Source organism: Henckelia pumila, unplaced genomic scaffold (genome assembly GCF_033568475.1).
Source record: "Henckelia pumila isolate YLH828 unplaced genomic scaffold, ASM3356847v2 CTG_461:::fragment_3, whole genome shotgun sequence".
Lineage (NCBI taxonomy): Eukaryota > Viridiplantae > Streptophyta > Magnoliopsida > Lamiales > Gesneriaceae > Henckelia > Henckelia pumila.
The window spans coordinates 15067786-15139874 of NW_027331831.1; the positions used below are offsets into that span (position 1 = coordinate 15067786).

Sequence of the window (72089 nt, forward strand, 5' to 3'; positions counted from 1 at the left end):
GATCGGGTTCTCAGGCTACCGTACAGCAGAGGTCGCAGGGACAGTCTGCTGGGAGTTCTCATTTGAGGCCACGAGCTTCTGGCCAGGTGTTTGCCCTGAGACATGATCAGGCTATGGAGGAGAATGAGAAAGTCATCGCAGGTACATTTATGCTTTATGGTATACCTGCTCTTGTAATTATTGACACTGGTTCATCTCATTCCTTCATTTCTGCACGTTTTGTTAAGAGGCATAAGTTACCATGCATTGCACTAGACGTAGTGATGTCTGTTTCTACTCCGACGGGCCAATCTGCTTTGGCTAAGCGTCTAGTGATGGGTTGCCCTTTAGAGTTCGAAGGGAACATTCTGTTAGCGAATCTCATGGTCCTGGCGATGGACGACTTTGATTGCATTCTGGGAATAGATGTGCTGACTACCTATCGAGCTTCAGTGGACTGCTATCAGAGATTAGTACGCTTTCATCCGGAAGGGAGTGAGAGTTGGTTTTTCTATGGTGAGGGAGCGCGACCCCCGATGCCTTTGGTATCAGCTTTGAGAGCCTGTCGAGCTCTAGAGTCTGGCGGGGAAGGCTACCTTATCTATGCAGTTGATTTGTCCGCTGAGAGTATTGGGATAGAGAGCATTCATGTTGTGGATGAATTTCCAGATGTATTTCCTGATGAGATTCCGGGTTTTCCTCCTGCTAGGGAAGTCGAGTTTGGCATAGAGTTGATGCCGGGTACTTCGCCTATTTCTAGAGCACCGTATCGTCTGGCACCATCAGAGATGCGTGAGTTGAAGAATCAGCTGCAGGATCTTTTGGACAAGGGGTACATTCGTCCTAGTGTATCTCCTTGGGGAGCTCCTGTTCTCTTCGTGAAAAAGAAGGATGGGTCGATGCGGCTGTGCATTGACTATCGGCAGCTGAATCGAGTGACTGTGAAAAACAAGTATCTGTTGCCTCGTGTTGATGACTTGTTTGACCAGCTGCAGGGCACATCAATTTACTCCAAGATTGACTTGAGATCTGGGTATCATCAGTTGAGAGTCCGTGATCAGGACGTAGCCAAGACTGCATTCCGTACTCGCTATGGGCATTACGAGTTCCTAGTGATGCCATTTGGTTTGACCAATGCGCCGGCTATATTCATGGATTTGATGAACCGTGTCTTCAGGGAGTATTTGGACAAGTTTGTCGTGGTCTTCATTGACGACATCTTGGTGTATTCACGTAATACGGAAGAGCATGTTTCTCACTTGCGGTTGGTACTGCAGACTCTTCGAGATGAGCAATTGTACGCCAAGCTGAGCAAGTGTGAGTTCTGGATGGATAGAGTGGTTTTTCTTGGCCATATCATATCCAGGGAGGGGATTTCTGTTGATCCAAGCAAGATTGAAGCGGTACTTAATTGGTCGCGTCCGACGACAGTTGCTGAGATCCGTAGTTTTCTAGGTCTAGCAGGGTATTATCGTCGCTTCATTCTGAACTTCTCTCAGTTAGCTCGACCGTTGACGCAGCTTACCCACAAGGGTGTGGATTTTGAGTGGTCCTCCGAGTGTGAGGAGAATTTCCGTGAGCTTCGACGGCGGTTGACTTCTGCGCCGGTGTTAGCATTACCGTCAGGATCTGGAGGGTATGTAGTTTACACGGATGCTTCTCTTCAGGGGTTAGGTTGTGTCCTGACTCAGAATGGGCATGTGATCGCATACGCTTCTAGACAGCTGAAGCTTCACGAGGACAATTACCCAGTCCATGATTTGGAATTGGCAGCCATTGTGTTCGCTTTGAAGATCTGGCGTCATTATCTTTATGGCGAGAAATTTGAGATCTTCACCGACCATAAGAGTCTCAAGTATTTGTTCACTCAGGCAGAATTGAACATGAGACAGAGACGCTGGATGGACTTGCTTAAGGACTATGATTGCGAGATTAAGTACCATCCGGGAGCTGCTAATCTCACCGCTGATGCTTTGAGTCGCAAGGTGCGACTATCCGCACTTCAGACTTGTTCGATGTCTAGTGCGATCAGTGACTGTTGTACTTCAGGTTTTACCTTCAAGCATAAGAAAGGTATGCAGAGTATCCAGATGTTTGCGATATTATCTGAGCCAGCCTTGTATTCGCGGATCCGAGATGCTCAGATGTCTGATTCGAAGACCAGCGGTTAGCCCGTCTAGCTAACGAGGGTAGCTCGTCTGGATTTCATTATCAGTCAGATGACTTTCTGTGTTTGTCTGGTAGGCTTGTGATTCCACATGATGAAGAGTTGCGAGAGGAGATTTTATCTCAGGCACATCGCACTAAGTTGAGTATTCATCCTGGGAGCAACAAGATGTACAAGGATCTACGTACTCGTTTCTGGTGGAAGGGAATGAAACGCAGTGTTTATCAGTTTGTTTCGAGATGTTTGGTGTGTCAACAGGTCAAGGCAGAGCACCGACGACCTGGAGGATTGCTTCACAGTCTGCCTATTCCTGAATAAAAATGGGAGTTTATCACTATGGACTTTGTGACCCATTTGCCGGTATCCCCGAGGAACTGTGATGCTATCTGGGTTGTGGTGGACCGACTCACCAAGTCAGCGCATTTCATTGCCTATAGCCGAGAGTACTCTGTGGATCGCATGGCACGGATGTACATTCAGGAGATCGTCCGACTTCATAGAGTGCCTGTGAGCATTGTCAGCGATCGGGACCCCAGGTTTACTTCTAGATTCTGGGGGAGTGTTTAGCGTGCGATGGGTACTACTCTTAGTTTGAGTACAGCCTATCATCCGGAGACTGATGGTCAGTCAGAGCGCACTATCCGTACGTTAGAGGATATGCTTAGAGCGTGCGTCATGGATTTTGGTTCAGCCTGGCAGGATCATTTGCCGTTGATCGAGTTCGCTTACAACAACAGCTATCACACTAGTATTGGGATGGCACCTTTTGAAGCGTTGTATGGGCGACGTTGTCGTACTCCACTCTTCTGGGAAGAAGTGGGGGAGAGACAGGCTGAAGGACCGGAGTTTATCCAGCAGGCGATAGACATTGTTGATCAGATCAAGAAACGGATTAAGACTGCACAGGATCGTCAGGCCAGCTATGCTAATATCAGGCGTAGGCCTTTGCAGTTCGAGGTCGGGGAGAAAGTGTTTCTGAGAGTGTCACCTTTCCGCAAGATTCTCAGATTTGGCCTTAAGGGCAAGTTGTCTCCCAGATTTATCGGTCCGTTTGAGATCTTGGAGAGTATTGGCGATTTGGCTTATCGACTAGCATTGCCACCGCATCTATCCAGTATTCACGACGTGTTCCACGTATCTCTGTTGCGACGGTATGTGGCGGATGAATCTCATATTCTGCAGCGATCTGAGGTTCAGGTAGACAAGGATTTGACTTATGTTGAGAAACCTCTTCGCATCCTTGATTATAAGGATAAGGTTTTACGGAACAAAGTCATTCCTTTGGTTTTAGTTCAGTGGCAGCGCCGAGGCACTGAGGAAGCCACTTGGGAGCTTGAGGACAGGATGCGTAAAGACCATCCTGAGTTGTTTTGATTTCATTATTTAAGTTGTATTCAGTTGCAAACTCTGTAAACGTTTGATTGAATAAAGAATGTTTCTGATTTCTGTATTTGAATTCGGTACTTAAGATCTGATTTCGAGGACGAAATATCTTAAGTGGGGGAGAATGTAGTAGCCCGTGCCCTAATTGAGTAATTAAAGGATTAATGCTAATTAATTGAATTAGGCATCGGACGGATCGGAAGCTCCGAAGGCACGATCGGAAGCTCCGAACAGGATCGGAAGCTCCGATGAGCGATCGGAGGCACCGATGTTATTACGTCAGGCATGACGTGTGGTTGGATCGGAAGCTCCGATCAACCCTATCCGGAGTCAACAAGTGATATTTTGACACGTGGCAGATCAGGATCTTTGGAAGCTCCGATGGCAGGATCGGACGTTCCGATCGAGGTTCGGACGTTCCGATCAGGGATCGGAAGTTCCGAGCGTTGTCTATAAATAGAAGGCCGAGACTTCACTTTCATTTGCCAATTCCGAGTTCTCCTTTCCTTTCTAGTCCTTTTGGAGCTGTTCTGGTCTTCTTAGGCTTGGTCCGGAGGTCGGAGGGCGTTCGGTAGTCGTAGCGGAGTTGTGCCCAAGTTCTGGAGGCATCGACATCAAAGGGCTAACGACGGACGAAGGTATAGCTTTTGCTTCCTATAAATATTTAGGAGTATGCAATAGCTTAGTTAAGGCTTTTAGAGCACTTTGATGATAGTAGTATCATTTGGCAGTGTAGAGCAGACTATAGGCGTGGACCTAGAGTTGGTAGAGCTTGCACTGTATTGAGGTACGAAAGTACTGTTCGAGATATCCTGACTGAGTATGCATGTATTATGTGACTGCATGATTTATATGCCATGATATTATGCTGCATTCATTTGCATCTTGTTGTATCTCCTTCGAGATGTCTGTTAGTAGGGTTGTACCCTATCCTGTTAGTGGATGGACTTCCATCGATTTGGGTCCGGCGTATCCACGATTATCTCGGTATGGGAGCTACCTCCTGAAGCGACGGCACAGCGTGCTACATACCAGGGCCCGGTCTGTCTCTGTTATCTGATCCTTGACCTCGAGTCTATAGGGAGTTCACTTTGCATGCATGTATACTCATACTCTCGCACTGAGCGTTTTATGCTCACGTCTCGTACTCTGTATTTTCTGGACACCCTATTCCATGGGGCAGGTTTGCGATTGGACGAGGAGGGTGGATCCAGGAGGGGCTAGTCAGTGGTTGGCCAGCTGGAGCTTCGTCTAGGTTTTATTACTGTTGTTTGGGTTTATACAGCTATTCGATTTGGTTGTATGATATTGGATAATTACAGATTCCTTTACTTGGGATTGTATAATGTTATTGGATTCCGCAGTTTTATTCTGATATCTGTTTAATTAAGTTAATTGCATGCCTAAGTTCTGTTTAGTAGGTGATCTGGGTAAGGGTCACTACATGCTATCACGTGCTTCCTCTGCATAAGAACACATCCCAAACATCTCTGAGAAGAATCACAATAAACTATAAAATCACCAGTACCTAAATGAATAGATAAAACTGGAGCACTGGTCAACCGCTTCTTCAAGTCAATAAAACTGGCCTCACAAGCTTCGGTCCAGACAAAAGGCGCATTCTTCTGAGTTAGCTGTGTGATCGGCTTCGCAATAGAGGAGAAACCCTCGATGAATCTGCGATAGTAACCCGCTAAACTCATAAAACTTTGAATATCAGGCACATATGTTGGTCTAGGCCAATTCATAACCGCTTCAATCTTGCTGGGATCAACAGAAATCACATCTCCGGAGATAATATGACCGAGAAAGACCACTCGATCCAACCAAAATTCGCACTTCGACAACTTAGCAAACAACTGTTCAGCATGCAAGGTCTGCAAAAAGACTCTCAAATGTTCTGCATGATCAGTACGATTCTTCGAATAGATAAGAATATCATCAATAAAAATAATCACAAACTCATCCAGATATATCAGAAAGACTCGGTTCATAAGACCCATAAAAACTGCTGGAGCGTTCGTCAATCCAAACGACATGACTATAAATTCAAAATGTCCATACCTCGTTTTGAGTGCGGTCTTTGGAACATCTTCCTCTCGAACTCTCAGCTGATGATATCCTGACCTCAGATCAATCTTCGAATAAATAGATGAACCATGCAATTGATCAAACAGATCATCTATTTGAGGCAATGGATACTTGTTCATTACCGTAGCTTGATTCAATTGAAGGTAGTCGATACAAAGTCGCATGGATCCATCTTTCTTTCTCTCAAAAAGAACTGGAGTGCCCCAAGGTGAAATACTAGGTTTGATGTAACCCTTGGCAATAAAATCCTCGAGTTGTTCTTTCAATTCTTTCATTTCAACAGGTGTCATTTGATAAGGAGCTTTCGATATCGGTTGAGTACCTGACATCAATTCGATGCTGAACTCGATCTCACGAATTGGAGGCAATCTAGGAATCTCATCCGGAACGTCAGCAAACTCTCTAACCACTGATATATCAACCAATTCGGTGCTAGATTTCAATACATCAACTGCATATACTAAGAATCCTTCTGCACTTTTCTGTAACAAATGGTTCATCGAAAAAATAGATATCAAATGAATCTTGGATCGAGAACCCTTACCCAAAAATTTCCACTCATCTGCCATTTCGGGTCTGAATCTGACAACTTTCTGGAAACAATCCACAGTTGCCATGTACTTGGTTAAGACATCTATACCAACAATGCAATCAAAAACTGATAACCCAAGTACAATACAGTCCAGTTCAATCATATTCCCATAAAATCGAAGTTCACAATTTCGGACTAATCTCACAGAAACAATTCCTCCACCCAAAGTTGAAGTAATAAAAACAACAGCAGTCAAAGGCTCAGATGGAAAATAATGCATCATAACAAATTTTTTGGATATAAAGAAATGAGATGCACCAATATCTATCAATACAAGAGCAGGATAACCAAAGATCGAACAGTTACCTGCTATGAAATCATCAGGTGCAGCCTGAGCCTGATCCTCGGTAAGAGCAAATACTTGTGCATGTTGCATCGGAGGTGGATTCATGTTCTGATTACCTCCTCGTCGATTCTGCTGCGGTGGCTGAAATGAGTGAACTACAGAAGCTTGCCTTTCAAGCTGAGCTATCGGTCTAAAAGAACTACCAATCTGAGATCATTCAGAACCACGCTGAGGGCACACCCTAGAAAAGTGTCCAGTCTGATGGCAGAAATGACAGCTTCCCAGAGTCCCTCGACACTGTTCACTGAGGTGACGACCTCCACACTTGCTGCAGAAAAAACCTGAGGAACTAGGACTCTGTCTCGAACCAAACTGTTTCGAGCCACTGGAACTAGAAGAACTACTCCCTGGCTTCTAGAATTGTTTCCCTCCGGTCGGAAATAAACTCTTCTGCTATTACCACTATATTTGGACGATTGTTGGAACGGAACTGCTGATGAAATTCAAATTTAAACAAACTCCAAGAAATAATCATACTTTGATTCTCTAAGGCTTTCTTCGTTGAAATCCACCAACTTTTTGCAATACCCTGAAGTTGATGCACAACTAACCAGATTCGACGGTCATCTGTGTAGTCAAGAGAGTCAAACAACTGATCGATCTCATCTACCCAACTTTCACACACAAAAGCATTTTCGGTACTCTTCAGAGTCGATGGTTTGAAAGACTGAAACATCATCAACAAGGTTTCCATTGGTGTCAGAATGACATCCATTTTATCAGTCTCAGTACTCTCCTGTTAATTCAGAGGGGTTGCTGCTGGTTGTTTCCTGTTCAAAACTCGACGAGGAGACATATCCTTTATTCAAGAGGATTAGGACAGAAATATCTCATAATATTAATCTGAGCAATTCGGTGCCCATCAACCTCTGTTCGACATACTCATTCAATCTCGGAAGTATTCAAATTCGGAACAAGTCTAATTCGGATTCTGATCTCAAGTTTTCTTTTTCCTTTATCTATTGGAAGAACTTCCTTAAGATAGCTTAATATTTCATTACTATGTCTTTCTTGTTCTATTATTAATCTGGTCGTATCTAAATCAATATATTCTTTGAAATTTCTTTCTAATTCTTGTATTATTAAATTGATCTTTTCAATTTTATTCTATAATTCTCCTAGATCTTTTTCTAATTTTGTTAAGGATGTCATTATGAGGTTGATTCAGTAACAATGAATTGTTTAATTTTAAGGATATTTTGATTCATGGTTCCAATCTTTTCAAGAATATCTTCATCATTTCTAGCTAATGATGACGATCTTCTTGGAAAAGAATGTTTCGTTATTTGGAGGTCATCTGAACTTCATTTTTTTTTACAAAAATCTATTTCTTCAATAAATGCCTTTCGGGGTGTTCAATTCTTGTAATATTTTCAAACATTCTTTCAACATAAATGGTTGGTTTTGTTGAAATTATTCCTGTTTGAGAATTATTACTCATTGCTAAACTAACAACATAGTTTATGTTGATCGGATGATTTCCTGTTAACATAAGATTATTTCTATAAAAACAATAATCTAGTGTTAAAGCATCATTTATGTTTTTTTTTATCAAAAAGAGATATATTGTATTGTGGATAAATACAAAATTTCATTTTTTTTGTAACATAAGTTTCCTATAATTTTTCCAAGGATTGAATCCTCAAGATTACGTATCCTTTTGTCACGAACTGTGATTTTAATTGGTGTATCTATTCCTTCTCGGTAGTGAGCTGATACAATTATTTCAATTCCTCCGATATGAACATATTTTAGTTCAGATCTTTCTTTTTCACTGGCTTTTGCCATGATGGTATCAATATCTTGAGTTGTTAATAACTTCAGTGTGTTAGATCTTAGTTCGTTGTTTATTTTACATGATCGTTCTTTTGTTCGTATCAAATAATAGATTAAATTCTTTTTGGAATTAAGAAGATTTGAAATTTTATTTAATATTCTAGGTTGATTTATTAAATTTGTTTTTTAATTAGAAAATCCTATTTTTTGTATTTCAGCAAACTTACTTTGATTGAATATAATATTCAAATTATACTTTTGATGCTCTTCAGATTCATCAATCTGAATGTTTTGATTTAAAGTTATTATCTCTGTCATTTTAACAGATGATAGAACTTCTTAATTTTCTTAAAGCTATTAAAAGTCTTTTTGTTGATTCTATTTGTTTTAATAGATTTTGAAAATCTTCGAAATTATCAATTGAAGATTGACAATTTTTGAGATGTTTCAAATTGTTTTCACAATTTTCTATATCAAAATTTATATTTTGGGAATATAAATTAAAGATATTTGCTTTTGTATTTTCATACATTTTTCATTTAGTAAAAATTATTATTTTTACTCTTTTATTTTTGTTGACCGGGTTTCGATAATAAAGCTTGTTCTTATTCATAACAGATTGTTATCTCTTCAATTTCTTCATTCTCAGAAATTTGAATTATCATTTTCCAGTTGCTTGAAAAATGTTTCTTTTTATGATTTTTGAAATAAAGGGTTTGAATATCTTTTATTATATTCCATAATTGATTTATTTGACGTAAATCTTTTAGTAAGATTATTTTATCAAATAAATTTTTAATCTCAATATCTAAAGTTAATCCAGACATTAATAATTTGCTTTATTTAACCGCTCTGATACCAGGTTGCGGAACTTTTCTTATTCATTAGTTTACACATCGATTTATAGTTCTGATTCATTTGTAACAGATAAATGATTTAATCCAAATTTGATTCCATTCATTCATTACTATTACAATTTTTAGTTGATAAACTGATTCGAATATAGTTAAATCAAAATTATTTATGTGGTATTCATGAAATGTATCATATTCATGATCATCCTCTGTTTCAAACCAGTTTTTAATTATTAATCTTCCATTTCTTATAAAGGATGATGACATGATTAATATGTTTTGAATATTTCTTTAATTATTATTTTCATTATCAATTTCATTATATATTTCCTTTATATTGTGTTCACCAAATCGAACAATTATATAAGTTTTGACAATGAATAATCGTTGATTTATTTTATTCATTTTGTTATAGATCTGAATGTAGAGTGGATCTGTATTTTCTAGATTTTGAATTTTATTCCTCGGATCTTGAAACTTTTTATTTAATATGAGTACTTATTGCTTCAGAGTCATTCCAGACATGATAGAGTTTTGAATAATTTTTTTAAATTAAGGGCAGCAGGAGGTCCAGGAAGGTTACTTTAATTGATTGATTCTTGGTTTTGAGCAGAGGCCAAATCATTGCTTTCCCTTAAAGATCTACTGATCGAATGGTACTTGCTTTCTAGATCTTCAGGTTTACTCTAACCATGGATCTTCAATTATCAGCTTTCAGCCTTGTCACTCCTTTCGCCCTGTTTGCTTAGTTATTAGCCATAAGGCTTAATTTTTGTTTCTGATTTTTATGTTTCTTAGTTTCTGATAGTTTTCACACGTCTTGTATGAACCAGATTGTAAGAAACTTAAGAAGAGAGAGAGATACTCAAACTTCACTTATCCATTTACAACACAAACATCTCCTTTTATAGGCGTGGAGAAACACATACAAAATTAAAATAAAGGAAAAGAGGGGGGGCCACTCGACACTACATAATGGAAAACAATTCATTTTACATATGAGTGGATTCCTTTCACATGTGGTGTGGTCCACGATTTCTTTTGTTTTTACATTGTGTCACTATCTGAATCACTGGCACATTCGGACCATTTCTTTATTGGTTTGTATTCTTTGACAGCTGCTTCTTCTGTCTGAATTGATTGGCAATGTCCACATTTGTGAGTGAAAATTATTGTTCTTAGTCTTTGACATAACATTTGTTGAGTTTCTCTGGTCATGTCAACTCTTGCTTCATAGATTGGGGCTTCGAATTGAGCTAACATGGCTTGATCTTTCTTTTGGATTGTCTCCTTGTGTCCAGTGGTTAATAAAATTTTACTAATTGCAAAATTTATTTTAACCTTTGAATTTCCATCAATTTTTCCTGTCTTTGAGATCATGTCAATCAATGTCTTTATTCTTATCTCATGAAGTGTTGAGATATCCATTACTTGTTTCTCTTCATTTGATCCTTCAAATAAGAATTTGTCTTTATTTTTGCGACATTGAATGTATATCATCGGTTGATAGAATTTGTCATTTTCCCAATCTGGAAGGGTTGAATGAATACTCAATGTTAATACTGGATCATCTTTGAAGACTGCTTTCTTGAACTGGATGATACTATTTCTCACTTGATATGGAAATAGTTCTATCTCTTGATTGTTGGGATTGACTTCTAATCCACTTAATAATCCATTTGAAAAGAATCTTGCGACTTCATGCGCTGGAGCACCCTGCAGTGTTCTTGCTCTTGATATGATTTGTGTGTCACAAGTTTGTAGCCAAGATCCTGCAAATGGTTTGGCTATTTTCAAATAGTTTAGTGTTTCAAAGAATTCAGTCTTGAGTTTTTCTGGAAAAATTGTTTTTTCAAAAATAGGTTTTTGTGGTCGCAAATTGACCATCTTTCTTTCTCTTGTTTCGAGGGCGCTTTTAAACGTCCTTTCTTCTTTTTCATTTTTCTCGGTGTTGGCTGTGACCACCGGTTCTTTTTTCATTTCTTTTTCTTTGTTGTCAGTGTTGGCTGTAAACACTGAATTTTTCTCATTCATCTCCATTATTTTATCAAATGGAGTTGCTATCTTTTTTGGTGTTCTTGGTGAGGATGATGATGACGAGGTTGTCATCTTCTCTTTTATCCTCTGAATTTTTCCGATTACATTCTTTTCTTTTTGTTGAAGAATTTGATTTTCTTCCTGTATATCAATCAATATTTCCTCTAATTAATTTAGTTTGTCCATCCTGCACAAGAAATATATATATATATATATATATATATTTATAGAAATGGTTAGAAATTTAACTCTTTATCGTGAGTAATTCGGATAGTTTTATTATGCGTATCATTGCATTTATGAATTCCTTTGCAAGAATTGAACCAATATTTATGAGATTGATTATTTTACTCATAGAGTAATTCATGTTTCTGAATATAAATCTCATTTCATCAATTTATATTCCCCATGCTTTCTGAGGCATGTTCGGATGACTTGAAGCCATAAAATAATTCATGTTTCTGAATATAAATCTCATTTCATCAATTTATATTCCCCATGCTTTCTAAGGCATGTTCGGATGACTCGCAGTCATTTTCTGGATCACTTAGGATCTCCTTTGTTATTCCGTTACTACGGATGGTATAATTTGGATGAAGTTCTCTGGTTAATGCGTTGGGTAATGAATTATCCGTTCCTTTGACATGCTGGATCTCGAACTGATAATGGTTCAATTCCAATTGCCATCTAATTAACCTTGCTGCATTTCTTCCTGCATTTCTTGATATTTTCCTTGTCTTGAAATATGTTAAATTCATATTATCTGTTCTTACTAGAAATGGTTTAGAGATAAGATAAATTTCATAAATTCTGATTGTAAATATTGAAGCTAATAATTCTCTTTCATTTGAGTGATAATTTAGTTGTGCACTTTGAAAAGTCCCTGATGTATAATTACATAATTCTTCATTATTCCTGGTAGATGTTTTAGTAAGTTCTTCTAAATTACCAAGATGAACTATCATCTTCTCACGCCATAGATTGAAGTTGTTCTTCCCATCAGATTTCTCCACCTCAAATCTCGACGTGGACATTGCTAAAGAATGCACCTAGCCAATAAACATTCTTATCAAGAAATCCTCAAAGAGAGTAGAGACAGAGATCTAGTATAAGAAGATTTGATGCAGCAAGATTCGAACCCTTGAGCCCAAGATTTTAAATCTCAGGCTCTGATACCATTTGTTGAAACAGAGTTCTAGTATAAGAAGATTTGATGCAGCAAGATTCAAACCCTTGAGCCCAAGATTTTAAATCTCAGGCTCTGATACCACTTGTTGAAACTTACACACCAGAAACCAAAACACAACAGGAACAATAACCAAGCTCACGGAAGCAACAAAAAACCAAAAACACTTTGATAAATGCACACAACCAACAAGAACATACACACACACACAAGCGATGAAGACACAGAGATTTACTTGGTTAGGATTACCAAAATCCTACATCCAAGGTTCTGAGATTATTCCCATATGAATTCACTAATCACCAATATCATCAAGTTTGATACAATCTCTTCAATACACATATCAACCATAATCTATAACAAACTTAGGCTAATACAATCAAGAACAGATATACAAGGGTTCCCTGAAGTTCCATCTCAATCAAGATGATCTTCGACCTTGAATGTTCAATCCAAATGCAAGCCTCTTTGTGTTCGTCAATAAATGATCGAAAGAGAAGAGATAAAGAAGCTATTGAGTTCTTCTGTAGATCTGTTAAGATATTCTAAGCCCCTTTGCTATTAGTTCCCTTAAAACAGATGTAACCCCCTTAACAGCCATAACTAACCCAAGATCCAATCCTAGCCATTGGATCATGGCTAATATAAGAACTAATCTTGACCATCCATTTGCAACTAATTGCCAAGTCAACATGTAGCTTTCACAAATACCATTGGATAGGATATGAGTATCCCACCTTTAAAGATTTTTATTAGCATTAGCCACAATGTGAGCAAAATAGGAGCTTTTCTCGGGACCCAGAAATAATGGCGCTCCCAAATAAGGGATAGAAAGAATCTCTTTAGCATATCCAAAGATCGAATGCAACTGTCCTCTACGCTCTGGAGGGCATGATTTGGAAAAAATGATAGTACTCTTGGCATTGCTGATAAGTTGACCAGAACATTCTTCATAATGATAAAGAAACTGTCTCAACTTCTTGACACTGGCCAAAGATCCATTGGAGAACAAGATAACACCATCTGCATAGGCTAAATGCGACAATCTAAAAGACCTTCGAGTATGATACTTAAGGCTTTTATTTCTGTCAAATAGATCATCCAACCCTCTACATAAATATTTTGCCGCAATCACAAATAAAAGAGGCGATAAAGGGTCTCCCTGCCGCAATCCTCGATGCAAAGCAAAGAAGCCTGAAAGAGTCCCATTTATGCTCACTAAAAACCAACAATTCCTAACACATCAACTGATCAAGCTGTACATCCCCTCAAAAAATCCGAAAGCCAGAAAGCATCTGATTCAAGAAGTCCCATCGAACTCTGTCATAGGCCTTAGCCATGTCCAGTTTCAAAATTATATTCCCTCATTGGTGTTTTCCCCCTAGACAATCCACTTAGCCGCCGCTTTTTGTTTCCAGAATCTCTTTTACATGGACAGCCCGTGAGCAATATTTGCTTGAGCCAAAGAGAGGGTTGTACGATGACTATCTGAAGGTCCCATATCGAATTTAGTTTCTGTTTTCGCCGCGATATCATTAAGCTTGCGAATATTGTCATGGATATTCCCAAAAACCTCCAGATTCCACCACTTCAAATGATTTTTAAGTCTCTTCAATTTAACCCCTAAGGAGGTGCTCTACTTTGAAATAATTGAAAAAATTCCCCCAAGAAGCCGAAATCAAGACCCTATCCAGACGTTCACAAATTTTCAAGTTGGTCCAAGTGAACCTGGAGCCCACAAAACCTGCATCAGTCAGCCCCGTCGAAATAATAAAATCTGAGAAATCATGCATACCACCTGGCCGACTAATGTTACCCATATATTGCTCTGTCGGGCTAACAATTTCGTTAAAATATCCACCCACAATCCATGGACACCCATCATCTGGTTTACACCCTAAGAGCCCTTCCCACAGTTGAACTCTACCACTCCTTTGACATTTAGAAATAGACTAGGGAAACAAAAATCTCTGTCGGGAACTATGGAGAAGATAATTTCACGTGGAAGAATTGTTCATGATCCCCCAACACATCAATAATAGTATATGAGTTAAAGAACATCCAAATCTAATTGTTATTATTTACAATCACGTTATGGAACCCAAAATAAGATGTTCTGTTCACCCGATCCAGTTGCTTCATAAGCTCTAGAATCATCAAGAAAAAAAAATTTTAACTTCAATAAGAAATTTCAATCTACGCTAGGCTGCTTTATTAACAATTCCTCGAACATTCCAAATGATACAATTCATTGGGATATATGAGGTAGAGTGACATCTTGATTTTTAATGTTACCTCCGATTCCCGAAACTGGAACTGAAGTAGTTCTTTTTGGAGGCCTTCCATGCCCCTCTTTTGAGAATTTTCAACCCTTGCCACTTGCTCGCTCACAGTATCAGTAAGCTTAATCCAAACACATTTCTCCACGTCTGAAACTGGTTTAGGATCAACCATATCCTCATTTATCCCTTCTGGTCCATCGTTTACCAACTCTGTGTCACCGAATCAACGTGAGTTCCATGAAAGTCCACAATGTCGTCCCCTTCATGATAACCCAACTGGTCACCTGAACCCCATTAAAGACCCTCACTGCACTCAACCTCCTCACCTAATATCATATCTTTAGTGATATTTGGCTCCACCCCCTTCGGCTATGACGTGGTGATATTTTCTTATGTTTAATTGGATTAAATTGTTATGATTAGGTGCATTCAGAGTGATTAAATTGGTTTTTTATATATAGTTGCTAATCATTGTTTGCGGTTTGATATAGGTAAAAGAGAAGAAGTTGAGCAAAAGAGGAGAAAAAGTGAAGAAAAACAGAAGAAAAGCAGAAGTATTGGCGCTCGAGCATGCAAATATTACCGCTCGTGCGCGCAAAAAAAAAGAATTTTTGATGCAAAACAAAAGTATTCGCGCTCGAGCCATTAAATATACTCGCTCGAGCACGCCGAAGTGAAGAGAAAAGAGAGACAGGGGCGCTACCCAACGGCGCAGCTATGCCGCGAGAAAGAGACGTGCAGCGCCCAGGGAGAAAATAGACAGCGCAGCGCTGTGGACTGGCGCTACTGCGCCACCTGTATGCGAAGAAAATAATGGGCAGAAATTTCCGCACTCTAGCGGGAACTTTTACCCGCTCGAGCGCGCCCGCGATAAGGAAAATATATTTTTTAAAAAGAAATAAATATTGGAAGGACTCTAGGTTATTTGTATAGATGAAAACTCACAAAATTCAGCAGTTAGAAAAGGCAGAAAGCGTGGAACACATCTTTGGCGGCTAGGTTTCTCTCCCTTATTCTTACATTATTTTTGTTCATCAATTTTTCTAGAGATTTCATGGCCTTTCGTGGCTAAATTTTAATTCTTGGTTGAGGAAGACTGTGACGCCTAGAATTTCTTAATTTAATTTTCATGCCTATATTAGTCTTTAATATTTATGATCTTAATTATTTTAATTTTCTGTGTTAATTGGCTAAATATTATATTTTTTCCCGCGCATTAGAATTTATTATTTTTTTAACTTTTGCAAAAAAAAAAAAATAGCATTTTAATTCTCGGGCTAGTAAAAATCAAATTTTATATTTTAAGTTAGGATTTTTTTTAAGCTTGCATTTTTTTCATTTATTTAGTGCGACTTAATTTTTAGTCTTAATTGTTGTTAAGGTGTAGCACGTTTCCATGAAATTCTTAACACTCTCATTTTTCTAGAGTTATACCTACACTTATGCACTTGGACCCAAAAGTTGAACCCTAGCCTCCAACACTTTACACTTCATTTTCACCCTAAGTTCATGCACACACTGACACACACAAGAACTTCACGATTTTTTCCCCTGTTCTTCCCATGGAGGCATCGGCTTCATTCCCCATCTTCTCTTAGCATCTGTATCTTCAATACTTCTCCGGTGGATCGCTCCTAGCTAGCTGGACGAACTGGTTCACCCTTTTTGGAGCTCGGTTTCAGCTCATATTGGCTTCTAGCAGCTCACGCCCTAGCTCTTTGAGCTCCCCTCTGTCCCTTCGAGTTTTGTAGCTAGGCAAGGATATTAGTTTCATTCTTCACTATGTGGATTATATTAGTTCGTATGTTGCATTTTTCAGGAAGTTTTGAAATTCATTCTCGATTGTTTGCCCTGATTCGAGAATGCCTGCTCAACGATATTTATTTATTTTTTCCCAGAAAATCGTGCATATTTGCTTGGCTCGGATTGTTGCTGAGATTTTTCAAATTTATGTGTTGCACTTAATTGGTAGCTGTTCATAAGCATGTAGTTCGATTATTTCGCGGCTTTTCTTCGCACATGTGTTCGAATTCTTGGTTCAAATTTTTACAGGGCTTGGATCGATTTTTTCCCAGCTTTCCCTTTTGCTTGTGGTGTTCAAAGTTTTCTGAGTTATTTATAACATTGAGTTCGAACCATTTCCAGATTTTATACTTCATGATATGTGATCGAATTCTCGGATTTTGTTGCTTGTGGTTCGATTCAAGTTTTCCAGATTATGTACATGTTTTCGAATTCGAGCACTTGGTGTTTTGTTGTGTCGATTCGGATGGTGATTTAGAGCTACCATGGGTGATATGTAGTTCACATGGTAGCAACTAGGATGTCTTGAAGATAGCTTGTGGGATGGAGTTGTGTTGCACTCAAAATTTTGGAGGATATGAGCGTGGGTATGATAGGCTTTGAAAGGGCTACTTTCAAGCTGGGTTTAAGGTGATTCAAGGTGAGTGGAAAGGGCTGGAAATGAGGTGGTATATTGGTCTTGGTCCTAGGATTAGAGACTTGGGAGATTGGAGGATTTATAGCTAAGTTTTGGTTAAGTTTGGAAACAAGTTATGAGCAAATTTTTGTAAAGTGAGTGGGCTATCCGGAAATCGATTTTTAAACAGGGGTTAACTCGGGTTTTGGCCAAGGGCTTGGGTCGGAAATTATTCTAGGATGTTGGGAATATGTTGGTTCAAGAGGGAATCAATTCGGTTAAGTTTGGGGCGAGTTTTGGATCGTTAAATGTTAAGGTGCAGAATTTTGTTGAACACAAAGGGGCTGCTGCCAGGAAATCGTCCTTTTGAAAAATGATCGCTTAGGAAATAAATTCCGAGGATGATATCCCTACTTAGTTCTAAGTGTCGTGGAGTCGTGGTTTCAAGAGAAATCTTTTTTGGTAAAAAACAAGCAAGTTATAAATTTTACGGGCTAACCGCTTGCATTAGTCGTAAGTGCAAATTATGGGTTAAATCTTCCATCCTTTGGTTTAGTTCCTAAATCATTATCCCGGTCATTCTTCTGTGAGTCATATGCATGATTATCGATCAACATTTACATGTACATCATATTTACATATGCATGCTAAGTCTCATATTTATGAATGAAAGAAAGAATTTTACGAACGAAGTGAGATGATTGTGACTACAGTAACATTCATGTGTTTGGACGGGCTGGGAGACGTCTTAGATTCCCTTATCGAAATTCATGTGTATGGACGGGCTAGGAGAAACTTGGATTCCCATACCAACCATAGGGCAAGACGGGTTGGGTGTTATCCTGACTTCCTGGCGTCATAGTGCACTGTAGCCATGATCATGATCGAAACTCATAGAGTCACAATTCATGGATCTAAGTTCACAGTTTCAGTTCAAGTCATTTATATACATGTTCAGTTCAGTATATTCAGTTTCATTGTCAATGTTTGACTTAGCCATGCATATGTTACATTCATATTCATTTCATTTATTCAAAAAACATCTTTTTTAAGTTTAAGGGCACAAAGTATTTTATTATAAGTTATTTTTAATTTATCTGTGTTTGTATTTACGTAGTACTCGTTATCCCCCCCCCCCCATATTCTTGCTGAGTCCTTTAGACTCACTACACTTATTGTTTTCAGGTGATGACTATTACGTTGAGGCTGAGGGGCAGGATCCTCAGGGCGAGGTCACCGGTGGTGCAGGCCCTTGACTGACGTGCTTTCAGTTGATCCGAAAACTCTGATGTTGCCCTTTTTATTTATGAGTTGAAATATTTTCATACACTGTCAGTCATTTGCATGATGTGTTTTCCCTGCTTTAGAATTTTTGGCATGTAAACTTAATAGTTTATTATTCCACAACTGTGTGGGATTAACTCCCCTTTTTAGATTCTATGATTATCGTATTTGGATTTTTAACTTGTGTTTATTTTATTTTAATTTGAATTGCTGACTGTGTCAGTTGAGCTTACAATATTTTAAAGCGAGTCATGGCAAAAATTTTGTTAATTCCGCAAATACTTTATTTATTTATTTTTATTATTTTAGAGGGTTTCGGTCGTTTCAAAGACGAATCCTTGAAGTTTTATTTTCCTTGTGAGATTTTGATACGTTTGTTGTTTGATTTATGGTTTGAGTATCAAGAGTTGTTTGGATTTAATTATTAAGCTTGTGTGTTTGATTATTGGCTTGATCACCTAGTAATTTTTTATACAATCTAAAGCTAATTAGAAATCAAATCCGTAATTATTTGATCTCTCTAATTTGCGAAGCAACTATGATTAATAATTTATGCTTTAGAATTTATTAATGCGTAGGAACATCTCTTGACTATATTAAATACAACCGCTTGTGTTTGTGTTATTTAGATTCATCAATCTTACTAGTTTGAATACTATCTTGGATTTAAACTTTAATATCTTGTATATTGGTTGATTCATTGGTAAGAGTTAATAATAGAACTCTTGCTTCTATTTAAATTAAAATTAAGATGATATAGAAATTAGATTTTCAATGATGAATATTCAAATATGGATTGATTATTTTTAGAGAATCGGTGATCAAACAAATAAAATTCAAGGGCGTATTCGACCGATACCGATGCTTGTTTAATTGATCGTTAGTCATTTTAAATTTTAATCTTGCATGCATGCTAGTTGATTTGAATTTTAGAATTAGTATTTCTTTATTTTCTAAATTTTTAGAAGTTAATTAAACAAACAAAAACTCCCTTTTATTTACTTTTGGTATTTTTAGTCTATATCACAATAAATTTCAATCATCCTCGTGGGAACGATCTCTACTCTCACTGCTACATAATTATTTATTTGAATCGAGTGGGTTAATTTAGACGTGACACGACTAAGCGCTACCAAATTTTGGCGCCGTTGCCATGGAGACGTTGTTAGATTTAATTATGTTTTTGTTTTTGATTTATTTTTCTTTTCTCCAGTGATTTTCTTGTTTGCTCATGCGTGCAGGTGAATCTTCAGAAGAAGAAGAATTTTCATACGATCCTGAGATAGAGAGAACCTTTCATCAACGAAATAGGGAATCTCGGAAAAAATCTGAAGAAAAAGAGGTCGCATTTGAAGAACCTAGAGAACAAATGGCTGCAAATATGAGCTTGAGACAACTTGCCACTCCTGATTTGAATCAACAACCTTTATGCATTACTTTTCTTACTTTAGAGGCTACTGCCACTTTTGAACTTAAATCTGGACTAATACATCTTTTGCTTTATTTTCATGGCCTTGCAGGTGAGGATCCCCATAAACATCTTATGGAGTTTCATGTGGTTTGCACAAGAATGAAACCAGCTGGAGTGACGGAGGAACAAATCAGCTAAAAGCCTTCCATTTTTCTTTAAAGGATGCTGCAAGGGATTGACTATATTATCTAGCTCCTGGATCCATCACAAATTGGAATGAGATGAAGAGAATTTTATTAGAGAAGTATTTTATAGCGTCGAGAGCAGCGAACATTAGGAAGTAGATATATGACATTAAGCAATATACTGGAGAGTCACTTCATGAATCTTGAGAGCGTTTCAATAAGCTTTGTGCTAGCTGTCCGCAACATCATATAAGTGAAAAATATCTTAATTAAATTTTGATATGAAGGTATTTTACCCCATGATAGGAGCATTGTAGATGTTGTCAGTGGAGGAGTTTTTGTGGACAAGACACCACAAGATGCGAAAAATTTGATTGCGAATATGTTAGCCAATTCTCAACAATTTGGCACAAGCAAGCTTGACCCCACACCTAAGAGGACCAATGAGGTAAACGTTTCTTCCCTTGAACAACAACTGATTGATCTGACATCTCTTGTACGTCAAATTGCTGTAGGGAATGGGCAAAATATAAAGGTGTGTGGAATTTGCACTACGATGGGGCATTCAACTGATATGTTTCCCACAATTCAAGAGAGATATCTTGAACAAGTCAATTCAACATGAGGGTTTCTGGGGCAACCACAGAGGAAGTATGATCCTTACTCGAACACGTACAATCCATGTTGGAGAGATCAACCAAATCTCATATATGGTAATCCTACGATGAACAAGCCTGCACCTCACGTGTAGCCGAATAATCAACAATATAGGCCGCCATTCCCTCCAAAATCGCAACCCCACAAATTCCAAACCCTGGTGAGTTTTTGGAGAATATTGTTAAGGATCTTGCCAATATTACTTTGAACTTTCAACAGGAAACAAGGGCAAACATTCAAAACTTGAACAATCAGATGGGGCAATTGGCGACATCAATAAACAATTTAGAGGCACAAAACTCTAGCAGTTTACCCTCTTAGATAGTGCTCAATCCAAAAGAAAATGCAAGTGCAATCACTCTAAGGAATGGAATGGAGTTGAAGATTCAAGAGAAAGTGGTACAAACACCATCAAAGAAGGAAAAAGATGAGGAATCTGAGGTGGAGGAGAATGATCCTATTCAAGAAGATGTACCAAAAGATAAGTTTCCTCTCCTTTTCGAGTACAAACTCGTACCCTTATTTCTCCATGCATTGAAGGTGTCTAGGAAAGATGAAGGTATTAAGGAACTTTATGATACTTTTCGTAGATGTGAGATAAATATTCATTTGTTATATGTTATTATACAAATACCTCGTTATGCTAAATTTTTGAAAGAGTTGTGTACTGCGAAAATAAAACATAATTTGAAGGGATGCCAGAAGGTGGAGTTGGGATAAAATGTTTTTGTTGTGATTCATAGGAAAATTCCCGCAAAATGCAAGGATCCATGTATGTTTTCTATTCCTTGTACAATAGTTAATGTTCAACTAGATAAGGCCATGTTGGATTTAGGATCATCAAGTAATGTCATGTAATATTCTATCTATGCTTCCTTGAAACTCGGTCCTTTGAATAAAATTGGAGTTTTAATCCAGTTGACTGATAGATCTAATGCATACCCTAGAGGTGTAGTTGAGGATGTCATTGTGCAAGTAAATAATTTGGTCTTTCCTGCTGATTTTTATGTGCTTGATATGTAAATGGTGATCATAATAGTCCTATTTTGTTAGGAAGACCATTTTTGAAAACATCGATGACCAATATTGATGTTCACAGTGGCACACTTACTATGGAATTTAATGGTGAATTCATCGAATTTAATATTTATGATGCCATGAAATATTCTTTTGGTGATGACCATGTTTACTCTATCGATATTGTTGATTACTTGTCATAAGAATTTTTTTAGCTTGCAGGAAAAGATGAATTGGATGTTATTACTACACCCATTCAGAAAGAGGACGAGGACTTTTGTGCGAATGAAGAATTGAAATAAATTGTGGCCACTCTGAATCGTGTTCCTGAACTATCCCAGTCAGGTAATATATCTTATATTTCTTTGCCAATCTCTAATGCTAGGCATATTCCGTATATTTTGCAGGCACCTATAATTGAGTATAAGCCTCTTCCTGATCATCTCAAATATGTTTTCATGGGGGAAGGGAAAACATTGCCAGTTATCATCTCCAACAGTTTGGAGAACGAGCAAGAAGAGAAACTCACACAAGTTCTGAAAGAGCACAAGACAGCAATAGCATAGACCATTGCAGATATCAAAGGAATCAGTTTTCAACTTGTATGCATAAGATGTTTTTGGAGGAAGAATCTAGCCCTACACGCCAGACTCAGAAGAAACTGACCCACTCATGATGGATGTGGTGAAGGAAGAAATCCTCAAACTTCTTTAAGTTGAAGTGATTTATTCTATTTCAGACAGAAAGTGGGTTAGACCTGTTCAAGTTGTTCCCAAAAGATAGGAATCACAGTGGTGAAGACATTAATGATGAGTTGGTTCCCATCTGAATTCAAAACGGGTGGAGGGATTGTATAGATTATAGGAAACTAAATGCTGAAACCCAAAAGGACCATTTTTCTTTACCTTTTATTGATCAGATAATTGAGAGATTAGCTTGTCATTCTTATTATTATTATTTTTTATGGATATTCTGGTTATTTTAGGACTGCGATTGCACCAAAGGATCAAGAAAAGATGACGTTCACTTGCCCGTTTGAAATGTTCGCCTACCGGCGCATGCCCTTCGGACTCTGCAACGCACCAGCCACATTTCAGCGGTGTATGGTTAGTATATTTTTTGATTATATTGAGAATATCTTGAAAGTTTTTATGGATGATTTTACTATGTATGAAAATTCATTTCATGGGTGTTTATCTAACCTTACATTTGTCTTAAGAGATGTGTAGAAACAAACCTTGTGTTGAATTCTGAAAAATGTCATTTTATGGTTGAACAAGGTATAGTTTTGGTCATGTTGTTTCTGCAAAAGGTATTGAGGTAGATAAAGCTAAAGTTGATATTATTCAGTCACTACCTTATCCAACGTGTGTGCGGGAAGTGCATTCTTTTCTTGGACATGCAGGTTTTTATAGAAGATACATTCAAAATTTTGCTAAACTCGCATCACCCATGTGCAAATTGTTGCAAAAAGAAGTGGCTTTCGAGTTTGATGATGCATGCAAGATTGCTTTTGATAATTTGAAGGATTCACTAACTTCTACACCCATCATTCAACCTCCAGCCTGGAAAAGCCTTTTGAGATTATGTGTGATGTCAGTGACTATGCGGTGGGATCAGTTTTGGGACAAAGAGTTTGAAAAGCATCTCATGCCATATTGTTGGAACACGGTCGTTCTCCGGATCGAAAAAGAAAGTGATACCCGGTGCAGCGGAAGTTTTAAAATTTTATATGGAACGATTCCATATCATGGGTATCAAATTCCTACGATTAAAATTGATAACATAAAATTTAAACAATATAAATTTTACCTTAAAATCTCGAAGCGAGATTATGGATACCAACAGATTAAACTGCTCTTGTTGTATATCCCAGGAACTGATGAACGAACTTTTCTTCAATCAGGTCCACGAACAGAAGTTTAATCCCTCTGATAGACTGCACTATAAAGTCTATCAGAAGTTTCTACGAAGAGAAATAACAGATTTGATCTGCTAATTCAGACTGCAAATTCAAAATTTGCAGACTGAAATTCTCGAACACAGTAGGGGAGGGGGGCGGCCGAATTCTCTAGAGAGAGTGCTCTAGGGTTTCGAATTTTTATGCCTTGATTTGTTGTGTCAATTTTTGTACTGCAATAACTTATTTATAATGTGGGCTGCTAACAGCATAGGGCCCATTAGTCATAAGTTCAAGCCTGACAAGCAAAACCCGCATGTTCAAAAATTAATATAAAATTCATCGTGACTTAGATTGATAAACCAATTTTACCAATGTGCACAGAAACCATTTCTGCATCTTTTAAAGTCAAGACAAATTTTCTGAATCCGAATTCAGTGGTTTTCAAAAATGTCCATCAATATGTCATTTTTAGGAAATCTTACTCCCTCTACTTTTAAATAAGAAGTCCTACTTCTTTATCCACTAAATTTAACTCTTTAAATTTAATTATCTCAACGGGGATTAGAAATCCATTACTTGTGTGACCCTCAATGGTTCAGGGATACAGCTAGCCGTGGGCTCACAACTCCTTGTGACTCGGAACAACAATTTCCGACTTGCCCATCGAATCATGGTAAGAGCGTCTAGCAACATCGCCCCATGATTCCCTAGGTATCACTGATAGTGCCTGCAAGAACCAATAGATTTTGGTTAGCATACAGTACGGTCCCTTCATCCATATATCCCGATCGAATCAACAACCATTGGTACATCGAGATTCGTTCGAGATTTAATAACTATGCAATGCATCTTGAAGATCAAATAGTGACATCGCATGTGCTACTAGGAAACCAAGTAACCTAAAACACATCATGTACTCTGGCCAGAGTTTCGTCACACTAATATCTCCTCAGATTGCATAGGATATCCACACTCGCAAGTGTGCGGTGAATCCTTGACAACAAAGCATCGACTCCTATATGTGTCGTAACTGTACCCAATCCCGACACCTGATGACCCTAATAGAGTCGGTAAACAAGTCAAAGCACAGTACTAGCATATAGAGTCTCAATGATGTTTCAAGTAATAAGGACTAATGGTGCACAACCAAAACCGCGGACTATATCCACTCGATAAGTGATAACCACTTGAAAAGTCCGAATAGGGTAGTTCGATCATTCATCATATGAATATCAATTTGCATGCTTCGAACATCTCTATGTTCCATACCAATGAAACATGGTACTCGGCATCGCAAATGCTAGTCTCAATCTCGAGCGATCCTTATCCTTATTTGTGGACGGCTCAATTGACTAGGAACTGTTTAGAATATGCAGTGAACATAAGATGTGTTTTATGACAGTGATCTCTCTATATTCACTATCTCATCTTACTTTAGTATATTCAAGGTCTTTATCAAAATAGCAACAGTATATCATTATATAATAATAAGATAAATTGAACGCCATTTAAAGAACATATATTATATTAAACAAAGATTGTTTACAAAAAGAGACTCTCAAAGCCCTTAGCCACAAGTTGGCTAACGGGGCATCAACTCTTTCACATATACTATGCCTCTAGAACATTGAATGATGCCCAGATAAATTATTCAACTACAGAAAATGAGCTTTTAGCTTTTGTTTTTGCTTTGGAAAAATTTAGATCTTATTTACTTGGAACTAAAGTTATTGTTTATTCTGATCATGCAGCTCTTCGCTATACGATGACAAATAAGGAGGCAAAACCATGATTAATAAGATGAATACTGCTCCTAAGAGAATTTGGCTTGGAAATTAAGGACAAACGAGGGACAGAGAATAGAGTGGCAGATCCCTTGAGTCATTTAATCCATGTTGATGAGGAGTTGTGCTTGGAAGACGAATTTCCTGATGAGCAACTATTTTTCTCAAGAACAACACTACCGTAGTGTGGGGACCTCGGGTGCTAATCTCATAATCACAATAATGATTCAATCTAAACAATCTAAGCATAAATCATGTAATCATTCCAAGCAACAATACCAATTCAATTATATAAGAGCATTTAAACAATTAAGTATGTGATTTTAGAAAACTCGATAATCATAAACGATCTCGAGTTATTCTTTTCATATTATTTAATGTCTATTCATACCTTTATTCTGATTCAAGTATCTGAAACTCTTGAAATTCTTGATCAACTACAATCTAGCCAAATCTATCATCAAATTATGTTCAACTCAACCTTGATAGCTCAATCTCTTTGTTGCTCTCATTTTTGATTCAATATTCCACATGACTCGAACTCGACGACTCGACTTCGATAATATTTCACTTCAATTCTGAAATGAATTTATAACATAGCTTAACATCAGCTTTCATTCCCATTTCAATCTCATCAAATCTGAAACCACTACAAGATTTGATTATTCAATCAAAATCAAAACCGGCGACGTAACACTTCGAAACCGAAATTCCAAATGCATTAACATCATTAATTCAACCATCTAAACCAATACTAATCACCAATTCAGCAGCATATACACGTACAAAACAGTCCCCAAAATTCAGAATTCTAAAAATCTTTTCAAAAATCGAAACCATGTTCAAACGACGATCTTTTCTCGATCTGTCTTAGATATGCTATCGTCGTATATACTAAAACATGTTTAAACAATTAAATCTTAATTATAACAATATCTTAAAATTCAAATATGGTAAAACTTCTTAAAACTTACGTCAAAATGTATCAGTCGAAGTCGTGATCGCAAATATATGATCAATCAAAAATTTTACCGGGCGGATCAATTTTTACCGGAGCTTGAAAGGTTGAAAATGGCCTTGGAACCCTTCTTTCTTCTCCTCTCGGTTTCTTGGCTGAGTTTGGCTAAGAAATCTGATAAATTTTACACATTACACATTTATACATAGCAAGTTGCAAGGAAATTGCACTTTGGTCCCTGAACTTTGGCATAATTGCAAATCAGTCCTCGGCCAATCTTTTTAATTCAATTTCAATCCTAAATAATTTAAGAATATTAGAATTTAATTCTAAACTCTAAAAATTTTCAAATTAAATATTCTCGGATTAAAATTAAATAATCTCGGGTCTTACCCCTGAAACTTTGATAATTGCAATTCGATTCCTGCGCGAGTTTCACCTTCTAATTAAATCTTATTTAATTCCCAAAACTCGGAATTTAAATCTTAAATCCCATAAATATTTAATTCAAATATTTTTAATCTATTAATTTAATAATTCGGATATTAAAATCTTAAAATCCGAAAATCCTCAAATTAAATATTTTCGTCCCGAAATTTAAATCTCTACTTTCGTAAGTTCTCAAATTAATATTTTCTCATATTCGAAATTTAAATCTCAAATTTCGTAATTAATTGCTTAATATTTTCGGGCCTTACACGTAGTATGCACATATCGTTAATTAATTGGTGGGTTACCCTCTTAATTTTCTAGAGCTAAAAAATATAAGGTCAAAAGTGACGCCAAGTACTATATTTGGGATGATCCTTACTTGTGGAAGCATTGCACTGACCAAGTGATAAGAAGATGTGTTCCTGAAGGCGAGGTAATTCCTATCCTCACATTTTGTCATTCTTATGTTTGTGGAGGTCACTTTGGAGCCAAGAAAACGACAAGAAAGGTATTAGATTGTGGGTTATTTTGGCTGTCCTTGTTTCAAGATGCCTATTATATTTGCAAGTCATGCAATCAATGTCAAAAGATGAGTAACATATCCCAACACAAGGAGATGCCTCAACACCCCATTCTTGTGTATGAAATTTTTGATGTGTGGGGCATCGACTTCATGGGACCATTTTCTAGCTCTTTTTGGTATATTTATATATTACTTATTTTTTATTATGTCTCAAAGTGGGTGGAATCTAAAGCCACCTGGATTGATGATTCTAGGGTGGTTGCAGATTTTGTCAAGCATAATATTTTCTCCAGGTTTGGGTTTTCAAGAGCAATCATAAGTGATAGAGGTACCCATTTTCGCAACCGAACGGTGAAGAGCTTATTGAAAAAATATCATGTGATGCACAAGGTTTCAACTGCATATCATCCTCAATCCAATGGAAAAGCTGAAGTATCAAATAGGGAGATCAAGTTCATTTTGGAGAAAACAGTGAATCCGACTAGGAAAGACTGAAGCTTGAGATTAGATGATGCTTTGTGGGCCTACAGAACGGCGTATAAGACATCGATCGGAATGTCACCCTACAGTTAGTTTTTGGGAAGCCTTGTTATCTTTCAGTGGAGCTGGAGCACTAAGCATATCGAGCTATCAATAATTTCAATATGAAGATTGATGAAAGTGGACAACATAGGAAGTTGCAAATGCAAGAACTAGAGGAAATACGTAATGATGCCTATGAAAGTTCAATGATTTACAAAGAAAAGACGAAGGCCTTTCATGACAAGATGATTTCTAGGAAGGAATTTGCAGTTGGTCAAAAAGCCCTCCTATACCATTCACGCCTTCGGTTATTCCCAGGTAAGTTTCATTTAAGATGGATCAGACCTTTTTTTGTTACTAATGTTTTTTCTCATGGTGCAATTGAAATTCAAAGTTTGGAAACTTCAAAGGTATTCAAAGTGAATGGTCATAGGCTGAAACATTACAATGATGGTTTCCATGTAGAGGAAGTGCAAGAAATACACCTTGAGGATCCACCACACATTGAGTTAATTGAAGCATGAAGTCGGGCCAACGACAATAAAAAGAGGCGCTGCTTGGGAGGCAACCCAAGGGGAGTATTCTAATTTCAATTTTTTTAGTTTATTTAGTGACCGCTTAATTCGGTTATCTAGCAAGTGCACTAGGTCAAATAATAGTAAAGTAGACAGAGAGTCCAAGTATCGATCCCACAGGGACTGCTGTCAATTCTCAAGATTTAATTATTTTAATTAATCTAGACAAAATCATAAAGAACAATTTGATTTAAATAAAATAAGAATTTAAAATAAAAACTGCTTAAGAAATAAGAATTAAAATAACTGAAGATAAAAATAATTAAAACGAGACAACCAAGACACACGTAGGTACCGAACAAATCATGTAACATGTATTCGATTCAGGACTCAGATTTAATATTAATTCACGGGAATTCTCCTAATTTGTTCAAAGGACTGTTTCTAGAATAATCAAACCTATTCAAATATTGATGAACTAATCTTTCGTAATTCTAATCAAATTTGAATACATTAAATATTTGTAAAAATTTAGTTTACACCTAAACCGCACACTGAAACCGAATTCTATTTCTAGTCGGTTTTATAATATGATGATTGTCAAAGTGATCAAAATCAAAATCACCTCATTCGACTTGGAATCGATTAACATGCAAGCAAACAGTTGATCAGACTATTCACAAGACAAATATAAATCTGACAATCAATAAAATAAAATCAAGTATGAAAAATCCCAAATAAACATCCAAGTTTTCTTCATAAATTTGTTCGGCTCAATCACGCCATCTTGGTTGAAAACAAACTACTCAATAATTGAAATTAGAATTCAAAAATAAAATAAAGAAAGAAGAAGAAGAAAAGAAAAGAGAAATCTTCTCTCCCGAGCCTTGTAGCCTCCTCCCTTGTGTTGTTCACGATCTGGAACTTCTGAACCCCTCAAAAATATGATATATCTTCTATTTATATGGTCCAAAACCCATACCAATTACTTTCCTTCCAACACAAGGACTTTTCAAACAGTCTGACGCCGGAACCTGCGCTCGAGCGAGTGGAATTCTCGCGCGTGCGTAATGAAAAGCAGGTTTCTGGAGTTGTAACTCGCGCGCGCGGGGAGTTCAATTCTCGCTCGCGCGCCACACAATTTCTGCTGGGAGCGACGATTTTGAAAAATTATATCTCGAGTTCTAGCCGTCGGATTAAGCTGAAATTTAGACAAAAGTTTCAAAACATCTTGATCTGTAATCCAACGGTGGAGATTGGATTTGGTTTTTCTAAAATTAAAAATGATTTTTCGACCAAAGCTGCTCCGTAATTCACTCTTCAAAAATCCATTTTCCTACAAAATCAAACGGGAGAGTGAAATACAAACACATGCACTAAAACATATAAAAACACATAAAAACAATATGAATGCACACAAAATAGACATAAAAATAATGCACAGAAATTGCACTTGTCATTTATTTCATTGCATTTTAACTTACATTGAGGAAAATGTAAGAATTTAAGTGTGGGGTAGGGAACACTAAAATTTTGGAAAATTTTTTGAATTTTTTTAGAGCTCGTAGTAAGTGATAATATAACTGTTGAGATTCACTAGCTCATGATAATATCTAATTGATGACATGCATGCCTTTGAAAATAGATGATTTGCTAACATTGGAACACTTTGACCTCCAATGCAAATTAGACTTTGATATGGTTGTTGAATATTTTAGAGCACGCATGAGTCATAGCTTGTGAAGTGTATATGAAGTAGTGAAGGTCGTGTGAGCCTTATGGCAGTCTTAATAAGGTGCTAGTGCATGTCAGAGCTTAACTACATATTCTTTGAGGTGTGAATCTAGACTGCGAGCAAACATGAAAGTGATATGGGCGATTTTTGATTTGTTTGAGCCTTTCAAGCCTACCATGTAAATAAAATTTATCCCTAGTGTCCCCTTTGAGTTTAATTGAAACGAATGGTGTATGCATAACATATATTTAAGCCCCATTCTACATTCTTTGGCTAGCCTAGCAACTTCCTTAATGAGCCTAAACATGATATTTTAATCTATATCTTTCAAGGGAGTATGATGTGTTGCATTATATGCATTGTGATTATTGTAGTCTATCTATTGTTGAGTTCATTATCAAGGAATTCAGTTCATGAAAAAAGAGTAAGATCTGCCTTGAAAAGAAAAAAATATGTCTCCCAATGGAGCAGAAGAAAAAAAAAAAAAGCCAAGGTATTGAAAAAAAAAGAAAGAAAAAGATCATGCGAAGAGAGAATCCTGCATTGTGAATATTTTTGTAATGTCCCAGATTCGACGACTATCCTCACTGTATCAAGATTAGTCTTTCCAGCGTGCTTATATCCTCACTCACACGCATCCTGAGAAACTTTATAGGGGGTCACCCATCCTATAATTATCCCAAGTCAAGCACGCTTAACTTTGGAGTTTTTATGTGATGAGCTCCTGATAATAAGATGCACCTTCTTGATATGAGTAGTACATATGAAATCTTTTAAACTCTCCTCAACTATGCAGTGCCATACCTACACAGTCTCAAAATGCCTCTCATTCCGGCAGGATCGGTTCATTCATGTCTTCCTCCGCCTAGAAGCCTATCAGGAGTCGCTCATTGTCTGTGCAACCTCTTGGCACTGGCGATCACTCCCCGCCTTCTCAGCCCCGGGCGTCACATGCCCACCAGCTTCCTCTTGGTTCGTCCCCGAACCATACCGTACTAAGAGAGTTCGGCTCTGATACCAATTTTAATGTCCCAGATTCGACGACTATCCTCACTGTATCAAGATTAGTCTTTCCAGCGTTCTTAAATTCTCACTCACACGCACCCTGAGAAACTTCTCAGGGGGTCACCCATCCTATAATTGCTCCAAGTGAAGCACGCTTAAATTTGGAGTTTTTATGTGATGAGCTCCTGAAAAGAAGATGCGCCTTCTTGATATGAGTAGTACATATGAAATCTTTTAAGCTCTCCTAAACTATGCAGTCCCATACCTACACAGTCTCAGAATCCCTCTCATTCCGACAGGATTGGTTCATTCATGTCTCCCTCCGCCTAGAAGCCTACCAAGAGCCGCTCATTGTCCGTGCAACCTCTTGGCACCGGCAATCACTCCCCACCTCCTCAGCCCCGGGCGTCACAATTTTCATACTCTCTTATTTGTTATATCCTTACCTTTATTTCGTAAGCCAATACCAAGGCCACATTACAAGCTAATGAAGTCCTACTTGATTTGTGTTTGCAAGTGGCTAGATAGTGGAGAAGTGTCTGCAAGTGAGCTTATGCGTGTATTGGTGTGCAACTTGAGCTGTTGTGAGGTTTTGCATTGAATGGATCTGTGAAGTTGCATGACTAGGGGTGTAAGTGAGTCAAGCTACTTGTGAGTATCTCGTGAAAAACTTAGTCAACAACTCGACTCGAACTTGGTTTGACCGAGCTCGAGTAGCTCGATGCTTCTCTCGAGTCGAGCTCGAGTTTCATATGTATTTGTATCGAGTAGCTCGCAAGCTACTCGATATATATATATATATATATATATATATATATATATATATATATATATATATATATAGAGTTCTTTTATGGTGCCCAACTCTATATGTCCAACTTCATGCCCACCATGTACAATATGTGATAAGTCAACTCATCAATTGTGTTGGTCAACTCACATATTGTACATGGTGGGCATGGAGTTGGGCATATGAGTTGGGCACCATAAAAGAACTCTATATATATATATATATATATATATATATTTATATATATATATATATACGTGTGTATAATTAAGGGTGTATGAGAAGGGTATTTTTGTAAATAAGAGAATATTTTTTAACCCTAAAACCTATATTAAGTAACCAGCATCCGCACACTCGTTACTCCTGATTTCTTCTTCTTCTTTCACCCGACGGGCATCATTCCACCTTCATGTTCAAAGATTCAATTTTCAGTTTTACTCCAGTTGGGCAAGCAAATATTCGTTGAGAATAGGCTCCAAAAGCTCCATATTGTAGATGGTGTCAAAGGGCGAGCAGAAGAACCCAGTAACGTCATGTTGATAGCTTCCGATGTCACCGTCTCTACTCGCTAGGTTCTGCGTGAACAGGTGAAGAAACCACAAATACAAGAGCTCCATCGTGAAGGGGAAGATCATAAATTTACATACATTCCTCAGTTTGTTCTTTATATTTTTTCCCTAACAATTGTTAGATTTTAGCTCTCGATTTTTTGTTTTTTCCTAACAATTATTAATTTTTAGCTCTCGGTTTATATTTGTTGGCCAAGGCATGAACGTTTGCTAACCACTATGATAGTGGTATTATGCTTTATGAGTTTGTACATACGTATTATTTAAAATTTATCAAATACAAAAATTGGAATGATTAAAAGAGAGAGCGGATGTAATTGGCTAATGGCAAGAAGTCAGGAACATATTGGATGAAATCTTGAGCTGGTCACGAATTAGGTTGTGCTTACTGCTTAGGATAAATTGTTTTAGACACTTATACTTTAGAGGATGAAAATCATTTTACTGGATACAAATTCCTTTTATAATTCATCTTATTGTTTCTTATCTCTTGTCATAGACATAATGCAACAAATAAAATGAATTATATCTAATGAATGATACTAACAATTTTTTTTTTCATCTTATCATATTACAGGGACAATTAACGTTTGTGTATAACTCAACCCAAAATGCAATCAATATCAGGTATCAAGATCTATCTTAGAAAAATTTTCTATTACTTGAGGTGATATTTCATAATATTAAAATTTTAAATCTTTTTTATTATTTATAAAATTATATATATAGTGTTTTGTAATTTCTTTATGTTATAGGCGACATCAATCAATGTGAAGGATCTTCAACCCATTTTTTGGCTTCAACTAGTTCTTCTAGCCCACTGATGGATTCCAATATGGCTCCTAATGTTTCTGGAACTTCATCATCTAATGATGCTTCTGGAAGAGTTGAAAATCTAGATAAAGAGAAAGAATCTCAAGATCATTTAGAGGAGGATGATCCAAATCCATTTGCACCAAAAAAAAAAGAATTATAAAATCTTGTGTATGGGAAGAGTTTAGAGAAATTGAGGTTAGTGGTCTCAAGAAAGCAGAGTGTATACATTATAAGAAACGCATGACCATTTCTAAAAGTAAGCCGACAAGTAGCTTTCGAAGGCATTTAGAAACTTGTGCAGTTAAAATAGCAAATCAAAGAAATGCACAATAAAAGACAATGTTGAGTTTTCCTCCAGCTGGTTGTGCATCGTTTCAGCCTACTTTAATTTCTGCAAAGTTTGATATGGGAAGAATGAGAGAGGCAGCTGCACATTGGATTTTAATGCATGAACATCCCTTCACTATTTTAGAAGAAGAAGGACTTAACATGATGTTAAATTTAGGGATGCCCGAGTTTAAAAAAATATCACTTTCCACCGAAAAGTTTGATTGTGTTGCTTTGCACGAACAAGAAAAAAGAAGTTAAAGAATCATATTAACAAGGTTGAAAAGGTGAGCTTGACAACAGACATGTAGAAGTCTAAAAATCAAAAGATCGAGTACATGGTAGTGACAGGGCATTGGATCGATTCTGAATGGAAGTTTAAAAAACGAGTCCTCAGCTTTGTACACATTCCTCCACCTTGTACAGGTCTTCAAATATCAGATGCCAACTTCAAATGTGTTAAAGATTGGGGCATTCAAAACAAGGTATTTTCTATTTCAGTTGACAATGCTTCAAACATTGATTTTGCTATTTGTTTATTGAAAGATAATTTCTCAAGGGCCAGCAAGTTGTTATGTGAAGGAAAACTTTTTCATGTTAGGTGTTGTGCACATGTTCTAAATCTCATGGTTCAAGATGAGTTGAGTCAAATTGTGGATATCACTGAGAAGATAGGGAAAGTGTAGATTATATTAATCGCTCAGATGAAAGAATTATTATTTTTCAGAGATAGTGCAACAATTGCGATTACCTAGGAAAAAATTAATTCATGATTGTCGAACAAGGTAGAATTCGACATATGAGATGTTGAATTATGCACTTAAATTTCGTGAAGTGTTTCCAAAATTTGCTGATTGAGATCCACATTATTATTGTTGTCTCTATTTAGATGATTGGGAAAAAGTTGAGAAGGTATGTTCACTTTTACAGTACTTTTGGACTGCAACGTGAATTATTTCTGGAAGTGATTATCCAAAATCTAACTTGTTTCTTAAAGAAGTCCAGAAGATAAAAATGATGTTGGATCGGAATGCTGATGTTGAAGATGAATTTATACGAGCGATGGTTCGAAAAATTAAAGTCAAATTTGATAAATATTGTGGGGAGAGAAATTTATTGATGGCTGTTGGGGCTATTTTGGATCCTATACTGAAAATGTTAAAGTGTAGAATTTTGTTTCTAAAAAATGTACTCGAATTCAAATGCCCAAGAAAAAAAATTAGAGATGTTAAGAAAGCTTTGTATGATATTTTTGATGAGTATGTGGTTGCAAACAATGTCGAGGAAGGACAAACCCCAAGTGGAAATCAAGTTGGTGGTGATGGTCAACTAGAGGAAGATTGGGATGATCGGGATGAATACATAAAGACAAATCAGGGTTCACACCCTCAAAATTCTAAGTTGGATAATTATTTGACGAAACCTGTTGAGCCAAAGGGAAGTCGAGAGAAATTTGATTGCTTGAAATGGTGGAAAGTGAACAGGCTAACATATAAGATATTGTCCAAGATGGCTCGAGATATATTAGCAATTCCAATAACCACAGTATCTTTTGAATCAACATTTAGTGCTGTAACATGGTCATTGATTCTTATCGCTCGTCATTAGCTCCAGATACAGTACAAGTATTGATGTGTGAAGGAGATCGTTGTAGGTGCCTCCATGGAGTGAAGAAGAAGTTAAAAGTCAGTTTGTTGGCAAATTTAAATTCTAAGCAATTTATATTTTATTATTTAACTCATTTTTTTTTCTTTTACTGAAGGAGCCAAAGATAAAAGAAATTGAACTGCAATTGCCTTGAGTAATTAATATTGCTTCACACACTTGGATATTTGAAAGGTTTGTAACTTGTTTTAATTTTTCATTGATATGTTTAAGTTTAACTTGGATTACTTAGTATGTTTTATTTCCTTATTTATTAATATATGCAATTTTTTTTATAGGTTTCTCATCTTCTTTCAAGTTCGAAGGCATATGCTTTTTTATGAAGATTTTCTGTATCTTTTTATTTATTTGGAGTTGGTTTATGTTGGAAAGTGTTGATAAAGTGGTTGTTTACAGTATAGTTTGTTGCATTTCAATTCATTGTAATTTTTTTGGATTTCGATTTTCATATATGTGGGCATTGTTGTGGCTGTACATTTGTTTCCAGTCTCTGGTTTGTTGGATTTTTGGTTGGATATTTTGATTTTTACTTTTGTAGGCCATTGAGCTTGAGCCATGATTATATATTAATATGAAATTTTGCATTTATTTCAGTTTCTGTTCAAATCTAATTTTGAATTTTTCTATCTCGAGCTTGAGATCGAGCAACTCGTAGCATTCACGATCGTGCTCGAGTTTTAAATTTACTGCTCGATCGCGCTTGAGCAGACATAATTTTTGTCGAGCCGAGCTCGAGTAGTATGATACTCGAGCTCGGCTCGTTTGCACCCTTATGCATGACACTTGTCGCTGACCATACACACACACACGTTCGCGGCTATGTCTAGTTGAAATGTCTGGATATTGAACTTGTTCCGTTGTTAGCATTTAAACCCTTTTCTTGATCATGCATTGAGTTAATTGTTGAGGCACACATGTGTATATCATGGTTATTTTTCATTATGAAATATGCGCTCGAAACTTAATTTTTGGTTTTGTGTTGCTCGAGGACGAGCAAGGTTCAAGTATGAAGGATTTTTATGTGGTGATATTTTCTTATGTTTAGTTGGATTAAATTGTTATGATTAGGTGAATTCGAAGTGATTAAATTGGTTTTATAGTTGTTAATCATTTTTTGCGGTTTTATATAGGTAAAAGAGAAGAAGTTGAGCAAAACAGGAGAAAAAGTGAAGAAAGAGAGAAGAAAAACAGAAGTATTGGCGCTCGAGCATGCAAATCTTACCGCTCGAGCGCGCAAAAAGAAGAATTTTTGATGCAAAACAGAATTATTCGCGCTCGAACCGTCAAATATACCTGCTCGAGCATGCCAAAGTGAAGAGAAAAGAGAGACAGTTCAGCGCCCCTACACTGCCCAGTGACGCAGCTGCACCGCAAAGAAGAGACGTACAACACCCCTGTGCTAGGAGGAGGGCGCAACTGAGCCCTGGGAGAAAATAGACAGCGCAGCTGCGCTACCTATATGCGAAGAAAATAATGGGCAAAAAGTTCCGCGATCGAGCGGGAACTTTTACCCGCTCGAGCGCACCCAAGATAAGGAAAATATACTTTTTAAAAGGAAAGAAAGAATGGAAGGACTCTATGTTATTTTTATGGATGAAAACTCACAAAATTCAACAGTTAAGGATGGAGAAAGCGTGGAACACGTCTTTGGCGGCTGGGTTTCTATCCCTTGTTCTTAAATTATTTTTGTTCATCAATTTTTCTAGAGATTTCATGGACCTTCGTGGCTAATTTTTAATTCTTGGTTGAGGAAGAAGAATCCTTGAAGTTTTATTTTCCTTGTGAGATTTTGATACGTTCGTTGTTTGATTTATGGTTTGAGTATCAATAGTTGTTTGGATTTAATTATTAAGCTTGTGTGTTTGATTATTGGCTTGATCACCTAGTAATTTTTCATAAAATCTAAAGCTAAATTAGATATCAAATCCTTAATTGTTTGATATTCCTAATTTGAGAAGCAACTATGATTAATAATTTCTGCTTTTGAATTTATTAATGCGTAGGAACATCTATTGACTAGATTAAATACAACCGCTTGTGTTTATGTTGTTTAGATTCATCAATCTCATTAGTTTGAATGCTACATTGGATTTAAACTTTAATCGCTTGTATTTTGGTTGATTCATTGGTAAGAGTTAATAATAAAACGCTTGCTTCTATTTAAATTAAAATTAAGGTGATATAGAAATTGGATTTTCAATGATGAATATTCAAATATGAATTGATTGTTTTAGAGAATCGATGATCGAATAAATAAACTTCAAGAGCGTAATCGACCGATATCAATGCTTGTTTAATTGATTGTTAGTAATTTTAAATTTTAATCTTGCATGATAGTTAATTTGAATTTTAGAATTAGTATTTCTTTGTTTTCTAAATTTTTATAAGTTAATTAAATAAACAAAAACCCCTTTTATTTACTTTTGGTATTTTTAGTCTATAGCACAATAAATTTCAATCCTCCCCGTGGGAACGATCCCTACTCTCACTACTACATAATTATTTATTTGAATCGAGTGGATTAATTTGAGCGTGGCACGACTAAGCGCTACCAGGCTCTCCTACCTCAAGGCTAGAAGAACCATAAATCTCCAACTCCGATCCAGCAATATGGTCATCACCTGAAGTTCCGCCACTCTCCTCCTGCTGCTTAAAAAATGAGCCACATCTAGGATCTTTCAGTTTCTCAAAGATGACTCCATTGGATTTGAACACATTCAAAATCATTACCAACGAAAACATCGTTAATCCATTGACCATTCGTATCATTTGCCACTACCGCCTTACCTTTATTCTTAGCTTCTTCCTCTCTGTTTTTTGTTAAGAACAACTTCATGAGATACCTCTGTATCCTCATGATCCAAAAGCAGCGGATCAAACCTGTTGAGACAAGAAACTTCACGAACTACTGGAACTCCCTCAAAATCGCCGTTCCCCTCCAAATTAAGCTCTCTTTTATAAGCATCTACATGCTTCCATTCTAACGTCTGAACATCATTCACATTCATCTCATCCACCCTTTGCTGCTGCGATCCATGTGACCCCGCTTTCCTAACCCTTTTTCATTAAGAACTGTACCCAAATCTCCCCCTTGTCGTTTGGCTTTTGGCATTAGACGTGGCACCCTACCATTAACAAAGCATTCCTCCACACAATGCCCCACATGACATCAATCAACACAATATTTAGGAAGGTTCTCGTATAACATACGCAGTTCAACAATTTTTTCTCCAAGACTGATATAGATTTTCTCATGCAGCGGTTTAAGGAGATCGACTTCAAGACACACTTTAGCCACTGTCAGCCGCTTCGCTCTCGAAGTCAATTCATCCATATTGAGCGGTTTCGAAATTAAGTTCGCTACTGAGTATAGATTATTCTTATCAATAGAAATATAGGAAGATCCGAAAACCTTGCCCATACTGGGACGATCGAACACTCTTTCTGATAATTGAACGTTGAAGACCACTTAAACACACGCCCTGCAGAAACCATCTTCCTTTCCCCCAAAACCTAGCCATATATTCTTCCAGTTTGAAATCGATGAACAGGTAGCCTGGTTGCAGGAACTTCACCACGTACGGTCCAAAAAACCCTACCGTGGAAAAAGCCTGCAGTGTCAGATCCCTTGAAGTCCATCCTCCAAAAAATTTACCAATCAAGGCATAGGGATGAGCCTTCTCCATGGCGCTTTCTTCCTCTGTAAAGAATATTACAGCGAGTTCTTGTACAACACTGAGTGTTTGCAGATCGGCCCTTCACCCCCTTCCAAAAAGCTTTTGCTAAGAGTACGTGGGGAAGAAGCCATGAAGACAGCATCATAAGATTTTTTTCCTGATTTCGGTGGATCTAGATCAGGCACCGTCGAACCACCGGAGATGACAGGGAGATTGCCCAAGGGAACTCTCTCGCTCATATTTTTATAAAATCACTTAATTTTTTTGACTTCAGATGTTGAAAACAGAAAATGCTATTATATATGTTTCACGCCCCGGGCTCAGGCCCGCGCTTGCGCGACTGCACAATGGGCCCCCTATAGCAACTACTTCGTACTCGTCATCCCTTTACAAAAATGATTAACTTAAGTTGCTATAGAAATCTATTATAGCACATTTTAAACTAATTTTAAACATTTCATTTTTTTTCATGTGGGACAGGGGTCTCACAATCACCTCTCCTTCAAAACGCGACGTCCTCGTCGCGACCTGACCTTCGATCCACCAGCACCGAGAATCTAGAGGTGGCTCCTGCAGGTTTAAAATATGGCTCCCGTCATGTAGCACTTTATCCCGCAGGTTCAAAAGGTGGCTCCCATGCACGTATCACTTTGTCTCGCATAACACTTATTTCCCAAGGTTCCTGTCGGTGACCGTCTCTGAAACAATTCTGTCATGCCCCAGGCCCAGGCTCGCACTTGCGCGACTACACATTGGGCCTTTATAGCAACTACTTCGTATTCGTCCTCGCTTTACGGAAATGATTAACCTAAGTTGCTATAGAAGTCAATTGTAGCCCATTTTTAAAACTCATTTTAAACATTTAGTTTTTTCAATGTGGGACAGTGGTCTCACAATATGACCACTCTAAGAATGTCTAGATTCCTAAAAGAGGATGCCTTGCATCACAGAAGACGTGTATCGACCCGTCTTGAATCACCTACAAATCACATTATCAGAGTAGAACTGTGAAAACTTAATAAATACTAATCCAACATATACAACAGGAACAATAATTGGAAATCCGAAATAACAATTATACAACTCAATCAAAGGAAAATAAATACCGTAAATAAACTTAAACTAAACCTTTAGTAACCTTGCTTCTCGGGCCTTGGTCACCGATCGAACACTGAACTAACTACCAATCGACCTACAAATTGCCCGTTGAATTGGGTGTCCGAGATCAAAGTAGGGATGTGAGAGCTAACGCTTACTACGTAAATATAACTATACAAACCTATATGTACATGCATATGACATGAACGGGATATCTGAGTCAATAAGGAACATCATGCTCAAACTAGGTATCATGAGTGAGTAGTACCCATCTGGGGTCAAATTAATCTGTTGGGTAGCTCACACAATCTTCAAGATCACCGTAGCATCAGTCTCCGTCATCACGGCATCTCCCGATGTCCAACCACATATTGAAATATAGGGTTGAGTGATCCTACTTGAAAAAGTTATCTCGAAGGATAACAGACTCAAGATGGTATGAAAATGTCGTATGCATAATCGTGATAATAAATACATACATCATGTGACAGATAATAATGCAGCGCATAAATATCTATACTCAGCTAGCTATCCCAGTCTGCACTTATGTACATCTGCTCACTGGTATAGAATTACAATAGCCTAAGTCCAAGCGTACAAGTCAAGTGAATACCATATCATCGTAACTTATCTAAAAACCTTAATTAAATCACTAGCTACTCCCAAAAGCTATTATAAGTCCAGACTTATACCTGCGTCCGTCATCAGATCGCTTCTATCGAAGGCCACAACTCTAACACACCCCGCTACAAGCCCAGTGGCACCTCTTTAGTGCCCAAACTTCGATAAAATGGCTAGAAACACTCAAATTATATGTTAAAAAAACTCAACACCTCAAACACACATTTATTATGAGAAATTCATGACCAATTTATATGCGAAGTTTTGATGGTTTGATTTAAGGTTCGGACGATCCGATCCTGTACTTAGGACGTTTCGAGCTCACATGCATCTCACGTGTCCACAACACTTTGACACCTCACTGAAAAACTGCGTTCGGGTCCGATCTCGCCACTTGTCAACCTCTTTTTGACACCTCACATGTGCACTTGTCTGCTGGAGTTTGGAAGCTCCGAACAGTGTTTGGACAGTTCGAGTTGTCCATGTGCTTCTAAACCAGTTCGGCTGGATCCGAACTATCCAGGTTCCCAGAGTTCTCAAACTATTTTTGGACATCCGTATTTGATTTTTAAATTATTTTCATATATAATGATTCATTGATCATGTTTTATCATCTTAGAACATGTACAAGGGCCGAAGATGTTGAGCGAGGAAGCCCAACATCCTCGGCCCAATTCCTCACTCATCCGTCCAAGGGGAGAGGAACATTCGTGTGCGAGGAAATGGTGGTTCCTGCACGGAAAGATCAAGTTTTTTTTTAATTTTTTTTTAAAAATATAAAAAAAAATAAGGGTTGATATGATCTGATCGATAAAATCAACGGTCAGATCATCTCATCCATTATTTTAATTTTCAAAATTGATTTTTTATTAAATAAATTGTAAAAAAAATTTAAAAATTAATAATAAATAATATAAAATTATGTGTGTTTTTATGTGTTTTTTTTAATTTCTGTTTATTTTTTTATAAAACATAAAATCATGTTTTGTGTCTTATGTGTCTTTTTTTATAATTATGTTATGTTTTTAAACTTATGTGTAATTTTAAATTTTAATTAGGTGTATTTTAAATTTTTTATAATTATGTGTAATTTTATTATGTTTATAAAAAAATAGGTAAATAGAATAAAAAATAATATTTATAACATCATTACTACAACATCACCGCACATGTAACATCCGTAATTTTATTGAAAATTAATGCAAGATTTTTTTTTTTTTTGGAAATAAAACCATGGTTGTTCCACACCAAAATTTTGAAACATGAATCAGGCTTGAATATAAATTTAACATTTAAAATATTGAAGAGTTTACACATCTAATGCATTAAAATACTAATTCATAAATTGACATTAATACCTCAAATACTACAATTTAAAAATCATGCACATATATAAACAAAAAAAAGATATAAATTAAGTCTTATAATTTTATTTCATCAACCAAAACTTCTCATAATATAAGATTTTCACAATTAAAATCCAAATAAAAATATGCACATTATTTTCTAATTGTGCATCAAACTTAGACAAAAAAATTATTTAACATTTAAAATTTTGAAAATTTCAAGCATCAAGTGCATGAAAATACTTTCATATAAATTTTCATTAACCAAACTGTCCAAACATGTACAAACAAAGACTCTTCTTTCAAAATAAATATTATTAAAACTTTTAACAATTTCCTCAAATAATAAATAAAATCCTCAATCCCAAACATAACATACTTTATCCCTAAAAATGCATAAACTTAAACAATATCGCGGAAAACATTAAGGTTCGGATAAGTGCCCCTCAGCTCCAAACCACTATCTTCGCCAGCAAACACCTCTTAGTCATCCTCACCTGCATCGAAAAATTTTAGTGAACCTAAAGGCCCAATAAGTAAATTCGAAAAATAACAAGATACATATACATTAACTTTAAAAGTTTCAACACAATTCACCATTAAATCTTCAACCTCAAGTCATGCAAACATCAACACATACAGAAGCACACAACCTCAACTTTTCTTTTAAACTTTATACCATCACATCAGTGCCTCAATTTAAAATACTCACACACTCCTCAACTTTTTCTCAACCTCAAACTTTTTGACATGTGGTTCAAAAACTTTTACTTTTTCTTTTTAATGAGCGCTTGATCAAACTAATACAAGGAATCTAAGTTTGACGGGGCATCATGACCCGAAGGCCTACTACACGTCTTCTTATTTAGTGGCACGACATCATGACCCGAAGGCCTACATCCACATATTGTCTTCTTTAATCGTAACTTCACCACAAGTCACAAAACTTCAAAATATTTTTCTCTTACTTCAACTCACCCAACACAACACAAATTATTTACACACGCAGAAAGCACACTCACAGACATACAAATCTGCACGCACACACAGAATTTTCTCCGCACATAAAAATCTACACACGCTTAAAAACACAGACTGTACATATTAAAAACACACACTTCACACACACACACACACAAAATTACACACTGCACACAAAAACATACACAGTACACAAAAAATACACACACTAACACACATTGTTCACGCACACATAGTACACACAAAACACACACTAACACACATTGTTCATGCACACATAGTACACATACTAACACACACTGTTCACACACTAAAACACACACACACACACTGAAATTTTCATATAAATATTCATAATTCATCAAATCGCGTCTAGATCATTAAAAACATGTAAAAATCTTTTAGAAACTACTATGACTTCAACGATACATCAAATAAACGAATTTTACTTGCCTTTATTTGGTGTGAAGATGATTCGAGGATGACGCCGGTGAAAAAAATATACATTGAGAGCGATAAAAAAACTTTCTTGGATCGATGTATGGAAAACCTTCCCCCTCCCTTGGGTGACCTTGCAGCCACCTCTCTTCTCCCCTCTTTTTTTTTTTTTTTTTTTTGGAACGTGAAGTAGGTTTTGGGAGAGAAAAATTTGATCATAATTTATTTTTAAAAGTTTTTATTCAAAATTAAAAAGTGATAGACCTATAATAAAAAGTGTTAAAAGTATAAACTTAAAAGTTTTAAATAAAAAAAATTTCCCACAACTCATCTTTACTTTTATTTTACTTAAAAGTTATAAATAAAAAAAATTTCCTCCGATAGTCACCTTGAGCTCATCTCCTGCAAACATTAAAATCTTTACTTTTAAAAAAATATAAGTCGTGACATAAATCTGTTATAAGAATTTTCCTATCGTTCATAAAATAAATCAATGAAATAATTTCATTATTATACATAAATAAACTTATTAATTAATAAAATATTTTTCATGCGGTCGACGCGGTCATTTAAAAAATTTCGGGTGTTACAGCACCACTGTAGAAACATACAATGAAGTTATCAACGCTGACATCATAATACAATCAAGTTATCAACTTCATCACACTAACTTCCTCACATTGTTGAACATGCTCTTAAACATGTAAAACGAAACTTGATCGGGTCAGTACATCTCATCTAATTTTTTTTAAATAATTGCGTGAAACCAGACATTATGTAATATATTTGTGATTTAGCACACAAGTAAACAATCTATCCGAAATTAAAACTACAAGTGATAAGTAATTATATTTTTATTGGGTTATAATTCCGTTTTCATCCGGTTCACATTAATTACACACATATATATGTGTGTGTTTAAAATGATCATTTTCTTTTTGTTGAACTTAAACACATTTTCAATAATTATATATCATTCGGTTTATACGTTTAATTTGCTCTCATTGCTCGAAACATAATCGAGTGTTTCTTTTTAAATTCATTAAATTACTATCGTTATTATACACTATATATTTTACATATTAAAGAAAATGTACTCACGCAATTTTTTTAACATTTATTTTGATGTGTGTGATAGTTTTAGCAAATTAATTCCCTCGTTGAGATCTCTCTAAACGAATTGAAATGTTGAAGCATATAAAATTATTTTACCATTAAAATTTTTATATATTTTTAGAAAATCATATGATATATATATATATATATATATTATGCATGTCCGTACGTACAAGCCTAACCCACACACATATGTATATATTATTATAAAGTACCCCATGATGACTAGGAAATAATTTGATTAATAGTTTGGTTGGCCAATAATATAATGTTTCTTGTCAAAATCGACCGAAAGATATGAAGGTGGGTCTTGAGTCACTTGATATGTCTTTTTAATCAAATGAATAATAATTATTGGAGGAGTTAAATCTGATGTTTTCACATAAATAAGTAATAACACTGATCATTTTAATTTTCTACAATATGGATATCACCATCATGATATTTAGATGATTTATTGGCTGAATAATTATCGGATCATAATTTTTTTAAAAAAAAAAATTGATTGTCTCGAACTAGATAACAATATATCAAAGCTCATCGCACAAAATATTTGAAAAATGATTTTTATACTTTGCCACTACTTTATCTATTTTGTGTTTTAGTCCATATATATAATTATTCAAAGTTTAGTTTTGATATATTAACTTTGATATGTTGGTTTTTATAATTCATATTTCGTTGGAGTGTTGATGTAGTACCAAAAATTGCTGACTTGTTCGACATCATATCATCAAGTGCACTATATATAAAATAGTCATAAATCAAGCATCAATGCACCAAGACCAAAGTTTGACGAGATAGTGGACTAAAACTCAAGCAGAATAAGTTAATGGAACAAAAAAATTATTTTTCTTATAATAATTCTGCAATAATATAAAACTTTTGCATCGATCATTATCGTTTTTTTGGTTTTTTCCCCCTTCAAAGTAACAAAGAAAAAAGTCTGCTACCAAATGAAAAACAAAATGAAGCTTGTACTCTCCCTACATTATATTATAATAATATGTAGCCTAGTTTGCCCCCATAATAATTTACTTTTTTTTTTTTCTTTCAAAAAAAGGTCTTCTTTTATGGTTGGCTGCTTGTGCCCATGCATGAAGAAGGATCCTTGAATCATCCCTGATCATATATTTCCTGCATGCATGTATAATGACAATTCAATTTTCATGTTCTATATGAATATATCAAGATATATATCATGTAAACGAGTAATTCATTATAGAAAAAAACGTTACAAAAAAGGTTAATGCATTCTGCAAGATGTATATGTTATGTCCATAAAGTGTTTGAAAACATACACTTAATATATATATATATATATATAATAATGTAAACTAAACACAACATATACGTACAAGATATTTGCACAAATAACAAAAATACCTACATATTCCGATTCATAGCTAGTTGAAGAGCTTTGATCTGCTTCAATGGAAACTCCCCCTCCCAAAAGCTTGGGGCGACGCGCCATTTTTTCCTTGCGAATCTACTAACGAGCTGAACCCCATGCCATGTTGCAGCTGCCCTCTTCCTACCCCGAGAAAGTCCCTCGTCAATCTCCCCGCCCCCGCTCGTTCTACACCGCCGCCGCCGCTGCTAAAACCTGTATCATTCTCATTAGTATTATTATTATTATTGTTGTTGTTGTTACTATGATAAGCTCGGAATCCTCTGTACTCATCGTCGTGAATGTCCCCGTCATATGTGCCACCACCGATGGAGGAGTTCAAGGGATTCACCAAATCTTGGAGATGGCTGATGCCATTGTAACTTTCTCCATAAACACAAGAAGACCCTCCATAGTTTTCTTGGTCGAGAGTCGACTGGTTCGACTTCCCGAAGGTTTTGAGCAGCGATGATGCAGCGTTGTTGCTTGTGGTCGAGCCCAACTGAGCGGCCTTCTGTAGCAGCGCGGTGGCGGACATGTGTGCCGCGGCGCCGGGGTTTTGCATGGCATGTGAGGTGCTGTAGAGTGAAGGGATACCAGAACTCATGATGTTACCTGCTGGTCAATCCATTAGAATTATATATAAATAGAAGAACCAAATATAATTCAGTCATAAAAAATAATAATATATATGTGGTTTTAACTTTGATTTTTTGATTCTCATACATATATATTTGAATTGAAGCATTAATATTGCTTATGCTCTATCAGGCCAAGATCACTTATGCTTACAATTGGATGCATAAATGCAAGAGAATAATATGAAAATTTAGTCTTTGGCTAGACATGAGGAGATTCAAATGCATGCATATGATTCAATTGTGAAAAATATTTAAATTTTATGCAATTTTTTTTTTCAAAAAATTCAAAGATTCATATGATCATACCCACGACGTCTCACAATCTTGTTAAGAAAAATCCATAATGATCACTTTTGTTCGGAGGCTGCAAATACTAGTCAATGCAATCAAATTTTTTTTTAAACATTAATAATGAACAGTTATCTAGTGTTGGTATATATGCATGGCATACATATATACATGCATACGTACCATTTGAGAAAAGAGCGGCGTACTCCTCCGGCCCGCCACCGGAGCCTTGTCTGGCGCCAGCGTTATCGAGGGCATTACAACCGTTGGGGAAGAAGCCGAGATTGAAAAGACCAGCCATGGAGGAGGAACTAGAGCCATTGTTGGCAGTTATCTGCAGCTGGGGAGGAAGCTGCATCAGCCCCTGAAACGACGAAGGCGACTTGTTCGGCAATGTTAATCCGAAGTGTGATAAAGATTGATTGTTCTCGTCTTCTTGATCATTGTCATTATGCGGTTGCAGCCCGAAAAGAGCGGCTGCAGCCGCAGAAGGAGGAGGGTGAAGGCGGAATCCCGGGCCAACCAGGGTGGTGTCGAACTGTGGGCCAGGCCTTGTGGTGCCGCCGTTTCCAAGCCGGAGCACATCCTGAGTTGCTAGAGGGGGGTTGAATTCAACTGCGTTGAGTGAATTTGGATTCAGATTCCTAGCACTTTCTTGGGCTAGGGCATCACAGAATGCCCTATGTGTGATAAAACTATCACGCCTGCAAGAAATTAAAAAAGAACCAAGTAAATAAATTATATCATAATTATACATGCATGCAATAGTATGCATGACAAACACTTTGTGTATTAAATATTGATATTGGCTTTGTTCACTAAAACACATATAATTCAGCAATTTCATTTGTTTTTCTAGCTAGTTGCATTTTTAATAACAAGATCGTTGAACGTAACAAGATTAAAATATTATACACGTAACTTTACACACACACACATTATATATATATATATATATATAATATAAATATCGTGAGCATCCACTGTAAGCATCTATGTAAGCACCGTCCACCTATGGATGTGCTGGACGTCATTTGTGGACGCTAGCTATCTTAGTGGTGCACATGATTCACATAAATGCCCAAAATAGATGTTCACCAAATCGAAACTAGCTAATACAATAGAGCAAATGATAGCGGAAGGAATAATCATGATAAATTTGATTTAATCTCAATATTTTTTCTATAGAAATTATATAGTAATAAACATCAACGGGACTACGTCTATAAAATATGGAGACATTTTGTTCCTCAGTCCTTAGTAGGGAATCATGATAGGGTGGAATAATTTAGTTGGTAGATTGAACTCACAAAAGTTTAAGGGAAAGAAGACAAGATGTACATATAATTGAGCATGAGCATCCAATGTTGGGAGGTAGATCAATTTCTCAAACACAAAATTACAAGCCAATTTCATGACTACATATATAGCTAGTTTGGATCCAAAGATTTGAAATCAAATGATTTTCCGTTCAAAATGTATATATATTAATTATTGCACTTGTTTTGAAAGTTTTAAATTTCATGAATTTAAAACCAGTCCCCCCTCCTTTCAATTTGTAACAAAATAAAATTATTTGAAATCCATTCCCAGATCAATTTTATAGATCTTCATATATAACTCCATCCAAACATGCACAGTACCCTTAAAGAATTTCGATGACAAAATTAAACTACAAGGAATTAGAAATAATAATTAATCTAGTAATATCTAATTTGAAAATTCTCCAATATGTAACAAAACATCATATCTAAATAACTCTTTCCAAACACACCCTTGAGGAATTTTGATGATAAAATATTTGAACACAACCAGCCTTTGAATAAATCAAAACTAGGTAGACCGGAGGAGACTTGAAAGTCTTAATTAACTACTAATTTAATTGACTATAGAGCCGAAACTTGTATTAATTTCAAGGGGAAAGATTTATATATCTATATATATATATATATATATATATATATATATATATATATATAATCTGAAATTTTCATTTCGTTTTGAAATTGAAAAAAATGATTTTTTTTCCGATTAACTTGATCAACTTTGGATTTGGTCCATCAACATTTCAAAATTTAGCTTTAGTATATTATTAACTTTTAGTTTTCAGCTTTTTTGGTTCAATTGCTGATGTGGGAACGCGACAGCTTGACAAATCAGTATTTTCCAAAGTCGCGTTATCAATTTCAGGTGTTATGATACCAGCAGTTAGACCAAAATTGCCAAAAATAAAAGGTTAATTAGAGTGTCAGAACCAAAAATTGAAAACCAAGTGAACCAAAATTGCACAAATTAATGGACCAAAAACAAAAAAAGACCATTTTCCCTTTGAAATTCAAAATGGCATTCGAGCGAATCCAAGATTTATTCGAAAGAGAAGCGAGTTCAAGATCACCGAACTAATTATATATAGTAATATTTTAACTCAAAAAATTGCAACAAGAGATTTGAATTTCCTTTTTTCATCCTCCAAATCACATGCTAATTAAGAAAAAAGAGGGAAAAAAAAAAAAAGGAATTTTGAGAGAAGGATGACTAAAATGAGTGAATGGATGAGATTTGAGGGTGAATGATGGAAAAGGGATAATATAAGCTACAAATGGAACACACAGCACAAAAAAACCAAGGCATAAGAGAACAAACCTTGTACACCACAGATTACACAAACAAAACAACACATGCAAATGTTCCTGCAGACTCCTCTTATGTTATGGCGTTTTCCACATTACATATTTCACGTGGACTCATTCCCTTTTCCTTTTTTTTCCCACAGGCAAACTTCCAAAGAATAAAACGAATCATTTTCAAGATCTGTAACACCCGTGAAACCAAACCCTTTTCCCTTTTTTTTTTTTTCTATAAAAAAAAAATTTCCCCATATGCATGCCCTTAAATATATTAACAATCGTGAAGATACATACATACATACATACATAAATGCGTATAATATACGGACCTGGAGAAGAGGGTGCCGCAGTCGCATTTGTATTCCCTGGTTCCGCATGTCTTGGAGTGAGCCTTCCAGTCGGACTGCACGGCGTATTTCTTGGAGCATTTGTCGCACTTGTACTTCTTCTCTCCGTGTTTTCTTGAGTAGTGCTTCTTGATCCCGGTGAGGTCCCCGAGGGCCCGGCCGGGGTCGTGGTGAACGCACGTCGGCTCGGGGCAGAGGTATACCTTCCTCTTGATCTGGTCCTTGGGGCCCTTCTGCTTCAGCTTCCATGGAAGGTTGTGGCCTCTCCTGTGCAGCTGCAGATTTTGCTCTCTTTGGAACCCTTTGTTGCATACCTCGCAAATGAATCTGTTGGTCGCCATTAGGGTTTTCGGAGACAGTGCTATGATCTCCGAGTCCGGATCTGCAATTATATATATATATTCATCATTTTAGAATTAATCAACACATGACAGTTATTAATTTAATTACTACAATAATTCATCTAAATTAATCTTTAAACAAAAAAATGGAAATTTTTAGTTCACATCAATTAGCTAGCTTTTTTCTTGAAAACTTTTTTCTAGACATATGACATATATACATATAGCTAGCTAGGGTTTCCACCTTAATTACATGGTTTCTTGGAGAGGAAAAGGGCAAGAAAATTAGCAAATTAAACTCGTGGGCTATTCGGATTTCGGCTTTAGAAAAAAACAAAGAATTAACTATATGTATATATATATAATTTCTTGATGATACTTGCATGGATTTCCAGGCTGATTCCTCCTCTTCTTGAGCAAATTAGAAGCAGATGGCTGAGATTGAGCAGCCGACAAAATCTGCTGCTGCTGCTGCTCCTTAATCTGAATCTCATTCTCATCTCCCATTCCAAGAAAAGCTGATGAAAAAGAAGAAGCCGCCATTTTTTTTGCTAAAACTCACGCATCTGTGTGTTTAATTACATCTGGAAATGATTCAACAATTGGCATGGGATTGAAGCTCTGCAGATTGGAACTGGAAGATGAACACACACATATATATATGTAGATTCAAGAGAGAATATAATTTAATTGAAAATTGTTGGATTCAGCGGAAAAAAGAGATAAATATAGAGAACCAAAAGGATATACGTATATATATGTGTGTATGTAATAAAGCTTCAATATTATTAGCCATGGCAGTTTTGATATGATACCTTTTTGTTTGGACTGTACATGTAATTTTCCTTGCTTTCAGTGAAAAATTAAATTTTCCAATTGCAAAAGATGCTTTTTAGTTGAGACAGCTATTTTGGCTAATTGTGACTCATATATTTAATTTAAAATAATAATTATTTATTCTTATATTAAATATAAAATTTTTAAGTAAAATTTTATATTTTTATAATTATTTGATAATTAAATGGTTTGTATTTTGGGTCTTATTAATTTATAAACCTCTTTATTTGGGTTTTTTATTCACTTTTTTTTATTGGTTTTTATTAATCAGTCATTAATATCAATGCGACTCGAATCCAAACTCCAGATTATATATAAAATCGCATGCATTGATTATGTATATTGTATGGAAAAAGTAGTTGATTTTCGAAAATTTTGGCAATTCGCGTTAATTTATCTTTTTCTTATGAAATAAGACAATTGTCGTTCATGAAAAAAATGTCTGTGACGTAGCTGTAAACAAATGTCAAGCATGAGAGTGATAAATTGGGAGGGAAAATGATTTTTTTTGTTTCAATTAGTCAATTTGTTTATTTTTGTTCAGGACAATTAATTAATAAAGTTCGGTTTTGGTACGTTAATTTTTGATTTTCGACTATTAATTTGGTCCAATTTTTGACGTGATAACTTGACATGTCATTATTTTTTGATGACATGTCAGTATTTTCAGGTTTCACGTCAACAATTTGATCAAAATAATTAAAAAATAAAAGTTTATATACCAAAACCAACTTTAACTAATTAATGGACCAAAACCAAATAATATAAAAATCTATTTTCCCAAATTTTAACGTTCTTAACATTTTTCTACCATTTTGATTTTTAAAGAATAGATGTTCATTTTATAAATATATATTAGCATCTCTTGCACACAATGCTTATATACACATAAATTTTTTCAATACTTAATTTTTTGTGTTGATTAATTTTCATTATTTTCATAACTAACATGATGAATTAAATATTTAAAATTTTAGATTAGATTAAGATTTAAAAAAACTATTTAATATTAAAAATTAAAATTATTAATATTGCATAAATGAATATGAATATTCAATCTTGTGTTTTGTGTTGTTTGTAAGTAGAATAAACAAATATTTTTTATATCAATCTATATATAGTGGTATAGCTTGATGAATATATTTGTGACCTCAACAAAAAATGTGAAGATGCAATACGTAGCTCAACAACATAAGATATTTGTGTCTCTGAACTTAATGATGATGTCGTTAATATGATTCATTTTCATATATATATAAAGCTCACATACCAAATTGAGGGCGGAAAATAAAAATGAACATCTGAACAACAAAATTAATTTTTATATCCTAGAGTCGTTGCATATTGGATCGTGAATGTGGTGAAAAACAAATTGAGATGACAACCCTCTTATCGTCCTTATACTATTCATAATGTGTGTTATGCACGAAACCATAACATCTTCGTGTGTGTGCAAAAAATAATCTCACATTCCTAATTTCCTATTAATTTGTATAAAAAATGCCGAGATTATTTCAAACAGATTAGGAATTATTCTAAATTGGGGACAGTTTGAACCTAATTATTTACATTCACTTGGAAAGGTTGACCTTAGTGACCCAAAACATTATCCCCGATAAGTAGAACATTACATGTGCAATTAAGCCGAATTTGTACTCTTATTGCTCATGTATTGTGTCAGACCCAATTATCATACATGCTCTTTTAATAGTGAAGTTCAAATATAAACATCGTCATATATATCATATTTAACAGCTGTTGAAGTTTAGAAGTATATGTAATCACTCAATTGTAAACGTTGAGAAATGAATAATATCACCATAGGCGATCTCATTAAATTAGGAGCAATGCATTCCTCTTCTACATTTGACAAAATAGTGCACATGACATTAGATAACTAGCACTAATGGAATTGAGCGACAATTCATTTTTAAAATTCATTACAAGCATCATAATGTTTGTTATGCACCAAATCATATATAACACCTTCGTGTGTGCAAAGAATGAGTCTATAATTCCTAAATTCTTATATGTTTGTGTCACAAATGTCCGAGATTATGCCAAATTTTTTTGAAATTATTCAAAATCGGAGACAATTCAAACTTAATTTACTTTCATTTTGCAATGTCGTTCTTAGTGTGCCAAAATTTTATACCAATAGGTATAAAATTATATGCACAATTAAGTCGCGTATGTACTCTTTTTTCTCGTGTGTTGTGTCAATGCCCATGATCAAGCATGTTCTTTTAATAGTGGATTTCAAATATAAGCGTCGCTAAAAATTGATTAATCGATGTCTAAATTATATCATATTCAACAAAAATTGAAGTTTAGAAGTACATCTAATTACGCAATTGCATACGTTGAGCAATGAAATATACCACATGTGATCTCATTAAATAATGAGTAGTGTATTTTTTCTTCTACATTTGTCAAAGTAGTGCACGTGACATTAGATTACTAGCACTAATGGAACTGGACGACTGTTGGAGTGCAATAATTGTCTCTGCTGGGTAGAGCGATTGAACCATGACGCTTGGGTTGTTGTGCGATTTAAAATATTTGAGTTGCACCATTACCACTAACTATAGCTTTTGGTAAAGCGACAAGCGCTCGGTCTTACAATTGGTATCAGAGTCAAGGTCATGAGTTCGATTCTCATTGATTGCAAGGAGTCATGCAATTATTGGGAGGTTACTCTTCTTGCTCTCGTGTCTAGATCCATTGATCATGTATACTATTTAAATGATGGAGTTCAAATATAAGTGTCATCTTACAAATTTTGTTAATCGATGCCTAACAACAACTATTGAAGTTTAGAATTATATCTAATTATACGATTGTAGACATTGGGCAAAAAAATGAATGATATCACTAGTTGTGATCTAATTGAACAATGAGCATGCAATATATATATTTCTTCTATGTTTGTCAAAATGGTGCACATGATATTAAACGACCAAAACTAATGGAAATTTGGCGACTATTCCTACGACAATGAAAATTTATTGAAGAATAAGAATCATAATGTGTATTATGTGAAATGTACCAAACTATAACATCTTCATGTGTGCGTAAAGAATGAGTCTCTCATTTTTTATTTCCTATCCACCTGTGCCATAAATGTTCGAGATTGTTCCAAATATATTTGAAATTATTTTAAATCAGGAACAATTTGACCTAATTTATTTTCAGTTGACAAGCTCGATTAGTGACAAAATTTTATCCCGAAAAGTAGAAAATTATATGCGCAAGTAATCCGCATCTGTACTCTTATTGCTCATGTGTTGTGCCACCCAATTATGATCACACATGTTGTTTTAATAGTTGAGTTCAAATACAAGCGTCATCTTAAAAATTTGGCTAATTGATGCGTAAATAACATATTCAACAAATGTTCAAATTTAGAAATACATCTAATTATGAAATCTTCGACATTGTGCAATGAATGTATCTCCACATGTGATGTTGTGGATCGAATATGTATGTAGAGGGGGGTGAATACACACTTATAAATTTTTACTTTAAAATACACGGCGATTGAGCAAATGTTAGTATACTCAATCGATTTTTCTTTTAGCTTCCTAGATAAATAAGAACGACTAGAATAGTGCGGAAACAGTTCTCACTAAGCTAGTTGATGAAGATGAAAATTAGTGTAATGCAGTAACGTAAATGAACACAGATATGTTTATGGATGTTCGGAGATCAATCTCCTACGTCATCCCTTCTTTCTCATGGGAAGGATACACTAGAAGACTTTGGTTATTACAACGTCTTGTAATACACCCGATCCAAGTTAGGACTTATCAATCGCCTAAGATGGAACTCCTAGATTTACACTGATAAGATCTCAAGTTCTTATCAAATTTTTCTTCAGTTGATGATGATGAACGTCTAAGCTTCTTGAGAGCTTAGAATCTCAAATCCTTGTAACGATGAATGTTCTTCAAACAACAGCTTGGATCTGAGTAACCCTTGATTAGATCTCTTGATAGATCAGATGTGCTTTTGACGAGAAGGGTTGAGCAGTCGAGTATTCAGAGCGTGTCAAGTGCTCAAGTATGCAAATCTTTGTGAAGACGTGGTTCTCTTTCTTCTTGGTGAGCTCTGATATTTATATGATTATATCAGTTTTTTCAATGTCTTTTTCTTTCTGTCAACGGTAGGAAACTTCTTGAGTGTCAAATATCATTCCTTGATTTGTGAAATGTGACTTTATCTTCTGAAGTATCTGTACTCGGAAGGCCTTAAATTGTCTATTCAATGTGTCTCGGCATTAAATGCTATTTATGGTTTTTCTCACTTTATCAGACGACTCCTTAAATGCTTCGTCCTCTGCATTTAAGTTGTCTTGTCAACTATCTGATACTGGGGATTTGTGACTCTTTGAATTCGGCAGATATTTAGCAACTTATGAACTCAGCCCAGATCAGTTGAGCAATAGTCGGTTGATGTACTTAGCTCAGTTGACAGATAACGGTTGACATGCTTAGATCAGCTGATACTGCATATTCCAATCGATATCTTCCATCGTCAGCTGATATGTTGAAGTCGGTAGATTCTCTTTGTCACCTGTTATACACGTACAACGGCGGCCAAACTATAACAATGAAGTGTTGTTTTGTTATCACCAAAAGTTAGGATTCAACATGTGATCTCATTAAATAATAAACATGTATTAATCTTTCTACATTTTCCAAAGTAGTTTGCATGAAATTAGATGATCAACACTAATGTAATTGGGTGAAGATTCATCCGAGATTGTTCCAAATTAATTTGAAATTATTATGAAGTCGGGATAATTCGAACACAATTTATTTTCATTTGGCAAGATCCATCTTAATGACCCAAAACTTTATCTTGTTGAGTATAAAATTTGAAAGGGCCCGTGACCTGATTTATATTTAATGAGCAAACAACCAGGATTAATTAATGTAAACAGCGAAAGCGAGTTAAAAATTTGTGTTTTGGGCCTACAGAAAATTCGGCATGACCTATTCGTAAATAGGACATCCCAAAAACCTGTACAACATAATCAGCAATATATACTCGAAAATAGAGTCACAACATCAATTTACAAACATATAGCCGCACTGGCCAGGACTAAACACATGCAGAGCCGGCAAGGCTCGATCACACCAACAAATCCAAAACAAAGTCCAAAACTATCAATACAGATACACGGGGCATCACCCCGACAAATATAAAACTCGCTAAACTGATATATACATATATCTGGGAACTCGACTCCACGCTCGTCTCACTGGGTACCACTAGATGACGCTCCACCAGATGCGTCAAATCCCCCTGGATAACCTGCTATGGAATCACAAACAACCACAACATAAAAAGAAAACAGGGGTCGGACACCAGTACGACGAACTAGAAAAATTACGACAAATATAACTGACATTAATAAAATCAAGTACAATGCAATGTGTGACAGGTATCAATGGAATAAAGGATACCAAATGGAGTCCAAATAATCGTATCACAATAATCTCAGTGGCCACCCGTGTCAGGAACGCAGCAGACCTCGAATCATCACTGCTAATCCACACACGTAGCATCGAGGGCGACAGGAGCTACCCGTTCGGCCTCATTCTGTCATCAGGAGTGTCGTACGTAGCATCGAGAGCACGATTGCTACCCGCTTGTTCTCGTGCTAACTCAAGAGTGCACTAAATAATGTCACTCGCTCCATCGATGACTCAATACATCTCAAGAGATCAATATCAATAGCTATCAAAGAAGTCAAATGTAGTAGCCCGTACCCAGATTTAGTGAGTAACTGTTAATTAATCCAATTAACATGATTAAGGGAATTTCAATTGGATTAGCGGAGCCCGGAAATGGATCCAGAATGATCAGATATGGTCCGGAGGGTCAGGCAGAACGGACGCAACGTTCTAGGAACGGACGCAACATTCGTGCCAGCTAAAATGCTTCACTGCTTACGCACTTGGTGTTGACGTTCGGACGCAATGATGGCGAACGGACGCAACGATGGAGGAACGGGCGTTCCGTTCGTTGTCTATAAATAGAGGTGCAGAGATTCATTTCCAAGCACACCATTCACCTCTCTTCTCTTGATTCCTTGGTCTTTTAGCTTAGATCTAGGGCATTCTAGGCATCCCATTGGGAATCCAAAAGTGGCGTAGCGATCCAGGCTTCGCAGCAGAGCTGTGGCCTAGTTTTGAGGCAAGCGACAGCAAAGGGCTGATGACGGACGAAGGTATAGCTTTTACTTCCTAAAAATATTTAGGAGTATGCAATAGCTTAGTTAAGGCTTTTAGAGCACTATAATGATATTAGTATCATTTGGCAGTGTAGTGCGGATTATAGCGTAGACCTAGAGCTGATAGAGCGCGCCTAATATTTGAGGTACGAAAGTAGTGTTCGAGATATCCTGACTGAGTATGCATGTATTATGTGACTGCATGATTTATATGCCACGATTTTATGCTGCATATATTTGCATCTTGAGCTATCTCTTTTGAGATGTCTGTTAATAGGGTTTTACCCTATCCTGTTAGTGGATGGACTTCCATCGATTTGGGTCCCGCGTATCCACTGGTATTTTGATATGTGAGCCACCTCCTGAAGCGAAGGCACAGCGTGCTACATACTAGGGACCGGTCTGTCTTTGTTATCTGATTTTTGACCTCCTGTCAGTAGGCGGTACACTTGCATGCATGTATACTCATACTCTCGTGCTGAGCATTTTATGCTCACGTCTCGTACTCTGTGTTTCTGGACACCCTATTCCATTGGGCAGGTTTGCGATTGGATGAGGCGGGAGGATCCAAGAGGGGCTAGGTAGGGGATGGCTAGCTGGAGCTTCGCCTAGGGTTCATTTTTTTGTATTGGGTTGATACAACGTTCGATTTGGTTGTATAACTATTTGGGTATTTTTAGATTCTTTTTCTTGGGATTGTATTAATGTTTATTGTTTCCGCAGCTTATTTTGGTTTACTGTTTGATTAAGTTAATTGCATGCCTAAGTTCTGTTTAGTAGGTGATCTCGGTAAAGGTCACTACAATTATGGTATCAGAGCATGCATAGTATTCTTGGGATTTAGATTCTGCATAAGATAACCGTGAGGTAATTTTTGTAGATGGCAGACCGCAATGATCAGAGTATCCATGGCAGTATTGGTGGACGTTGGGGCGATGCCGATCGGGAGCGTCGTAGAGGACGCCATCATCCTCACCATGATGATCAGCGTTTCAGTGTGCGCCGATTCTTAAAGATGGGTCCTAAGCCCTTGGTTGGAGGTGAGTCTCCGGAGGATGCGGAGAACTGGCTAGACCGTATGAAAATGAATTTTCAGACGCTTCGCTGTACTGAGGAGCAGAAGATGGAGACACTTGGTTATCTTCTTGATGGGCGAGCCCGGAAGTGGTGGAGATTCATTTCTTCACCTTTTGTTGCGGCGAGAGGAGTGGCCACCTGGGCCGAGTTCCACACAGCTTTTCAGAAGCTGTATTTTCCTCCTGCACTCCGTCATATGAAGGCGGGTGAGCTACTGAGTCTGGGTCAGGGAGCCATGTCTATTAACGAGTATCAGCAAAAGTTCTTTGATTTGTTATCCTATTGCCCCGAGATTGCTGACAGCTCTGAGATGAAGTACAATCTGTTCCTTCAGGGCATTAACCCGGATATTCATGACCGTGTGGCGGTCGGTGATGACATGAACTACGAGGGTTTGGTGAGCCGTTGTCACCAGGCGGAGGATAGCATTCGGCGGAACAGGTCTTTCTCTCAGTCGAGACCAGCGAGTTATTTGGCTCCCCATGCTCAGTCTTTCAAGAAGTCCGGATCTACTTCTTCTTCCTCTAGTTCCAATGGTGTTGTTTGTTTTGGGAAGAAGGAGAAGTGCGACCATTACGGGAAGAACCATCCGACCGACAGATGCCGTAAAGCTTCTGGAGATTGTTTCCGTTGTGGAGATGTGGGTCATCTCCGGAGGGATTGTCCACTATTTGGGGGAGGCGGTTTTGGTTCTGGTTCGGGATCGGGTTCTCAGACTACCGTTCAGCAGAGGCCGCAGGAACAGCCTGCTGGGAGTTCTCACTTGAAGCCGTGGGCTTCTGGCCAGGTGTTTGCCTTGAGGCACGACCAGGAAGTGGAGGAGAATGAGAAGGTCATCGCAGGTACATTTCTGTTATATGGCATACCTGCTCTTGTACTTATTGACACTGGTGCATCTCATTTCTTCATTTCTGCACGTTTTGTAAAGAGGCATAAGTTACCATGCATTGCACTAGACGTAGTAGTTTTTGTTTCTACTCCGACGGGTCAATCTGCTTTGGCTAAGCATCTAGTGATGGGTTTTCCTTTAGAGTTCGAAGGGAACATTCTGATAGCGAATCTCATGGTTCTTTCGATGGATGATTTCGATTGTATTCTGGGGATTGACATGCTGACTACCTATCGAGCTTCAGTGGACTGCTATCAGAGATTAGTACGCTTTCATCCGGATGGGAGTGATAGCTGGTTTTTCTATGGATAGGGAACGCGACCCCCGATGCCATTGGTATCATCTTTGAGAGCCTGTCGAGCTCTAGAGTCTGGCGGGGAAGGCTATCTTATCTATGCAGTTGATTTGTCCGCTGAGAGCATTGGGATAAAGAGTATTCCTATTGTGGATGAATTCCCAGATTTATTTTCAGATGAGATTCCGAGTTTGGCATAGAGTTGATGCCGGGTACTTCGCCTATTTCTCGAGCACCGTATCGCCTGGCTCCGTCAGAGATGCGAGAATTGAAGAATCGGTTACAGGATCTTTTGGACAAGGGATACATTCGTCCTAGTGTATCTCCTTAGGGATCTCATGTTCTCTTTGTGAAGAAGAAAGATGGGTCTATGCGGTTTTACATTGACTACCGACAGCTGAATCGAGTTACTGTGAAGAACAAATATCCTTTGCCTCGTATTGATGAATTGTTTGATTAGTTGCAGGGTACTTCGGTTTACTCCAAGATTGACTTGAGATCAGGATATCATCAGATGAGAGTCTGAGATCAGGACATAGCCAAGACTGCATTCCGTACTCGCTATGGGCATTTCGAGTTTCTAGTGATGCCTTTCGGTTTGACTAATGCGCCGGCTATTTATGGATCTGATGAACCGTGTATTCAGGGAGTTTTTGGACAAGTTTGTCGTGGTCTTCATTGACGACATCCTGGTGTATTCGCGTAATGCGTACGAGCATGTTTCTCACTTGCGATTGGTACTACAAAATCTTCGCGATGAGCAGTTGTACGCCAAGTTGAGGAAGTGTGAGTTCTGGATGGATCGAGTGGTCTTTCTTGGCCATATCATATCCAGGGAGGGGATTTCTGTTGATCTGAGCAAGATTGAGGTTGTGCTTAATTGGTCGCGTCCGACGACGGTTTCTGAGATCCGTAGTTTTCTGGGTCTAGCAGGATATTATCATCGCTTCATTTTGAACTTCTCTCAACTAGCTCGACCGTTGACGCAGCTTACCCGCAAGGGTGTTGATTTCGAGTGGTCCTCAGAGTGTGAGGAGAATTTTTGTGAGCTTCGACGACGGTTGACTTCTGCGCTGGTGTTGGCATTACCGTCAGGATCTGGAGGGTACGTGGTTTACACAGATGCTTCTCTTCAGGGGTTGGGTTGTGTCCTGACTCAGAATGGGCATGTGATCGCATACGCTTCTAGACAGTTGAAGTTGCACGAAGACAATTATCCAGTTCATGATTTGGAGTTGGCAGACATTGTGTTCGCTTTGAAGATCTGGGGTCATTATCTGTATGGAGAGAAATTTGAGATCTTCACCGACCACAAGAGTCTCAAGTATTTGTTCACTCAGGCGGAGTTGAACATGAGGCAGAGGCGTTGGATGGACTTGCTTAAGGACTATGATTGCGAGATTAAGTACCATCCGGGAGCTGCTAATCTCACTGCTGATGCCTTGAGTCGCAAGGTGCGACTATCCGCACTTCAGACTTGTTCGATGTCTAGTGCAATCGGAGAGTGTTGTTTTTCAGGGTATACCTTCAAGAACAAGAAAGGTATGCAAAGTATCCAGATGTTTGCGATACTATCTGAGCCAGCTTTGTATTCGCGGATTTGGGATGCTCAGATGTCTGACTCAAAGACCCAGCATTTGGCTCGTCTAGCCAACGAGGGTAGCACGTCGAGATTTCACTATTAGTCAGATGGTTTTCTGTGTTTGTCTGGTAGGCTTGTGATTCCGGAGGATGAGGAGTTGCGAGAGAAGATTTTGTCTCAGGCACATCGCACTAAGTTGAGTATTCATCTGGGGAGTAACAAGATGTACACGGATCTACGTACTCGGTTTTGGTGGAATGGAATGAAGCACAGCGTTTATCAGTTTGTCTCGAGATGTTTGGTGTGTCAGCAGGTCAAGGCAGAACACCGATGACCTGGAGGTTTGCTTCACAGTCTGCCTATTCCTGAGTGGAAATGGGAGTTTATCACGATGGATTTTGTGACCCATTTTCCGGTATCCTCCAGGAATTATGATGCTATCTGGGTTGTGGTGGACCGACTCACCAAGTCAGCTCATTTCATTTCCTATAGCCGAGAGTACAATGTGGATCGTATGGCTCGGTTGTAAATTCAGGAGATCGTTCGACTTCATGGAGTGCCTGTGAGCATTGTCAGTGATCGAGACCCCAGGTTTACTTCTAGATTCTGGGGGAGTGTTCAGCGTGCGATGGACACTACTCTCAGTTTGAGTACTGCCTATCATCCGGAGACAGATGGTCAGTCAGAGCGCACTATCCGTACTTTGGAGGATATGCTTCGAGCGTGCGTTATGGATTTTGGTTCAGCCTGGCAGGATAGTTTGTCATTGATTGAGTTCGCGTACAACAACAGCTATCATACTAGCATTGGGATGGCTCTTTTTGAGGCGTTGTATGGGCGACGTTGTCGTACTCCACTCTTCTGGGAAGAAGTGAGGGAGAGACAGGCTGAGGGACCGGAGTTAATCCAACAAGCAGCAGATATTGTTGATCAGATTAAGAAACGGATTAAGACTGCACAGGATCGTCAGGTCAGCTACGCTAATACTAAGCGTAGGCCTCTGCAGTTTGATGTTGGGGAGAAAGTGTTTTTGAGAGTGTCACATTTCCGCAGGATTCTCAGGTTTGGCCTCAAGGGCAAGTTGTCTCCCAGATTTATCGGCCCGTTTGAGATTTTTAAGAGCATTGGCGATTTGGTTTATCGGCTAGCTTTGCCACCGTATCTGTCCAGTATTCATGACGTGTTCCACATATTTCTATTGCGACGGTATGTGGCGGATCAGTCTCACATTCTACAACCGTCTGAAGTTCAGGTAGATACGGATTTGATGTATATAGAGAGACCTATTCGTATTCTGGATCATAAGGATAAGGTCTTGCGGAATAAAGTTATTCATGTGGTTTTAGTTCAGTGGCAGCGCCGAGGCATTGAAGAAGCCACTTGGGAGCTAAAAAACAGGATGCGTATAGAACATCCTGAGTTGTTTTGATTTCATTTTCGAGTTGTATTCAGTTGTAAACTCTGTAAACATTTGATTTGAATAAATAATGTTTTTGCATCTTGTTTTACATTCAGTACTTAAGATCTGATTTCGAGGACGAAATATCTTAAGTGGGGGAGAATGTAGTAGCCCGTACCCAGATTTAGTGAGTAACTGTTAATTAATCCAATTAACATGATTAAGGGAATTTAAATTGGATTAGCGGAGCTCGGAAATGGACTCAGGATGATCAGATATGGTCCGAAGGGTCAGGCAGAACGGACGCAACGTTCGTGCCAGCTAGAATGCATCATTGCTTACGCACTTGATATTGACGTTCGGACGCAACGATGGCGAACGAACGCAACGATGGAGGAACGTCCGTCCCGTTCGTTGTCTATAAACAGAGGTGCCGAGATTCATTTCCAAGCACATCATTCACCTCTCTTCTCTCGATTTCTTGGTCTTGTAGCTGAGATCTAGGGCATTCTACGCTTCCCATTGGGAATCCGGAAGTGGCGTAGCAATCCAGGCGTCGCAGCGGAGCTGTGGCCTAGTTTTGAGGCAAGCGATAGTAAAGGGCTGACGACGGACGAAGGTATAGCTTTTACTTTCTAAAAATATTTAGGAGTATGCAATAGCTTAGTTAAGGCTTTTAGAGCACTATAATGATATTAGTATCTTTTGGCAGTGTAGTGCGGATTATAGGCGTAGACCTAGAGCTGGTAGAGCGCGCCTAGTATTTGAGGTACGAAAGTACTGTTCGAGATATCCTGACTGAGTATGCATGTATTATGTGACTGCATGATTTATATGTCATGATTTTATGTTGCATACATTTGCATCTTGAGCTATCTCTTTTGAGATGTCTGTTAGTAGGGTTTTACACTATCCTGTTAGTGGATGGACTTCCATCGATTTGGGTCCCGCGTATCCACTGGTATTTTGGTATGTGAGCCACCTCCTGAAGCGACGGCACAGCATGCTACATACTAGGGCCCGGTCTGTCTTTGTTATCTGATTCTTGACCTCCAGTCAGTAGGCGGTACACAATTGCATGCATGTATACTCATACTCTTGTGCTGAGCATTTTATGCTCATGTCTCGTACTCTGTGTTTTTGGACACCTTATTCTAGGCGGTACACAATTGCATGCATGTATACTCATACTCTTGACCTCCAGTGATAATATATTTGAAATTTATTTTATTTTATTAAAAGAAAATAGGGATTATTCTCAATTCTGCACATTAACAATCAATGTAAATGAGTGAATGCAATCATATAATTCACATAAGCACATAAAACACATTATCACTCATTACAAAATACGCAATATCATTACATGCCATTATAGGCGTCGTAATATAAGCAGCTCATACGTACCTCAATCAACATTTAATTTACCACAGAAAAAAATCTCAAGTAGTTATCGAATAGTCCAATCCTGTGAAAAACCATTTTATCTCATATTAATTCCTATTCATGACCAACTATCGAATAAACGACTTTAAAAGTTAAAATACCCACATTTTTAGATTTTGAATTTCTGAAAATTACACTTAAATCAAAAAAATTATATACAACATCTCGAACGCATCGAAACATCTAAACTGCGATTTACATAACTCTAAACTTCGAAAATCCCAAGTAAAATAACCTGGAACTTCGAAATAATTCCCAATTAAATTCTGAAAAATAACCATACCTCAATTCAACTGAAATATAACACCTACAATCAAGAATTAAACAAATATCAATCACTGGAATTCAAATGGATCGAAATTCCCAAAATTCAAAAACCTAGTTCCTGAACTTTACCTCAAACCTACGAAATATAGGTCCAAACAACCAAAACCACGCTTTCCTACACTCCGGCAACGATCGGCGGCGGCGAGGGAGGACGAACGGCGCGGCTGGTCGGAAATCGAACTTTGAGCGACGCGAGGAAACCTTACGAAACTGGTATCAAAAGAAAGGTCTCGTCACGAGGATTCCATAACTATATTTACTTTTGAAATCCAACCAAAAATGAAGAAGATACGAGCATTTAAAGCGACAGAAAGATTTTGAAAAGAAAAGCAAGAAGAAAACGATGTAGACGAGAAAATGAGGATGGGAGGAGAGAGAATCGTATATATCTATATCTGTATATGTATATCCATATCTAATTAGATATGCATTGGTTTAATGTGTGTCTTATTTTATTCATTCGGGGTTAAATCTTGACCCGGTTCGAGTTATTTCAACTCCTATGTGCTCTAAAAATAAAATATGCATTTTAATATCGTCTATAAACTGATATTTATTAATACATATTTTTAACACACAAATTAATTAACATATTAAAATCGGGTCCTTACAAAATTTACAATCAATTAAGACGCATGCATACTCTTATTGTTCTTGTATTGTGCCTTAGTAAGTCGAAATTATTCCAAAGTATTACCATTCGAACTTAATTTATAATCAATTTATGTTTATATAGATACATATATATGTGATCCTTAACTGTCATTATCAAACCAAATCCGATATATATTCGATCATAAATTATTTTTAGTTGGATGTCATGTTCAATCTTAGTAAGATCAATTTATCAACCCAAAAATTATATTAAATTTTATAAAATATGTACTATTATCTTAAATTTTTGTACCAAAAATTGCATAACAAACATACAAATTGGTTTAACTGAATATTGAATAACATATTGAACCGTCTTGAACCTACAAAATGTCTTCCTAATAATTAATTATTGATTTATACATCAAGCACAAAAGCATATATAACCATATAATAAAATCATTCAAACTTGTTTTCAGAAATTTCATGTTCATCAGATAAGATATTCACAGCAACACGAAGTGCCTTTTCATATGTTTATATTTCATCTGTGTTAGGAGCTAGGCACTCCAATGAAACCACAAAATACATTAACAAGAATTTCAATAAATTTAAAGAACCAAAATAAATTTTGGTCAAAATGGATTTATCATAATCAATCAAGAATTTCAAATGAATAATTATTCTACTGAAGTAGCCAATAATATATATAAACAAAATTCACATAATAAATTCAAGAACAAAAACATTAAAATTATGGATAAATACATTAAAACAAAAAACTAAAAAGTAATATATAGACCTTAAAATACTATTGAAGCATTTCGATTAAATACTCCAGTACGACAATCAACTAAATAAATAAGTAAATTCTTATCAAATTAAAGAACAAATCTAGAATTATAAATCAAGGTGGAGAGAATATAGTAACTCAAGTTCCATTTTACAAGATTAATTTAGTAAAACATGTTTACGAGTCATTAATTATAAATCAAGGAATTAAGATTCAAACCCAATGGAGTGACCAGACCATCCGAAGTGCAATTCGGAAGGTCTGAACTGATCGGATGCAAAGTTATGGGTTAGAAATCAAATGAAACGATTGGAACATCCGATCTGAGTTAGGCCATGAAGATTGGTGAGGTGTCAAGGACACACCAACATATGGTAGATCGGAAGCACCGATCAAGAGTTCGGAGCATCCAAATGGTTGCAGCCAGTGAGGTATCAAACTGTTATTGACACATAGTGTGCATGCGAGTTCGGATCGTTCGAGGTACAAGATCGGATCGTTCGAAGATTATCAGACCTTTCGAAGTATAGTTTGGGGCTTCCGAAGACAGTGTCTAGAGATGTGGCAAACTTGCATGTTCGGACCGTCCGAACTAGGGTTTGGAGCTTCCGAACTCCGTCTATAAATAGGTCTAGAAATCATCACAATTAATGTGTGTTTGAGGTGTGTTCATTATTCAGTGTATATTTTGAATGCTTTCAGTCAAATACTAGAGGTTTGGGCGATATCAAGGTGCTATGGGACTTGCAGAGGAGTTGTGGTCTTCAACATCAATGGGCTTACGTATGACGCATGTATAGTTTGATATCTCTAATAATTAGTGTGACTGTGTGAGTATCTATTAGCTTAGTTAAGGTTTTAGATCAGTATAAGTGATGATATGGTTTTCATTTCGCTTGTAATAATAGACTATAGGCACCTATTGTAGTAGCCCGTGCCCTAATTAAGTAATTAAAGGATTAATGCTAATTAATTGAATTGGGTATCGGACGGATCGGAAGCTCCGACGGCACGATCGGAAGCTCCGAACAGGATCGGAAGCTCCGATGAGCGATCGGAGGCACCGATGTTATTACGTCAGGCATGACGTGTGGTTGGATGGGAAGCTCCGATCAGGACCGGAAACTCCGATCACCCCTATCCAAAGTCAACAAATGATATTTTGACACGTGGTAGATCAGGATCTTCGGAAGCTCCGATGGCAGGATCGGACGTTCCGATCGGGGTTCGGACGTTCCGATCAAGGATCGGAAGTTCCGATCGTTGTCTATAAATAGAAGGCCGAGGCTTCACTTTCATTTGCCAATTCCGAGTTCTCCTTTCCCTTCTAGTCCTTTTGGAGCTGTTCTAGTCTTCTTAGGCTTGGTCCGGAGGTCGGCGAGGCGTTCGGTAGTCGTAGCGGAGTTGTGCCCAAGTTCTGGAGGCATCGACATCAAAGGGCTAACGACGAACAAAGGTATAGCTTTTGCTTCCTATAAATATTTGGGAGTATGCAATAGCTTAGTTAAGGCTTTTAGAGCACTTTAATGATAGTAGTATCATTTGGCAGTGTAGAGCAGACTATAGGCGTGGACCTAGGGTTGGTAGAGCTTGCACTGTTTTGAGGTACGAAAGTACTGTTCGAGATATCCTGGCTGAGTACGCATGTATTTTGTGACTACATGATTTATATGCCATGATATTATGCTGCATTCATTTGCATCTTGCTGTATCTCTTTCGAGATGTCTGTTAGTAGGGTTGTACCCTATCCTGTTAGTGGATGGACTTCCATCGATTTGGGTCCGGCGTATCCACGGTTATCTCGGTATGGGAGCCACCTCCTGAAACGACGGCACAGCGTGCTACATACCAGGGCCCGGTCTGTCTCTGTTATCTGATCCTTGACCTCGAGTCTATAGAGAGTTCACTTTGCATGCATGTATACTCATACTCTCGCACTGAGCATTTTATGCTCACGTCTCGTACTCTGTATTTTTCTGGACACCCTATTCCATGGGGCAGGTTTGCTATTGGACGAGGAAGGTGGATTCAGGAGGGGCTAGTCAGCGGTTGGCCGGCTGGAGCTTCGCTTAGGTTTTATTACTGTTGTTTGGGTTTATACAGCTATTCGATTTGGTTGTATATTATTGGATTAATTACAAATTTTTTTACTTGGGATTGTATATTGTTTATGGATTCCGCAGTTTTATTCTGATATCTATTTAATTAAGTTAATTGCATGCCTAAGTTCTGTTTAGTAGGTGATCCGGGTAAGGGTCACTACATTTATGGTATCAGAGCATGCAAAAGAATTCTTGGGATTTAGTCTCATCTTGAGGTATTTTTGTAGATTTCAAATCGTGACGACCGGAGTTCTCATGGCAGTGTTGGTGGGCGTTGGGGTGATGCCGACCGGGAGCCTCATCGAAAACGGCGTCATCGTCACCATGACGACGAGCGTTTCACTGTGCGTCGATTCTTAGCTATGGGTCCTAAGCCCTTAGTTGGAGGTGAGTCTCCGGAGGATGCGGAAAACTGGTTAGACCGCATGGAGACGACTTTTCAGAATTTCCAATGCACCGAGGAGCAGAAGGTGGAGACCCTTGGCTATCTTCTGGATGGGCGTGCGCGCAGGTGGTGGAGGTTTACTTCTGCACCTTTTGTTGCGGCGAGAGGAGTGGCCACCTGGGCCGAGTTCCGCACAGCTTTACAAAAGCGGTATTTTCCTCCTGCACTCCGTCAGTCGAAGGCAGGCGAGCTACTGAGTCTGCGACAGGGAGCCATGTCTATCAATGAGTATCAGCAGAGGTTCTTTGATCTGCTATCCTATTGCCCCGAGATTGCCGATAGCTCAGAGATGAAGTATAATCTGTTCCTTCAGGGCCTTAACCCTGAGATCCATGACCGTGTGGCGGTTGGTGACGACATGTCCTACGAGGGTTTGGTGAGCCGTTGTCACCAGGTGGAGGACAGCATTCGGCGGAACAAGTCTTTCTCTCAGTCGAGACCTGCTAGTTCTTTGGGTCCCCGTGCCCAAACTTTCAAGAAGTCTGGATCTTCTTCTTCCTCTGGTTCTGGAGGTGTTGTCCGTTACGGTAAGAAGGACAAGTGTGATCACTGTGGGAAGAACCATCCATCCGACAAGTGCCGCAGAGCTTCTGGAGCTTCTTTCCGTTGTGGAGAGACTGGTCATATCCGGAGGGATTGTCCACAGACTGGGGGAGGCGGTTCTGGTTCTGGTTCAGGATCGGGCTCTCAGACCACCGTACAGCAGAGGTCGCAGGGACAGTCTGCTGGGAGTTCTCATTTGAGGCCACGAGCTTCTGGCCAGGTGTTTGCCCTGAGACATGATCAGGCTGTGGAGGAGAATGAAAAAGTCATCGCAGGTACATTTCTGCTTTATGGTATACCTGCTCTTGTACTTATTGACACTGGTGCATCTCATTCCTTTATTTCTGCACGTTTTGTTAAGAGGCATAAGTTACCATGCATTGCACTAGACGTAGTGATGTCTGTTTCTACCCCGACGGGCCAATCTGCTTTGGCTAAGCTTCTAGTGATGGGTTGCCCTTTAGAGTTCGAAGGGAACATTCTGTTAGCGAATCTCATGGTCCTGGCGATGGACGACTTTGATTGCATTCTGGGAATAGATATATTGACTACCTATCGAGCTTCAGTAGACTGCTATCAGAGATTAGTACGATTTCATCCGGAAGGGAGCGAGAGCTAGTTTTTCTATGGTGAGGGAGCGCGACCCCCGATGCCTTTGGTATCAGCTTTGAGAGTCTGTCGAGCTCTAGAGTCTGGCGGGGAAGGCTACCTTATCTATGCAGTTGATTTGTCCGCTGAGAGTATTGGGATAGAGAGCATTCCTGTTGTGGATGAATTTCCAGATGTGTTTCCTGATGAGATTCCGGGTTTTCCTCCTGCTAGGGAAGTCGAGTTTGGCATAGAGTTGGTGCCGGGTACTTCACCTATTTCTAGAGTACCGTATCGTCTGGCTCCGTCAGAGATGCGTGAGTTGAAGAATCAGCTACAGGATCTTTTGGACAAGGGGTACATTCGTCCTAGTGTGTCTCCTTGGGGAGCTCCTGTTCTCTTCGTAAAGAAGAAAGATAGGTCGATGCGGCTGCGCATTGACTATCGGCAGCTGAATCGAGTCACTGTGAAGAACAAGTATCCGTTGCCTCGTATTGATGACTTGTTTGACCAGCTGCAGGGCACGTCAGTTTACTCCAAGATTGACTTGAGATCTGGGTATCATCAGTTGAGAGTCCGTGATCAGGACGTAGCCAAGACTGCATTCCGTACTCGCTATGGGCATTACGAGTTCCTAGTGATGCCATTTGGTTTGACTAATGCGCCGGCTATATTCATGGATTTGATGAACCGTGTCTTCAGGGAGTATTTGGACAAGTTTGTCGTGGTCTTCATTGACAACATCTTGGTGTATTTGCGTAATATGGAAGAGCATGTTTCTCACTTGCGATTGGTACTACAGACTCTTCGAGATGAGCAGTTGTACGCCAAGCTGAGCAAGTGTGAGTTCTGGATGGATAGAGTGGTCTTTCTTGGCCATATCATATCCAGGGAAGGGATTTCTGTTGATCCAAGCAAAATTGAAGCGGTACTTAATTGGTCGCGTCCGACGACAGTTGCTGAGATCCGTAGTTTCCTGGGTTTAGCAGGGTATTATCGTCGCTTCATTCTGAACTTCTCTCAGTTAGCTCGACCATTGACGCAGCTTACCCGCAAGGGTGTGGATTTTGAGTGGTCCTCCGAATGTGAGGAGAATTTCCGTGAGCTTCGACGGCGATTGACTTCTGCGCCGGTGTTGGCATTACCGTCAGGATCTGGAGGGTATGTAGTTTACACGGATGCTTCTCTTCAGGGGTTAGGCTGTGTCCTGACTCAGAATGGGCATGTGATCGCATACGCTTCTAGACAGCTGAAGCTTCACGAGGACAACTACCCAATCCATGATTTGGAGTTAGCAGCCATTGTGTTCGCTTTGAAGATCTGGCGTCATTATCTGTATGGCGAGAAATTTGAGATCTTCACCGACCATAAGAGTCTCAAGTATTTGTTCACTCAGGCGGAGTTGAACATGAGGCAGAGACGTTGGATGGATTTGCTTAAAGACTATGATTGCGAGATTAAGTACCATCCGGGAGCTGCTAATCTCACTACTGATGCTTTGAGTCGCAAGGTGCGACTATCCGCACTTCAGACTTGTTCGATGTCTAGTGCGATCAGTGACTGTTGTACTTCAGGTTATACCTTCAAGCATAAGAAAGGTATGCAAAGTATCCAGATGTTTGCGATATTAACTGAGCCAACCTTGTATTCGCGGATCCGAGATGCTCAGATGTCTGATTCAAAGACCCAGCGTTTAGCTCGTCTAGCTAACGAGGGTAGCTCGTCTGGATTTCATTATCAGTCAGATGGCTTTCTGTGTTTGTCTGGTAGGCTTGTGATTCCTCAGGATGAAGAGTTGCGAGAGGAGATTTTGTCTCAGGCGCATCGCACTAAATTGAGTATTCATCCTGGGAGCAACAAGATGTACAAGGATCTACGTACTCGTTTTTGGTGGAAGGGAATGAAACGCAGTGTTTATCAGTTTGTTTCGAGATGTTTGGTGTGTCAACAGGTCAAGGCAGAGCACCGAAGACCTGGAGGATTACTTCACAGTCTGCCTATTCCTGAATGGAAATGGGAGTTTATCACAATGGACTTTGTGACCCATTTGCCGGTATCCCCGAGGAACTGTGATGCTATCTGGGTAGTGGTGGACCGACTCACCAAGTCAGCACATTTCATTGCCTATAGCCGAGAGTACTCTGTGGATCGCATGGCACGGATGTACATTCAGGAGATCGTTCGACTTCATGGAGTGCCTGTGAGCATTGTCAGCGATCGGGACCCCAGGTTTACTTCTAGATTCTGGGGGAGTGTTCAGCGTGCGATGGGTACTACTCTCAGTTTGAGTACAGCCTATCATCCGGAGACTGATGGTCAGTCAGAGCGCACTATCCGTACGTTAGAGGATATGCTTAGAGCGTGCGTCTTGGATTTTGGTTCAGCCTGGCAGGATCATTTGCCGTTGATCGAGTTCGCTTACAACAACAGCTATCACACTAGTATTGGGATGGCACCTTTTGAGGCGTTGTATGGGCGACGTTGTCGTACTCCACTCTTCTGGGAAGAAGTGGGGGAGAGACAGGCTGAGGGACCGGAGTTTATCCAGCAGGCGATAGACATTGTTGATCAGATCAAGAAACGGATTAAGACTGCACAGGATCGTCAGGCCAGCTATGCTAATATCAAGCGTAGGCCCTTGCAGTTCGAGGTCGGGGAGAAAGTGTTTCTGAGAGTGTCACCTTTCCGCAAGATTCTCAGATTTGGCCTTAAGGGCAAGTTGTCTCCCAGATTTATCGGTCCGTTTGAGATCTTAGAGAGCATTGGCGATTTGGCTTATCGACTAGCTTTTCCACCGCACCTATCCAGT

General features: G+C 37.7%; 2 protein-coding genes and 1 long non-coding RNA gene across 9 annotated transcripts; 2 read left to right on the top strand and 1 right to left on the bottom strand.

Annotated features, from left to right (window-relative positions):
• The first annotated feature begins 21021 nt into the window (after positions 1-21021).
• On the top strand, positions 21022-27761 carry LOC140872051 (uncharacterized). Its single transcript, XM_073274785.1, has 8 exons — positions 21022-21354; positions 22074-22199; positions 22406-22479; positions 22652-22772; positions 22886-22946; positions 23072-23261; positions 27065-27176; positions 27483-27761. The coding sequence occupies exons 1-8, from the start codon at positions 21022-21024 to the stop codon at positions 27759-27761; spliced, it is 1296 nt and encodes a 431-aa protein (XP_073130886.1).
• A 4397-nt stretch (positions 27762-32158) lies between these two features.
• Positions 32159-37023, top strand: LOC140871740 (uncharacterized). Of its 5 annotated transcripts, XR_012147744.1 has the most exons (5): positions 32159-32420; positions 32980-33029; positions 33158-35384; positions 35489-35515; positions 36341-37023. It is a non-coding gene; the product is annotated as an uncharacterized lncRNA (long non-coding RNA). The 5 variants fall into 5 exon arrangements; XR_012147741.1 differs by having other exon boundaries at positions 32159-33420; positions 33793-35384; XR_012147742.1 differs by having other exon boundaries at positions 32159-33029.
• Positions 37024-45359: 8336 nt separating this feature from the next.
• LOC140871631 (protein indeterminate-domain 4, chloroplastic-like) lies at positions 45360-50876 on the bottom strand. 3 transcript variants are annotated; one of them, XM_073274233.1, is made up of 5 exons: positions 50505-50876; positions 49763-50162; positions 46990-47510; positions 45874-46495; positions 45360-45624 (listed from the first exon to the last, which is right to left on the bottom strand). In XM_073274233.1, the coding sequence occupies exons 1-4, from the start codon at positions 50662-50664 to the stop codon at positions 45918-45920; spliced, it is 1659 nt and encodes a 552-aa protein (XP_073130334.1). In that variant the 5' UTR covers positions 50665-50876; the 3' UTR covers positions 45360-45624; positions 45874-45917. The 3 variants fall into 3 exon arrangements, with proteins under 3 accessions (XP_073130334.1, XP_073130333.1, XP_073130335.1); XM_073274232.1 differs by having other exon boundaries at positions 45878-46495; positions 50505-50875; XM_073274234.1 differs by having other exon boundaries at positions 45361-45624; positions 45878-46492; positions 50505-50874.
• Between the last annotated feature and the right edge of the window lie 21213 nt (positions 50877-72089).

Excerpts from the sequence above, each read along its gene's own strand:
- LOC140872051 (XM_073274785.1), top strand. The coding sequence starts at position 21,022 with ATGGAGTTGAAGATTCAAGAGAAAGTGGTACAAACACCATCAAAGAAG. Across the intron at positions 22,480-22,651 it reads GGTGAAGACATTAATGATGA|GACTGCGATTGCACCAAAGG; the intron begins GTTGGTTCCCAT and ends TGGTTATTTTAG. Across the intron at positions 23,262-27,064 it reads CTTTTGAGATTATGTGTGAT|AGCTAAAAAATATAAGGTCA; the intron begins GTCAGTGACTAT and ends TTAATTTTCTAG.
- LOC140871631 (XM_073274233.1), bottom strand. The coding sequence starts at position 50,664 with ATGGCGGCTTCTTCTTTTTCATCAGCTTTTCTTGGAATGGGAGATGAG. Across the intron at positions 47,511-49,762 it reads TGCGGCACCCTCTTCTCCAG|GCGTGATAGTTTTATCACAC; the intron begins GTCCGTATATTA and ends AATTTCTTGCAG. Across the intron at positions 46,496-46,989 it reads CGCCGCTCTTTTCTCAAATG|CAGGTAACATCATGAGTTCT; the intron begins GTACGTATGCAT and ends TGGATTGACCAG.